At 42.3% G+C, this 70,913-nt stretch overlaps 3 protein-coding genes and 11 non-coding genes across 15 annotated transcripts; 2 read left to right on the top strand and 12 right to left on the bottom strand.

Annotated features, from left to right (window-relative positions):
- Positions 1-801: 801 nt before the first annotated feature.
- On the bottom strand, positions 802-875 carry trnat-ugu. The gene has a single exon. It is a non-coding gene; the product is annotated as a tRNA-Thr (tRNA).
- A 479-nt stretch (positions 876-1,354) lies between these two features.
- On the bottom strand, positions 1,355-1,428 carry trnat-ugu. The gene has a single exon. It is a non-coding gene; the product is annotated as a tRNA-Thr (tRNA).
- A 479-nt stretch (positions 1,429-1,907) lies between these two features.
- On the bottom strand, positions 1,908-1,981 carry trnat-ugu. The gene has a single exon. It is a non-coding gene; the product is annotated as a tRNA-Thr (tRNA).
- A 95-nt stretch (positions 1,982-2,076) lies between these two features.
- trnak-cuu lies at positions 2,077-2,149 on the bottom strand. The gene has a single exon. It is a non-coding gene; the product is annotated as a tRNA-Lys (tRNA).
- An 847-nt stretch (positions 2,150-2,996) lies between these two features.
- trnat-ugu lies at positions 2,997-3,070 on the bottom strand. The gene has a single exon. It is a non-coding gene; the product is annotated as a tRNA-Thr (tRNA).
- Positions 3,071-3,165: 95 nt separating this feature from the next.
- trnak-cuu lies at positions 3,166-3,238 on the bottom strand. Its single transcript has one exon. It is a non-coding gene; the product is annotated as a tRNA-Lys (tRNA).
- A 310-nt stretch (positions 3,239-3,548) lies between these two features.
- trnat-ugu lies at positions 3,549-3,622 on the bottom strand. The gene has a single exon. It is a non-coding gene; the product is annotated as a tRNA-Thr (tRNA).
- A 95-nt stretch (positions 3,623-3,717) lies between these two features.
- Positions 3,718-3,790, bottom strand: trnak-cuu. Its single transcript has one exon. It is a non-coding gene; the product is annotated as a tRNA-Lys (tRNA).
- A 473-nt stretch (positions 3,791-4,263) lies between these two features.
- On the bottom strand, positions 4,264-4,336 carry trnak-cuu. Its single transcript has one exon. It is a non-coding gene; the product is annotated as a tRNA-Lys (tRNA).
- A 997-nt stretch (positions 4,337-5,333) lies between these two features.
- On the bottom strand, positions 5,334-5,406 carry trnak-cuu. Its single transcript has one exon. It is a non-coding gene; the product is annotated as a tRNA-Lys (tRNA).
- A 479-nt stretch (positions 5,407-5,885) lies between these two features.
- Positions 5,886-5,958, bottom strand: trnaq-cug. The gene has a single exon. It is a non-coding gene; the product is annotated as a tRNA-Gln (tRNA).
- Positions 5,959-38,760: 32,802 nt separating this feature from the next.
- Positions 38,761-40,394, top strand: LOC121575744 (putative nuclease HARBI1). The gene is made up of 2 exons (XM_041889045.2): positions 38,761-39,713; positions 39,824-40,394. Exons 1-2 carry the CDS (start codon positions 39,001-39,003, stop codon positions 40,272-40,274), a joined length of 1,164 nt encoding a protein of 387 aa, XP_041744979.2. The 5' UTR covers positions 38,761-39,000; the 3' UTR covers positions 40,275-40,394.
- A 3,562-nt stretch (positions 40,395-43,956) lies between these two features.
- Positions 43,957-55,837, bottom strand: LOC121574746 (V-type proton ATPase subunit S1-like protein). Of its 2 annotated transcripts, none has more exons than XM_041887299.2 (7): positions 55,677-55,837; positions 51,499-51,539; positions 50,861-50,949; positions 50,047-50,273; positions 49,872-49,922; positions 49,378-49,621; positions 43,957-45,003 (listed from the first exon to the last, which is right to left on the bottom strand). In XM_041887299.2, exons 1-7 carry the CDS (start codon positions 55,775-55,777, stop codon positions 44,731-44,733), a joined length of 1,026 nt encoding a protein of 341 aa, XP_041743233.2. In that variant the 5' UTR covers positions 55,778-55,837; the 3' UTR covers positions 43,957-44,730. The 2 variants fall into 2 exon arrangements, with proteins under 2 accessions (XP_041743233.2, XP_045079167.1); XM_045223232.1 differs by having other exon boundaries at positions 50,830-50,949; positions 55,677-55,726.
- A 12,543-nt stretch (positions 55,838-68,380) lies between these two features.
- LOC121557251 (40S ribosomal protein S23) lies at positions 68,381-70,386 on the top strand. Its single transcript, XM_041871086.1, has 4 exons — positions 68,381-68,485; positions 69,024-69,183; positions 69,469-69,589; positions 70,195-70,386. The coding sequence occupies exons 1-4, from the start codon at positions 68,482-68,484 to the stop codon at positions 70,339-70,341; spliced, it is 432 nt and encodes a 143-aa protein (XP_041727020.1). The 5' UTR covers positions 68,381-68,481; the 3' UTR covers positions 70,342-70,386.
- The last annotated feature ends 527 nt before the right edge of the window (positions 70,387-70,913 follow it).

The raw sequence follows: 70,913 nt of genomic DNA, 5'->3' as shown, positions 1-70,913 counted from the left end.
TGAATCAGAGTGTCTGTTTTCGCCTCGAACCTACAACCCTGAGATTAGGAGAGTAATGCTTTGTGCAAAGTCTGGTGATCAGCAAGAGAGTGCTTTGAGTGGTAAAAACTTTTAGCTCTAGTTAGTTATACAGAAGAGTGATTTCGAAGTTGTAAGTTTGAGGCTTAGCTGGAGGACAGCTATTAATGACCTGCTACTGTCATATTATTAGTCCAGAAAAATAGCAAAGTTCAATCCATTACAATCACAGGCGCTGCAGGGAGTCGAACACAGGATCTCCTGTTTACAAGACAGGCGCTTTCACCTGCTAAGCCACAGCCCCCGTCTAGTTTGCAATGCACGTTGGCAAGCCCATTCTACAGAGCATGCGGAGCGCAGATTGTAACGTGAGTTGGTTACGCGCAAGAGAAAAGTTCACGCCCAACGTGGGGCTCCAACCCACAACCCTGAGATTAAGAGTCTCATGCTCTACCGACTGAGCTAGTCAGGCTATACATTCAAACTCCTGCTTTGGATTTACCTGACATTTGTACCTGGATTGCAGTTTTCAAGGTGAGTCAGAGTGTCTGTTTGGGCCTCGAACCTACAACCCTGAGATTAGGAGAGTAATGCTTTGTGCAAAGTCTGGTGATCAGCAAGAGAGTGCTTTGAGTGGTAAAAACTTTTAGCTCTAGTTAGTTATACAGAAGAGTGATTTCGAAGTTGTAAGTTTGAGGCTTAGCTGGTGGACAGCTATTATTGACCTGCTACTGTCATATTATTAGTCCAGAAAAAAAGCAAAGTTCAATCCATTACAATCACAGGCGCTGCTGGGAGTCGAACCCAGAATCTCCTGTTTACAAGACAGGCGCTTTCACCTGCTAAGCCACAGCGCCCAACTAGTTTGCAATGCACGTTGGCAATCCCGCTCTACAGAGCATGTGGAGGGCAGATTGTAATGTGAGTTAGTTAAGCGCAAGAGAAAAGTTCACAGCCAACGTGGGGCTCGAACCCATGACCCTGAGATTAAAAGGTTCATGCTCTACCGACTGAGCTAGTCTGGCTATACATTCAAACTCCTGCTTTGGATTTACCTGACATTCGTACCTGGATTGCAGTTTGCAAGGTGAGTCAGAGTGTCTCTTTGGGCCTCGAACCTACAACCCTGAGATTAGGAGAGTAATGCTTTGTGCAAAGTCTGGTGATCAGCAAGAGAGTGCTTTGAGTGGTAAAAACTTTTAGCTCTAGTTAGTTATACAGAAGAGTGATTTCGAAGTTGTAAGTTTGAGGCTTAGCTGGAGGACAGCTATTATTGACTTGCTACTGTCATATTATTAGTCCAGAAAAATAGCAAAGTTCAATCCATTACATTCACAGGCGCTGCTGGGAGTCGAACCCAGGATCTCTTGTTTACAAGACAGGCGCTTTCACCTGCTAAGCCACAGCGCCCGACAAGTTAGCAATGCACGTTGGCAAGCCCGCTCTACAGAGCATGAGGAGCGCAGATTGTAATGTGAGTTGGTTACGCTCCAGAGAAAAGTTAACACCCAACGTGGGGCTCAAACCCACGACCCTGAGATTAAAAGGTTCATGCACTACCGACTGAGCTAGTCTGGCTATACATTCAAACTCCTGCTTTGGATTTACCTGACATTCGTACCTGGATTGCAGTTTGCAAGGTGAGTCAGAGTGTCTCTTTGGGCCTCGAACCTACAACCCTGAGATTAGGAGAGTAATGCTTTGTGCAAAGTCTGGTGATCAGCAAGAGAGTGCTTTGAGGGCTAAAAACTTTTAGCTCTAGTTAGTTATACAGAAGAGTGATTTCGAAGTTGTAAGTTTGAGGCTTAGCTGGAGGACAGCTATTATTGACCTGCTACTGTCATATTATTAGTCCAGAAAAATAGCAAAGTTCAATCCATTACATTCACAGGCGCTGCTGGGAGTCGAACCCAGGATCTCTTGTTTACAAGACAGGCGCTTTCACCTGCTAAGCCACAGCGCCCGACAAGTTTGCAATGCACGTTGGCAAGCCCGCTCTACAGAGCATGTGGAGCGCAGATTGTAATGTGAATTGGTTATGCTCCAGAGAAAAGATCGCGCCCAACGTGGGGCTCGAACCCACGACCCTGAGATTAAGAGTCTCATGCTCTACCGACTGAGCTAGTCAGGCTATACATTCAAACTCCTGCTTTGGATTTACCTAACATTCGTACCTGGATTGCAGTTTGCAAGGTGAGTCAGAGTGTCTGTTTGGGCCTCGAACCTACAACCCTGAGATTAGGAGAGTAATGCTTTGTGCAAAGTCTGGTGATCAGCAAGAGAGTGCTTTAAACTTTTAGCTCTAGTTAGTTATACAGAAGAGTGATTTCGAAGTTGTAAGTTTGAGGCTTAGCTGGAGGACAGCTATTATAGACCTGCTACTGTCTTTTTCTAGTCCAGAAAAATAGCAAAGTTCAATCCATTACAATCACTGCTGGGAGTCGAACCCAGGATCTCCTGTATACAAGACAGGCGGTTTCACCTGCAAAGCCACAGCGCCCTACAAGTTTGCAATGCACGTTGGCAAGCCCGCTCTACAGAGCATGTGGAGCGCAGATTGTAATGTGAGTTGGTTACGCTCCAGAGAAAAGTTCACACCCAACGTGGGGCTCGAAACCACGACCCTGAGATTAAGAGACTCATGCTCTACCGACTGAGCTAGTCAGGCTATACATTCAAACTCCTGCTTTGGATTTACCTGACATTCGTACCTGGATTGCAGTTTGCAAGGTGAGTCAGAGTGTCTGTTTGGGCCTCGAACCTACAACCCTGAGATTAGGAGAGTAATGCTTTGTGCAAAGTCTGGTGATCAGCAAGAGAGTGCTTTGAGTGGTTAAAACTTTTAGCTCTAGTTAGTTATACAGAAGAGTGCTTTCAAAGTTGTAAGTTTGAGGCTTAGCTGGAGGACAGCTATTATTGACCTGCTACTGTCTATTTCTAGTTCTGAAAATCAGCACATTTTAATCCATTATGATCACAGGCGCTGCTGGGAGTCGAACCCAGGATCTCCTGTTTACAAGACAGGCGCTTTCACCTGCTAAGCCACAGCCCCCGACAAGTTTGCAATGCACGTTGGCAAGCCCGCTCTACAGAGCATGCGGAGCGCAGATTGTAATGTGAGTTGGTTACGCGCAAGAGATAAGTTCACACCCAACGTGGGGCTCGAACCCACGACCCTGAGATTAAGAGTCTCATGCTCTACCGTCTGAGCTAGTCAGGCTATACATTCAAACTCCTGCTTTGGATTTACCTGACATTCGTACCTGGATTGCAGTTTGCAAGGTGAGTCAGAGTGTCTGTTTGGGCCTCGAACCTACAACCCTGAGATTAGGAGAGTAATGCTTTGTGCAAAGTCTGGTGATCAGCAAGAGAGTGCTTTGAGTGGTTAAAACTTTTAGCTCTAGTTAGTTATACAGAAGAGTGCTTTCAAAGTTCTAAGTTTGAGGCTTAGCTGGAGGACAGCTATTATTGACCTGCTACTGTCTATTTCTAGTCCTGAAAATTAGCACATTTTAATCCATTATGATCACAGGCGCTGCTGGGAGTCGAACCCAGGATCTCCTGTTTACAAGACAGACGCTTTCACCTGCTAAGCCACAGCCCCCGACAAGTTCGCAATGCACGTTGGCAAGCCCGCTCTATAGAGCATGCAGAGCGCAGATTGTAATGTGAGTTGGTTAAGCGCAAGAGATAAATTCACACCCAACGTGGGGCTCGAACCCACGACCCTGAGATTAAGAGTCTCATGCTCTACCGACTGAGCTAGTCAGGCTATAAATTCAAACTCCTGCTTTGGATTTACCTGACATTTGTACCTGGATTGCAGTTTGCAAGGTGAGTCAGAGTGTCTGTTTGGGCCTCGAACCTACAACCCTGAGATTAGGAGAGTAATGCTTTGTGCATAGTCTGGTGATCAGCAAGAGAGTGCTTTGAGTGGTAAAAATGTTTAGCTCTAGTTAGTTATACAGAAGAGTGATTTCGAAGTTGTACGTTTGAGTCTTAGCTGGAGGACAGCTATTATAGACCTGCTACTGTCTATTTCTAGTCCAGAAAAATAGCAAAGTTCAATCCATTACAATCACTGCTGGGAGTCTAACCCAGGATCTCCTGTTTACAAGACAGGCGCTTTCACCTGCTAAGCCACAGCGCCCGACAAGTTTGCAATGCACGTTGGCAAGCCCGCTCTACAGAGCATGTGGAGCGCAGATTGTAATGTGAGTTGGTTACGCTCCAGAGAAAAGTTCACGCCCAACGTGGGGCTCGAACCCACTACCCTGAGATTAAGAGTCTCATGCTCTACCGACTGAGCTAGTCAGGCTACACGTTTAAACTCCTGCTTTGGATTTACCTGACATTCGTACCTGGATTTCAGTTTGCAAGGTGAGTCAGAATGTCTCTTTGGGCCTCGAACCTACAACCCTGAGATTAGGAGAGTAATGCTTTGTGCGAAGTCTGGTGATCAGCAAGAGAGTGCTTTGAGAGCTAAAAACTTTTAGCTCTAGTTAGTTATACAGAAGAGTGATTTCGAAGTTGTACGTTTGAGGCTTAGCTGGAGGACAGCTATTATTGACCTGCTACTGTCATATTATTAGTCCAGAAAAATAGCAAAGTTCGATCCATTACATTCACTGCTGGTAGTCAAACCCAGGATTTCCTGTTTACAAGACAGGCGCTTTCACCTGCTAAGCCACAGCGCCCGACTAGTTTGCAATGCACGTTGGCAATCCCGCTCTACAGAGCATGTGGAGGGCAGATTGTAATGTGAGTTGGTTAAACGCAAGAGAAAAGTTCACACCCAACTTGGGGCTCGAACCCATGACCCTGAGATTAAGAGTCTCATGCTCTACCGAATGAGCTAGTCAGGCTGTTCATTCAAGCTCCTGCTTTGGATTTACCTGAAATTCGTACCTGGATATCAGTTTACAAGGTGAATCAGAGTGTCTGTTTGGGCCTCGAACCTACAACCCTGAGATTAGGAGAGTAATGCTTTGTGCAAAGTCTGGTGATCAGCAAGAGAGTGCTTTGAGTGGTAAAAACTTTTAGCTCTAGTTAGTTATACAGAAGAGTGATTTCGAAGTTGTAAGTTTGAGGCTTAGTTGGAGGACAGCTATTATAGACCTGCTACTGTCTATTTCTAGTACAGAAAAATAGCAAAGTTCAATCACTGCTGGGAGTCGAACCCAGGATCTCCTGTTTACAAGACAGGCGCTTTCACCTGCTAAGCCACAGCGCCCGACAAGTTTGCAAGCCCGCTCTATAGAGCATGTGGAGCGCAGATTGTAATGTGAGTTGGTTACGCTCCAGAGATAAGATCACGCCCAACGTGGGGCTCGAACCCACGACCCTGAGATTAAGAGTCTCACGCTCTACCGACTGAGCTAGTCAGGCTATACATTCAAACTCCTGCTTTGGATTTACCTGACATTCGTACCTGGATTGCAGTTTGCAAGGTGAGTCAGAGTGTCTGTTTGGGCCTCGAACCTACAACCCTGAGATTAGGAGAGTAATGCTTTGTGCAAAGTCTGGTGATCAGCAAGAGAGTGCTTTGAGTGGTTAAAACTTTTAGCCCTAGTTAGTTATACAGAAGAGTGCTTTCGAAGTTGTAAGTTTGAGGCTTAGCTGGAGGACAGCTATTATTGACCTGCTACTGTCTATTTCTAGTCCAGAAAAATAGCAAAGTTCAATCCATTACAATCACAGGCGCTGCTGGGAGTCGAACCCAGAATCTCCTGTTTACAAGACAGGCACTTTCACCTGCAAAGCCACAGCACCCGACAAGTGTTCAATGCACGTTGGCAATCCCGCTCTACAGAGCATGTGGAGGGCAGATTGTAATGTGAGTTGGTTAAGCGCAAGAGAAAAGTTCACACCCAACGTGGGGCTCAAACCCATGACCCTGAGATTCAGAGTCTCATGCTCTACCGAATGAGCTAGTCAGGCTGTTCATTCAAGCTCCTGCTTTGGATTTACCTGACATTCGTACCTGGATTTCAGTTTGGAGGGTGAATCAGAGTGTCTGTTTTCGCCTCGAACCTACAACCCTGAAATTAGGAGAGTCATGCTTTGTGAAAAGTCTGGTGATCAGCAAGAGAGTGCTTTAAACTTTTAGCTCTAGTTAGTTATACAGAAGAGTGATTTCGAAGTTGTAAGTTTGAGGCTTAGCTGGAGGACAGCTATTATTGACCTGCTACTGTCTATTTCTAGTCCTGAAAATCAGCACATTTTAATCCATTATGATCACAGGCGCTGCTGGGAGTCAAACCCAGGATCTCCGGTTTACAAGACAGGCGCTTTCATCTGCTAAGCCACAGCGCACGACAAATTTGCAATGCATGTTGGCAATCCAGTTCTACAGAGCATGTGGAGGGCAGATTGTAATGTGAGTTGGTTACGCGCAAGAGAAAAGTTCACGCCCAACGTGGGGCTCAAACCCATGACCCTGAGATTAAGAGTCTCATGCTCTACCGACTGAGCTAGTCTGGCTGTTCATTCAAGCTCCTGCTTTGGATTTACCTGACATTCGTACCTGGATTTCAGTTTGCAAGGTGAATCAGAGTGTCTGTTTTCGCCTCGAACCTACAACCCTGAGATTAGGAGAGTCATGCTTTGTGAAAAGTCTGGTGATCAGCAAGAGAGTGCTTTGAGTGGTAAAAACTTTTAGCACTAGTTAGTTATACAGAAGAGTGATTTCGAAGTTGTAAGTTTGAGGCTTAGCTGGAGGACAGCTATTATTGACCTGCTACTGTCTATTTCTAGTCCAGAAAAATAGCAAAGTTCAATCCATTACAATCACAGGCGCTGCTGGGAGTCAAACCAAGGATCTCCTGTTTACAAGACAGGCGCTTTCACCTGCTAAGCCACAGCGCCCGACAAGTTTCCAATGCACGTTGGCAAGCCCGCTCTACAGAGCATGCGGAGGGCAGATTGTAATGTGAGTTGGTTACGCGCAACAGAAAAGTTCACGCCCAACGTGGGGCTCAAACCCATGACCCTGAGATTAAGAGTCTCATGCTCTACCGACTGAGCTAGTCAGGCTGTGTATTCAAGCTCCTGCTTTGGATTTACCTGACATTCGTACCTGGATTGCAGTTTGCAAGGTGAGTCAGAGTGTATGTTTGGGCCTCGAACCTACAACCCTGAGATTAGGAGAGTAATGCTTTGTGCAAAGTCTGGTGATCAGCAAGAGAGTGCTTTGAGTAGTTAAAACTTTTAGCTCTAGTTAGTTATATAGAAGAGTGCTTTCAAAGTTGTAAGTTTGAGGCTTAGCTGGAGGACAGCTATTATTGACCTGCTACTGTCTATTTCTAGTCCTGAAAAATAGCAAAGTTCAATCACAGGCGCTGCTGGGAGTTGAACACAGGATCTCCTGTTTACAAGACAGGTGCTTTAACCTGCTAAGCCACAGCGCCCGACAAGTTTGCAATGCACGTTGGCAATCCCGCTCTACAGAATATGTGGAGGGCAGATTGTAATGTGAGTTGGTTACTAGCAAGAGAAAAGTTCACACCCAACGTGGGGCTCGAACCCATTACCCTGAGATTAAGAGTCTCATGCTCTACCTACTGAGCTAGTCAGGCTGTTCATTCAAACTCCTGCTTTGGATTTACCTTACATTCGTACCTGGATTTCAGTTTGCAAGGTGAATCAGAGTGTCTGTTTTCGCCTCGAACCTACAACCCTGAAATTAGGAGAGTCATGCTTTGTGAAAAGACTGGTGATCAGCAAGAGAGTGCTTTGAGTGGTAAAAACTTTTAGCTCCGACAAGTCTTCCTAGGTTTTCGCCTTTCTAGGGAGTTTTTCCTAGCCACCGTGCTTCTACACCTGCATTACTAGCTGTTTGGGGTTTTAGGCTGGGTTTCTGTACAGCACTTCGAGATATTAGCTGATGTAAGAAGGGCTATATAAAATAAAATTGATTGAGTTAGTTATACAGAAGAGTGATTTCGAAGTTGTAAGTTTGAGGCTTAGCTGCAGCACAGCTATTATTGACCTGCTACTGTCTATTTCTAGTCCAGAAAAATAGCAAAGTTCAATCACAGGCGCTGCTCGGAGTTGAACCCAGGATCTCCTGTTTACAAGACAGGTGCTTTCACCTGCTAAGCCACAGCGCCCGACAAGTTTGCAATGCACGTTGGCAATCCCGCTCTACAGAGCATGTGGAGGGCAGATTGTAATGTGAGTTGGTTACTAGCAAGAGAAAAGTTCACACCCAACGTGGGGCTCGAACCCATTACCCTGAGATTAAGAGTCTCATGCTCTACCGACTGAGCTAGTCAGGCTGTTCATTCAAACGCCTGCTTTGGATTTACCTGACATTCGTACCTGGATTGCAGTTTGCAAGATGAGTCAGAGTGTCTGTTTGGGCCTCGAACCTACAACCCTGAGATTAGGAGAGTAATGCTTTGTGCAAAGTCTGGTGATCAGCAAGAGAGTGCTTTGAGTGGTAAAAACTTTTAGCTCTAGTTAGTTATACAGAAGAGATAAATTTCGAAGTTGTAAGTTTGAGGCTTAGCTGGAGGACAGCTATTATTGACCTGCTACTGTCATATTATCAGTCCAGAAAAATAGCAAAGTTCAATCCATTACAATCACAGGCGCTGCTGGGAATCAATCCCAGGATCTCCTGTTTACAAGACGGGCGCTTTCACCTGCTAAGCCACAGCGCCCGACAAGTTTGCAATGCACGTTGGCAATCCCGCTCTACAGAGCATGTGGAGGGCAGATTGTAATGTGAGTTGGTTACTAGCAAGAGAAAAGTTCACACCCAACGTGGGGCTCGAACCCATTACCCTGAGATTAAGATTCTCATGCTCTACCTACTGAGCTAGTCAGGCTGTTCATTCAAACGCCTGCTTTGGATTTACCTGACATTCGTACCTGGATTTCAGTTTGCAAGGTGAATCAGAGTGTCTGTTTTCGCTTCGAACCTACAACCCTGAGATTAGGAGAGTTTTGCTTTGTGAAAAGTCTGGTGATCAGCAAGAGAATGCTTTGAGTGGTAAAAACTTTTAGCTCTAGTTAGTTATACAGAAGAGTGATTTCGAAGTTGTAAGTTTGAGGCTTAGCTGGAGGACAGCTATTATTGACCTGCTACTGTCTATTTCTAGTCCAGAAAAATAGCAAAGTTCAATCCATTACAATCCCTGATGGGAGTCGAACGCAGGATCTCCTGTTTACAAGACAGGCGCTTTCACCTGCTAAGCCACAGCGCCCGACGAGTTTGCAATGCACGTTGGCAATCCCGCTCTACAGAGCATGTGGAGGGCAGATTGTAATGTGAGTTGGTTACTAGCAAGAGAAAAGTTCACACCCAACGTGGGGCTCGAACCCATTACCCTGAGATTAAGAGTCTCATGCTCTACCTACTGAGCTAGTCAGGCTGTTCATTCAAACGCCTGCTTTGGATTTACCTGACATTCGTACCTGGATTGCAGTTTGCAAGGTGAGTCAGAGTGTCTGTTTGGGCCTCGAACCTACAACCCTGAGATTAGGAGAGTAATGCTTTGTGCAAAGTCTGGTGATCAGCAAGAGAGTGCTTTGAGTGGTAAAAACTTTTAGCTCTAGTTAGTTATACAGAAGAGTGATTTCGAAGTTGTAAGTTTGAGGCTTAGCTGGAGGACAGCTATTATTGACCTGCTACTGTCTATTTCTAGTCCAGAAAATTAGCACATTTTAATCCATTGAATAAGGTTTTGCTAGTTTAAACGAGTGACAATGGTGGAATATGTCTACAAATAAAATCGTGATAAATGGATGATTTCAATATATGATGGTAAACTACAGCAAGTGTTTGGTGTTACTTGTAGCTTACTTAGAAAGGATAGTTGAATAGATCTCATTCATTCTGATAATGGCGGAGTGATGGTTTAATTGCGTGGCTATGATTTTAGTTGATTACAAGAGAAATAGGATATAGTTTATGACACATGGAGAAGTGAATGTCTTATATGGTAATAGATAAACTGAACCAAACATGACGTTACTACGGCAATTTAGGATGGTTAATGTTGTTAAGTTCGTTTTTAAACCCTATGATAGAGGTAAATGCAGAACGCTGTTTGAAAGTGTGTTTTATTAGGTCTGCTAGTAAAAATGGAAGAATTTCCATTTTTGTCTGCGGGTGTTAAACATTGGGGCTTGCTGAAACGTGAAAGCGCTATAAGGGACATTATGGGTTACGTTAGGTGTACAAGGATCGCGTATTTTGTAGGAAGTCGTAGGAGGTTGAATATTATCGGCAGGAAATTGCTAGCTAGTTAGCGGTGAGAGCTAGTGCGGTTTTCATTGGGTGACGTCACTTGCTCTATGAACTGGAAATAGCTGCCTTTCAAGGGCCGCAGCTTTTGTGGAGCGACGGGTGACGGTGCTTCAATGGTGAGTGTTGTCGATGTGTGCAGAGGGTCCCTGGTTCGAATCCAGTAAGGGACAGAAAGCAAATATTTTACATTGATGCTATTGACGTGAATTACTGGTTTCATTGATACTATTATAGGAAAGATGTTGTCCTACCAATCCATGTCGGATAGGATAACATAGTAATTAAAATTGCATATCGGTGAATTTGATGTTTTATTGGTTTTTACTATAAATGTAAAATAATTTGTCATCTGTTGAGGTACCGTTATGAGGAAAATTAGCGGTAGAGTATGATAGATATTGTAGAGGGTTTAAAAAATAAGTAAGTTAATTGGGTGATGGGACAGGTTGACTTGATGTTGAATGGGATTGTTTAATAGAAGTAATTATTTCTATTTAGGAGAATGATAATATGTTATTAGGTAGTATTGCTTTGTGGAGACAATTTACTAATGAAGAACATGTCTCGATAGTTGAATAAGGAACGATATTTGATAATTTATCATTTTATTATGACATTATATAGTTTGTTTAAACAGGGGTGAGTTATGACGATGGTTTATTACTTCAAATAACGATAATCTGTTTATAGTACGTTGAACGATGGGAGGTAGTTGTTGCTGTTGGCCTGATGGATTAAGTAGACATCTTTTTATGGGTTTTGGATTATGAAACAATAGGTTTATATTTAAAAAAACATCAATGCAACAGTTTGCGATGTTTAAATTACTAAAAAGGGGTTATAGGTTTAGAGTGGAAGGTGTAGTTAACTTAATAAAACGTTTTATTATCTAGTGTCTTCTAAGTGGGAGTCTTTTTTTCCAGGATTGATGGGAGTCTCCTATAATATTATGTTAGGGGTAAAGTAGGACACGACATGTCAAACAATTTTAAATCGATGCTGAGGTTAAGATATCTAGTCTTACTTAAGAGGTGTACGTGATTGTATTGGATAATGTATGGAATTTGACATTTGGAGGGAATTTAGGAACAATAAAAGGGGTAACTGATATTTCCTAGGTTGTTGATCATGTAAATGATAATGCTTTATTTGATATGGGATCACAAGGAGCAGATGTAGGGGTTCAATAATCATGGTGGGATTTAAAGAGGATATAATCATTGTAAACTCAGAGGAATTTTGAGTGGTTTTAATTTTTCAAAGGTTTGATATAATCTTTTTATGGAGTAGTTCTGAGGAGTGAGATTGATACGAATGATTGTTGATGAGATAGGACTGGGGATATATGTATGATGTTTTGTGTGTAATTACTATCTTTGGATTGTTGATTATATGTTAACGACATGTATACTTTCTCTTCCAGGAACATGGGGATTTCTTTATATCTCATTGGGATGTTAAAAAAGTCTGTAGGCTAGGGTGGAACTAGTTAGTAAAATTAAGTAGTTTTATTTTTAGGTTGTCATAGGGAGCTACCAAAATAAATAAGGCCTGGCCATTTTTTGTTTGTTTATTGTTTTACTATATGGTGTTCGAATAACCACAAACAAACTACTTAGTATGAAATGTTAGCTGTATAGGATTTTTATTTCTATTTTGGGTTTTTTGACGGGATGGAAGTGAAATATCTTAAAGGGGCATACACATGTAATTTGGGTTTTATTTACTGAGGGATAGGTAAATATGTGTGATTTATTTTGAAAAGAGCTGTACTAAGGCTTACTGTACACTTGGGATACAACATTTATGAAATGTCTTGAGGGTTATTAATGAGTAGTATACTATTGGATGAAACAATTCATTGAATGATTTCAATGACCTCTGAAATCTGTCTTGGCTTTATAGTGTGACCTGATCACCCGCACTATAAATTCTAGAGGCATGCTGAATTAGGGGGTTAGATATAATTGAATATAGGAAAAAATCCTATATTTATATTAGTCCAAACAGGACATGGATGAAGTGAGAGAGTTAGTCCTGAAGGAGAGGTATTCCTTGAATAGTGTTATGGGATACAGTTAAGTAAAGATATGCTCAAGGGTTGTCATTTTAAGTTGAGTTATTATTTTTGGTTTAATAGGCAATATTGTTGTTGTTTTATTGGTTGGGATTTATAGAGTCCCAACAGAGGGGAATATATGGTAGAATGAAACACCTATATACCTTACAGTGAGGGAAAAAAGTATTTGATCCCCTGCTGATTTTGTATGTTTGCCCACTGACAAAGAAATGATCAGTCTATAATTTTAATGGTAGGTTTATTTGAACAGTGAGAGACAGAATAACAACAACAAAATCAAGAAAAACACATGTCAGAAATGTTATAAATTGATTTGCATTTTAATGAGGGAAATAAGTATTTGACCCCTCTGCAAAACATGACTTAGTACTTGGTGGCAAAACCCTTGTTGGCAATCAGAGGTCAGACGTTTCTTGTAGTTGGCCACCAGGTTTGCACCCATCTCAGGAGGGATTTTGTCCCACTCCTCTTTGCAGATCTTCTCCAAGTCATTAAGGTTTTGAGGCTGACGTTTGGCAACTCGAACCTTCAGCTCACTCCACATATTTTCTATGGGATTAAGGTCTGGAGACTGGCTAGGCTACTCCAGGACCTTAATGTGCTTCTTCTTGAGCCACTCCTTTGTTGCCTTTGCCATGTGTTTTGGGTCATTGTCATGCTGGAATACCCATCCACGACCCATTTTCAATGCCCTGGCTGAGGGAAGGAGGTTCTCACCCAAGACTTGACGGTACATGGCCCTGTCCATCGTCCCTTTGATGCAGTGAAGTTGTCAGGTCCCCTTAGCAGAAAAACACCCCCAAAGCATAATGTTTCCACCTCCATGTTTGACGGTGGGGATGGTGTTCTTGGGGTCATAGTCAGCATTCCTCCTCCTCCAAACACGGCGAGTTGAGTTGATGCCAAAGAGCTCCATTTTGGTCTCATCTGACCACAACACTTTCACCCAGTTCTCCTCTGAATCATTCAGATGTTCATTGGCAAACTTCAGACGGGTATGTATATGTGCTTTCTTGAGCAGGGGGACCTTGCGGGCGCTGCAGGATTTCAGTCCTTCACGGCGTAGTGTGTTACCAATTGTTTTCTTGGTGACTATGGTCCCAGCTGCCTTGAGATCATTGACAAGATCATCCGATGTAGTTCTGGGCTGATTCCTCACCGTTCTCATGATCATTGCAACTCCACGAGGTGAGATCTTGCATGGAGCCCCAGGCCAAGGGAGATTGACAGGTCTTTTGTGTTTCTTCCATTTGCGAATAATCTCACCAACTGTTGTCACCTTCTCACCAAGCTGCTTGGCGATGGTCTTGTAGCCCATTCCAGCCTTGTGTAGGTCTACAATCTTGTCCCTGACATCCTTGGAGAGCTCTTTGGTCTTGGCCATGGTGGAAAGTTTGGAATCTGATTGATTGATTGCTTCTGTGGACAGGTGTCTTTTATACAGGTAACAAGCTGAGATTAGGAGCACTCCCTTTAAGAGTGTGCTCCTAATCTCAGCTCGTTACCTGTATAAAAGATACCTGGGAGCCAGAGATCTTTCTGATTGAGAGGGGGTCAAATACTTATTTCCCTCATTAAAATGCAAATCAATTTATAACATTTTTGACATGAGTTTTCCTGGATTTTTCTGTTGTTATTCTGTCTCTCAATGTTCAAATAAACCTACCATTAAAATTATAGACTGATCATTTCTTTGTCAGTGGGCAAACGTACAAAATCAGCAGGGGATCAAATACTTTTTTCCCTCACTGTAAATGTTTATGGATTGAGAACCAGTTGAAGGGTTAATACAGAGCAGAGACATTTATGTGTTTTTCATAACTCCCTGCAGCTGGTCTGGGTATGTCAATGACATGTGATGGATATACAACTCCTTGTGGTGGCTGTGTGGAGATTGGTGTAACAATGGAACTAGTGTTATCATTTGTTTGTGCTTATGACCTGACACATAGCCACATGCACATAATCTCAAGGGCCAGGGAGGATGGTAAATGATAAATGCTTAAATGTATGTGGTTGAGAATGGGTTATGGATGACATGTTTAAACCATGTTTAAGTATTAATTGATATGTTTTATAATGTGTTATGAAAAGGTAAAACAGAATGAACATGATTGATACTTTGTACTTCAGATATACAGTGGGGAAAGAAAGTATTTAGTCAGCCACCAATTGTGCAAGTTCTCCCACTTAAAAAGATGAGAGAGGCCTGTAATTTTCATCATAGGTACACGTCAACTATGACAGACAAATTGAGAAAAAAAATTCCAGAAAATCACATTGTAGGATTTTTAATGAATTTATTTGCAAATTATGGTGGAAAATAAGTATTTGGTCACCTACAAACAAGCAAGATTTCTGGCTCTCACAGACCTGTAACTTCTTGTTTAAGAGGCTCCTCTGTCCCCCACACGTTACCTGTATTAATGGCACCTGTTTGAACTTGTTATCAGTATAAAAGACACCTGTCCACAACCTCAAACAGTCACACTCCAAACTCCACTATGGCCAAGACCAAAGAACTGTCAAAGGACACCAGAAACAAAATTGTAGACCTGCACCAGGCTGGGAAGACTGAATCTGCAATAGGTAAGCAGCTTGGTTTGAAGAAATCAACTGTGGGAGCAATTATTAGGAAATGGAAGACATACAAGACCACTGATAATCTCCCTCGATCTGGGGCTCCACGCAAGATCTCACCCTGTGGGGTCAAAATGATCACAAGAACGGTGAGCAAAAAATCCCAGAACAACACGGGGGGACCTAGTGAATGTCCTGCAGAGAGCTGGGACCAAAGTAACAAAGCCTACCATCAGTAACACACTATGCCGCCAGGGACTCAAATCCTGCAGTGCAAGACGTGTCCCCCTGCTTAAGCCAGTACATGTCCAGGCCCTTCTGAAGTTTGCTAGAGTGCATTTGGATTATCCAGAAGAGGATTGGGAGAATGTCATATGGTCAGATGAAACCAAAATAGAACTTTTTGGTAAAAACTCAACTTGTCGTGTTTGGAGGACAAAGAATGCTGAGTTGCATCCAAAGAACACCATACCTACTGTTGAGCATGGGGGTGGAAACATCATGCTTTGGGGCTGTTTTTCTGCAAAGGGACCAGGACGACTGATCCGTGTAAAGGAAAGAATGAATGGGGCCATGTATCGTGAGATTTTGAGTGAAAACCTCCTTCCATCAGCAAGGGCATTGAAGATGAAACGTGGCTGGGTCTTTCAGCATGACAATGATCTCAAACACACCGCCCGGGAAACGAAGGAGTGGCTTCGTAAGAAGCATTTCAAGGTCCTGGAGTGGCCTAGCCAGTCTCCAGATCTCAACCCCATAGAAAATCTTTGGAGGGAGTTGAAAGTCTGTGTTGCCCTAGCGACAGCCCCAAAACATCACTGCTCTAGAGGAGATCTGCATGGAGGAATGGGCCAAAATACCAGCAACAGTGTGTGAAAACCTTGTGAAGACTTACAGAAAACGTTTGACCTGTGTCATTGCCAACAAAGGGTATATAACAAAGTATTGAGAAACTTTTGTTATTGACCAAATACTTATTTTCCACCATCATTTGCAAATAAATTCATTAAAAATCCTACAATGTGATTTTCTGGATTTTTTTTCCTCATTTTGTCTGTCATAGTTGACGTGTACCTATGATGAAAATTACAGGCCTCTCTCATCTTTTTAAGTGGGAGAACTTGCACAATTGGTGGCTGACTAAATACTTTTTTTCCCCACTGTATGTCTGGATAGTGAATATAGTCAATACAGGGTGTGATTGTTCTTTAACGTACGTATGTACATCATTTTTTGAGTCAGCCACTAATAAGATACAGAGGCCCCATTTAGAGAAGCGCAAGTAGCCCCTGTGAGTAAATATAATAAATAATAATATGCCATTTAGCAGACGCTTTTATCCAAAGCGACTTACTGTCATGCGTGCATACATTTTTGTGTATGGGGTGGACCCGGGGATCGAACCCACTACCTTGGCGTTACAAGCGCCGTGCTCTATCAGCTGAGCTACAGTAGCCAACATGTGATACTGAAATATGTTATTCATTCACATAGAGAGGAGTGACTATTTATGTTGTATCAGTATGACTATGCATTTGTGTCTGTATAAAAGGACAGCTCCGGTTCAGGGCAAGCAGTTGTTTCATGGAGCAAGCTCGGCTTTGTTATGTAAATAATAAAGTCTAATTTTTAGATTCACAAGCTCCAGTCTCTTGAGAAATATTTTTAAGTTGACTACTTTTGAGTCAAATATTTCTACGACACTCTTTGAGTCTCATTCTACGTCTTTGTGTGATGTATTTGAAGTATTTATATTGATGACTTACATTTTAAATTATGTACTAGGCCTACACAGTATGTCTCATGTGATATGATGACCTGTTCTTTGGGGAATTTATCATCAATACATTATTTCTCATGTGGGGATGTTGTTGTCTTTTTCCCAAGGGATAGCAATGCACTTTGCCTGATGTGGACCATAAGTGGGTGTCCAAGACATTGTTCAGGTGGTCGGGGAATGGGATTCCAGAGATGGACTTTGCCAGGGTTGACAAAATGTGGTGGGACCCCCCTCCACCACCCCTCATCTGCAGCTCAGTACCGGTGATGGAGAGGTACACTACCGGTCAAACGTTTTAGAACACCTACTCATTCAAGGGTTTTTCTTTATTTTTTACTATTTTCTACATTGTAGAATAATAGTGAAGACATCAAAACTATGAAATAACACATATGGAATCATGTAGTAATCCAAAAATTGTTAAACAAATCAAATATATTTTATATTTGAGATTCTTCAAATAGCCACCCTTTGCCTTAATGACAGCTTTGCACACTCTTGGCATTCTCTCAACCAGCTTCATGAGGTAGTCACCTGGAATGCATTTCAACAGGTGTGCCTTGTTAAAAGTTAAGTTGTGGAATTTCTTTCCTGCGTTTGAGCCAATCAGTTGTTTTGTGACAAGTTAGAGGGGGTATTCAGAAGATAGCCCTATTTAGTAAAAGACCAAGTCACTATTATGGCAAGAACAGCTCAATTAAGCAAAGAGAAACGACAGTCCATCATTACTTTAAGACATGAAGGTCAGGCAATATGGAACATTTCAAGAACTTTGAACATTTCTTAAAGTGCAATCGCAAAAACCATCAAGCACTATGATGAAACTGGCTCTCATGAGGACTACCAAAGGAATGGAAGAGTTACCTCTGCTGCAGAGGATAAGTTCATTAGAGTTACCAGCCTCAGAAATTGCAGCCCAAATAAATGCTTCACAGAGTTCAAGTAACAGACACATCTCAACATCAACTGTTCAGAGGAGACTGTGTGAATCAGGCCTTCGTGGTCGAATTACTGCAAAGAACCACTACTAAAGGACACCAATAATAAGAAGAGACTTGCTTGTGCCAAGAAACACGAGCAATGGACATTAGACCGGTGGAAATGTGTCCTTTGGTCTGGAGTCCAAATTGGAGATTTTTGGTGCCATGTCTTTGTGAGACGCGGTTTGAGTGAACGGATGATCTCCGCATGTGTATTTCCCACCGTAAACCATGGAGGAGGAGGTGTTATGGTGTGGGGGTGCTTTGCTGGTGACACTGTCTGTGATTTATTTAGAATTCAAGGCACACTTAACCAGCATGGTTACCACAGCATTCTGCAGCGATATGCCATCCCATCTGGTTTGTTTTTCAACAGGACAATGACCCAACACACCTCCAGGCTGTGTAAGGGCTATTTTAATAAGAAGGAGAGTGATGGAGTGCTGCATCAGATGACCTGGCCTCCACAATCCCCTGAACTCAAACAAATTGAGATGGTTTGGGATGAGTCGGCCTGCAGCATGAAGGAAAAGCAGCCAACAAGTGCTAAGCATATGTGGGAACTCCTTCAAGACTGTTGGAAAAGCATTCCAGGTGAAGCTGGTTGAGAGAATGCTCTGGCAGGTGAAGCTGTATTGCCCACATTCTGACTGTGAGAGGGGGGAGGATCCGGCAGGTTGTGGATGTGGACGGATCCTACTATGTGGCAGCAGAATACCTTCAATGTCCCAAGTGCAGTAGGAAGGTCATCAGTTGGAACCACAACATCCTTTTCCAGCTGGACGTAGGCCACAACATCCTGTTTCCGTGCATCTTGACAGCTAAAATTGCCTGTGACATCAAGGTAGTTCATCTGATGAGACAGAGAGGTCTGGATAACAGCAGCAGCCAGATTCCAAAGAAGCTGGAGGAACAACGCACAGAGTCCTGGCTGCAGGCAGGGTTGGACTGGTGACACCAGTGGCATTCAAGAGCCCCCCCCCGACATGACATCTGTGCCCAAGCACCACTGGCTAATGTAGGTATACACCCAGGATGTCCTGCACTGACTGGATGAGGTCAAGGCCAGCATTACCTTCCAGTTTTTCACGGTCCTCAAGATCAACTCAACCAAAAAGGTGGTAAAGAAGCTGCCAGGCCACAGTGCTAAAGCTGCTGTGTGGGCCACTAATGTGGGATTAGTGGCCCACACAATGTCCCAAATACAATGCTTTTAGTTTTTGAAATATTTAGGACTAACTTATTCCTTGCCACCCATTCTGAAACTAACCGCAGCTCTTTGTTAAGTGTTGCAGTCATTTCAGTCGCTGTGGTAGCTGACGTGTATAGTGTTGAGTCATCCGCATACATAGACACACTGGCTTTACTCAAAGCCTGTGGCATGTTGTTAGTAAAGACTGAAAAAAGTAAGGGGCCTAGACAGCTGCCCTGGGGAATTCCTGGTTCTACCTGGATTTTGTTGGAGAGGCTTCCATTAAAGAACATCCTCTGTTTTCTGTTAGACAGGTAACTCTTTATCCACAATATAGCAGGGGGTGTAAAGCCATAACACATACTTTTTTCCAGCAACAGACTATGATCGATAATGTCAAAAGTCTAACAAAACAGCCCCCACAATCTTTTATCATCAATTTCTCTCAGCCAATCATCAGTAATTTGTGTAAGTGCTGTGCTTGTTGAATGTCCTTCCCTATAAGCATGCTGAAAGTCTGTTGTCAATTTGTTTACGGGAAAAAATAGCATTGTATCTGGTCAAACACCATTTTTTCAAAAGTTTACAAAGGGTGGTAAGGTGATTGGTCGGCTATTTGAGCCAGTAAAGGGGGCTTTACTATCCTTAGGTAGGGGAACAACTTTTGCTTCGCTCCAGGCCTGAGGGCACACACTTTCTAGTAGGCTTAAATTAAAGATATGGCAAATAGGAGTGGCAATATCATCTGCTATTATCCTCAGTAATTTTCAATCCAAGTTGCCAGACCCAGGTGGCTTGTCATTGTTGATCGACAACAATACTTTTTTCACCTCTTCCACACTTACTTTACGGAATTTAAAATTACAACGCTTGTCTTTCATAATTTGGTCAGATATACTTGGATGTGTAGTGTCAGCGTTTGTAGCTGGCATGTTGGCATGTCATGCCTAAATTTGCTAATCTTGCCAGTGAAAAAATCATTAAAGTAGTTGGCAATATCAGTAGGTTTTGTGATGAATGAGCCATCTGATTCAATGAATGATGGAGCGGAGTTTGCCTTTTTGCCCAAAATTTCATTTAATGTGCATTTAAGGTGCTCCAAAGCTTTTTACTATCATTCTTTATGTAATTTATCTTTGTTTCATAGTGTAGTTTCTTCTTCTTTTTATTGAGTTTAGTCACATGCTTTCTCAATTTGCAGTATGTTTGCCAATCGGTTGTACAGCCAGACCTATTTGCCATTTTTTTTGCCTCATCCCTCTCAACCATACCATTTTAAAATTCTTTATCAATCCACAGGGATTTAACAGTTTTTACAGTAACTGGGATAAGCAATTTCATAAATGTGTCAAGTGCAGCGTCTGGTTGCTCCTCATTACACACCACGGACCAACAAATATTCAACAACATAGGAATCGCTACAAAACTTATTGTATGACCTCTTATACATTATATTAGGCCCATCCTTTGGAACTTTGGTTTTCCTTAGATATGGCTAATATATTGTGATCACTACATCCGATGGATTTGGATACTGCTTTAAAACAAATTTCTGCAGCATTAGCAAAGATGTGATCAATACATGTTGATGATTTTATTCCTGTGCTGTTTGTAACTACCCTGGTAGGTTGATTGATAACCCGAACCAGGTTGCAGGCGCTGGTTACAGTTTTAAGCTTTCTCTTGAGTGGGCAGCTTGTTGAAAGCCAGTCAATATTTAAATCACCCAGAAAATATACCCCTCTATTGATATCACATAAATTATCAAGCATTTCACACATGTTATCTAGATACTGACTGTTAGCACATGGTGGTCTATAGCAGCTTCCCACGAGAATGGGTTTTAGATGAGGCAGAGGAACCTGTAGCCATATTTCTTCAACAGTATTTAACATGAGATCCTCTCTAAGCTTTACAGGAATGTGGTTCTGAATATAAACAACCACACCTCCACCTTTGGCATTTCCATATTTTCTGTAGACCTTATAACCATCTATTGCTACCACTGTATCATCAAAGGTATTATCTAAGTGAGTTTCAGAGATTGTCAGAATATGAATGTCTTCTGTTACGAGCAAATTATTGATTTCATGAACCTTGTTTCTTAAGCTACATATGTTAACGTGGGCTATTTTTAACACTTTCTGGGATGCTTGAATGTTTTTCTTGCTTTACTGGGAATCTTAGCAGAGGTAGACATGCTCGAGTTATTTATGTTAGTGCAGGGTGAGCTGCACACAGTGGACTTCCTGCTTGGGCACACCACCTTAGTGCACACCACCTAACAGTATAACTCTGGTTCATAGGCATATGATTACTGCATAAAATAGCTGTAGGATCAGCAGAGGCATTCAGGGCAGTAAGAGGGACATAAATTAGGTTACTTACATTGTGTCTTCCAATGCCCATGGGATAATGTACATTTCCTGAAGCATTATGACAACTCAGCGACACAATGTTAGGGATTAAATGAGCTGGACTTGGGTCATTGCTAAGTCATTGTCTCAACGCAGCCTTATAATGCTGTGAAAGAATCCAGGAACCCAAATGATTTGAGTGGATCCCATCCTCCTTATAATACAAGCTTTGTTTCCAGAAGGTATCAAAATTATCAATAAATGTTACACCCACAGAGCTGCAATAGTCTCGTAGCCAGCTATGGAGGGCAAAAGATCTGCTGAACCATTCAATGACACGATTTAGGGGGGGCAGAGGGCCAGATATTATGGGGTGTTTGTCGGTGTCATGTAGTGACCCAATCAGTACTTTAAAATCCATCTTCAGCTGTTCTGAGCTGCCCTTCATAATGTCATTCGACCCCACATGAACCCTGACAGTATCAGCCTTACCATCGAACTCCCTATCACAATAGCCGGAATGATCCGGCCTCTGCTGTGTCTCGAAGCTGATTGCGAGGCCAGAGCCACAGAACTCACCTGAGAAGAGGGCTGCTGAGACGCCGGCTGTGTGCAGGCCACAACAGCCAAAGGGACAGAGCTCTGATCCAGAGAGCACGGTTCAGCAGAGGGGGGCCACGGTGGTCCAGGCTGTGCCCAGGCAGTTGATTGACTAGGACAGGGAGAGGTAGCTGAAGGGACATCCACAGACATGTAGGGAACACCCAAGTCCCCAGCAGAAGACAGCTGGTACAGGGGTTCTAAGTCATTTGAAAGTCTTAAGTCCGGACACGGGGGGAAGAAGGCAGGTGCGCCGAAAACGGTTCTTCTCCTTCTTTCTGGTTCCGGCACGCATCCATTTTTGCTCACCTGGAGTCCAACAGTGAGCAGCCATTTTCTGGTTCAAGCTAGTAGAGGGGTGCAGTGGCGTAAATCATAGTCCAGGAAGGTCCCATTATGATGCTCTTGGATGTTTTAATAGGAAGCATTTAAAGATGCCGATAATCTCATGGAATCCTTATTCAGTTCAAGGCACTTGGTCAAATGTGTAATTTCTTCATGAAGAGTAATAATCCTTTCTTTAGCTGCATCAAGTTCATTAAATTTTTCACAAATGACAACTGTTTGTCCCTGTGACAACTACGAACATGTTGCAGATTATACACTTAATAACACACGAGTTCCCAGCAGATTCAAAGGAGTTTTCACTGCTGAACACCGACAGTCCAAGGGAACAAACATTTCCCGGCGCCGCCGGGGACTTAGGTGCTCCCTCCATGGCCGCGGATGCCCCTACCAGCGCCCCGCACAACTTTGTTGTTGTCTGTCTCTTGTTGAATGTGGAGAGCGAGAGAGAAGCGCAGGGGGGGCGGGTGTTCGCTGGGTCGGTTGTCAGTGGCAGATCGTTCCTTGCTATGCACCGGCCCGGCTGCGTGTTAGAGTTTGGTGTAGCCTCTCAGAGCTGTGTCTGGCATGTCCCCAGTGTCTCTAGTCGTGGAGGATACAAAACATACAGTTACAGCATGTACTGGTCAACAATTGGAGTCACACTGACACACTGGAAATAAGGACTTTCCTTTAGTAGTTATATAGAGAGCGTTGTATGAGTTGAGCTCTTGGTAGCCTGGCTCGGTTGTTGGTATCCAGGTACTAAAGCATCCGGGGTGAAAAAGTTTAATGAAAAAAGTTGAGCGAGGAAAAAACTAAGACGGTGGTAAATGTGTTAAATGCAGAGTTTTGATTAAACGGTTATTAAAAGTAAAAAACAAAGAGTTTGACAGGTAGCCAAGTCGCAACAAACAGCGCAGCAGCATGTCAACGCGGAAGTGTGACGTTTTTCAGGAGAGCAGTCATGTGTGCTAGGAGTATGAAGTCCAGGCTAAAAACACAACAACTTTTAATGTACAATTACTGTTGCCTCTGTTTTAAATGGTGGTTGTATTCGAATGTACCAACCCTGTGAATTGATATTTTAGGTACGCTAGCCAGACGTACCTGGTTGATGGATTGGGGCGGTGGAATCAGGACTGTGCTGTTGCAGCTAGAAGTGACAGGAAGGAGCCACACTCCTACAGTGGCATCCTTCGCCACACTGCCAACACCCTGGGGGAGGATATGCTTGGAAAGAATATGGTTCCTTATACTGTTCCATGCAAATATACTGGTAATGGCAATATGATTTTTATGTAATTAATAATCTAATGCATCTTTTATATTTAATAGAATCAGCAACACATTTCTCTTTGTGAAATGTTATTATAGAATTATAACATCAGAGAGTGTATCGTCAACAACGCCAGGGTGATGCAGGAGACTGACCTAATGCTGCCAGTCCTCAGCCATGCCACATTAACACAATGGTATGCTTGAGTTGTGTTGATTTGATATATAAATGTAACTTATGTATAGAATGTATGCCAGATATTTCACACCATGGAGTTCTTTCCAGAGCACTAATATTGTCTTTTACTATTGAAGGTACATCAAGCGTCTTAAAGCACAGGAGAGGAGTGTGGTGGAACAGGACATCTCTGCACCAGATCCACCAATGGGGTTATGGCAGTTAGGCCAAAAACCAAGCTCCAGACACTGGCCCTTCCCTTTAATTCCCTTATCCCCTCCCTTTTTATTTATGTTATTTTTATTTAATGCACTTTGATTTTGTATTTACATTTGTTTCATTTATTTTCGTTATAGGTTTTCTCACAATAGTTTGAAGCACATAAAGACATTGCCATTACATACAGCACATAGTTTTCCCCAAAGCAGCACCATCTGAAGAATCCTTTAAGAAACATTTTTGGCACAAAAAAAACCTGAATCTAGGCTAAATACAGCAGCCAAGTGGGGATTCGATACAGGGTCGGCAGTATGTTCATTCTTGGTGGAAAATGCTCCCTGAATTTGCTACACTTGTTAATTCCTGGTGGCACAACCTCGACTAATGAGCAATATCCTTGGCGCAGTCGCTACAGCATTTGATCTCTATCTCAGGGTTGTGGGTTTGAGCCCCATGTTGGGGGAGCTCTTTTTTCCTGCAAAAAACCAACTCACATTACAAACTGCCATACACATTCTCTGAAGAGCGAGCTTGCCAAATTGCATTGTAGGCTTGTCGGGCGCTGTGGCTTAGCTGGTGAAACCGCTTGTCTTGTAAACAGGAGAATCTGGGTAAGCCTTTAATCACAATGACCTACCTAATGGAGTGAAATGTGCTCCTTTTCTGGACAAGAAATAGACAGTAACAGGTTAAAAATAGCTGTAAGCCAGGTGAGCCTCAAACTCACAACCTGGAAATCACTCTTCTTCATACTGCTGTATAATTAATGCAAGCTAACCCATTGTGCCACTCTCTTGCTGATCTCCAGACTATGCACAAAGCATGACACTGTTTTAAAAATTATTTAACCCCCTTTTTCGTGATATCCAATTACAATCTTGTCTCATCACTGCAACTCCCCATCAGGCTCAGGAGAGGTGAAGGTTGAGTCATGCATCCTCCAAAACATGACCTGCCAAGCTGTGATTCGTAACACCCACTCGCTTAAACCAGAAGAAACAACACTCAACTGAAGTCAGCTTGCAGGCACCCAGCCCACCACAAGGAGTCGCTAGAGTGCATTGAGCCAAGTAAAGCCCCCCGGGCCAAACCCTCCCCTAACGACGCTGGGCCAATTTCTCACCACCCTATGGGACTCCAGGTCACGGCCAATTGTGAGACAGCCTGGGATTGAACCCAAGGTTGTAGTGACGCCGCAACACTGCGATGCAATGCCTTAGACTGCTGAGCCACTCAGGAGGCCTAAAGAATGACATTCTTAATCTCAGGGTCGTTGGTTCGAACCCTACGTTGGGCGATGCTTTTCTCCGGCAAAGTACCAACTGACTTTGCAAACTGCCATCAACAGCGTGCTTGCCAACCTGCATTGCAGACATGAAGGGCTTAGCTGGTGAAACAAAAGACTCTGGGTTTGAATCCCAGCAGTGTCTGAATTCGTAAGTGTTATCACAATGACCTACTTATTGTTCAGGTAACGTCCTCCTGAATGGAAAGGTCTCAAGCCAGATCCTAATTGAACAGCAACGTTGGGCGATGCTTTTCTCCGGCGATGCACCAACACACCATGCAAACTGCAATCCACAATCCACTTCCTCTAACGACCGGGCTCGCCAAACAGCATTGCAGACGTGTCGAGCTTAGCTGGTGAAACAGGAGACCCATTTGTAAACAGGAGACCCAGGGTTTGAATCCTAGCAGTGCCTGCCTTCATAACTGTTATTATCACAATGACCTACCTATTATTCGGGCAAGATCCTCCTAAATGGAGTGAGCAGCGCTCATTTTCTGGACAGGAAATAGACAGGCAGAGGGTTCAAGGAAAATCGGTGCTCCTGGTGAGGCTCGAACACACAAAATCAGCATCGCTCTGATGCAAACTGCTGTATTAGTACGGAGCGCTAACCGATTCCGCCACAGCATCTAATTGTTGTATAAAACTAATGATTAAGTATAATAATACTTTTGTGAAGATAACAATGTGATTTTAGCATTCTAGATGAGATGATTATTTTCCATATTGATTTGTTCTCAGTCAGTGGCCACGCCCAGATGAGCACAAACATGATGGAACGCCCCTTTTACCCCGAGTGCATAGAAAGCCTTGTGACGAAATTCACCTCAGACCAGGAAGCCCACGGCTTAAAATGGTTGACACTCTGTTATCGATACATAACATATATATCTTCTAAGAGTTTAATTCGCGAGACGGTAACTCGTTAAAGAACTTATTCCGTGGTGCCCCAAATTCCTAATGAGTTAATTGTTACATGATTAATTTAATCGAGTGACAATTAAACATAGATACGTGATTCGATAAATAACAGTCATACATTAAAGTAAATCACCTAATGACACAGGAGTGTTTGTAGGTGACCAAATACTTATTTTCCACCATAATTTGCAAATAAATTCATTAAAAATCCTACAATGTGATTTTCTGGATTTTCTTTTCTCTATTTGTCTGTCATAGTTGACGTGTACCTATGATGAAAATTACAAGCCTCTCTCATCTTTTTAAGTGGGAGAACTAGCACAATTGGTGGCTGACTAAATACTTTTTTATATAATTATCATACACACCTCTATAACTCATCTTTCAAACTTCAGAGTGCGACTCATTTACACCATTTACACCACTCTCATTTCATATTTATACAATGTTGTTCTCAAACGCGCTTAATTACTATTTGTATAACCTACAGGAATATTTTATTCTATCCAAGGGCCCAAATTTGGAATGTTAACCTTATCCCAGTTATTATTTTACTGTAGTCAATTTATCATAATACTACATCACCTCTAAAGTTTCCAAATATAATGTCAGAAACATACCCTAAAAGATTGATCAAAATACAATGCATAGACGTCATATGGTCACACCGGTACACGTGACCTGTTCCTCCAACAGGATTTATTCTACCCCTCCTGGTAAAGTGAATTTTCTACACTCAGTTGGTCAATGAATATCCACGCACCATTTATTCTTCTCTTTCCTAATGTGAGATTGGGCACGCCCTTTCTCCATCAGACAGAAGCTTCAAACGACCTCAAATATATTTCCTTTCCTTACAGAAAGGCTATTTACTTGCAGGATTTCTCTCACTCACACAGATGAGCAGCCACTTGTGCCCAAATGAATCAGACAGTTTAATGACTCACAGTAGCCCAAGCAAACCACTCATCCACATGATCAGACCTACTCTATTTAACACTTTCTCTATATTTTGAAGCCTTAGTGACTGTTTAACCCGTTCACCTACTCAGGATGACCGGTGTTAACTCCAATTTATGTCACCTACTCAGGATGACCTATCTTTTTACCTGATCGACCCTTTCTGATTCATTTCCCCGACACAAGAAAGACGATTTTATACAGGATTTCTATTTATTTAGCCCCCTAGGTGATACACTTCCTCGACACACCTGGACTTCTACTACGCTTTCCTAAGCGACCTTGTAAATTCTGCCCTTTTTTTCTGATACACTTCCTCGACACAGAAAATAAGCGGTATTGCACAGGATTTCTGCCTACCTAAGCAGCCTATAAATGATACACTTCCTCGACACGTTTATAGCGGTATTCGCAGGACTTTCTAACATGTTATTGTCTGATCGCTCAACCAGATGGACAACCGCCCGTGCCGAAATGACCCAGACAAAGCGATCAGCAGGATGAATCAAATGAATCAAATCAATTGAACAGACGGTTCAGACGAACAACAGAGTGACATCGACATGTATTCTTAAATTCAAAAGCTCCCAGTCTCTAATTTTCTGGTTCTTAAATTTGGAGAGACCTACTTGGTTTTCTGCAGCTGAGGCCGTGCCCCGGATCAAACCACACAAACTTTATACTATATAAGTAAGAACTTGGCTTACCTATTAAAAGTGGCCGCTTTTGTTTGTATGGTCCGTCCAAGCAGTTTCACAACTGCAGATGTACACCGTCTCTGGGCCCTGTTGTCAACTCCTGGCAAATCTCGCCAAATATGTCGTAGAAATATTTGACTCAAAAGTAGTCAACTGCGTTGCTATCCCTTGGGAAAAAGACAACAACATCCCCACATGAGAAATAATGTATTGATGATAAATTCCCCAAAGAACAGGTCATCATATCACATGAGACATACTGTGTAGGCCTAGTACATAATGTAAAATGTAAGTCATCAATAGAAATACTTCAAATACATCACACAAAGACGTAGAATGAGACTCAAAGAGTGTCGTATAAATATTTGACTCAAAAGTAGTCAACTTAAAAATATTTCTCAAGAGACTGGAGCTTGTGAATCTAAAAATTAGACTTTATTATTTGCATAACAAAGCCGAGCTTGCTCCATGGAACGACTGCTTGCCCTGAACCGGAGCTGTCCTTTTATACAGACACAAATGCATAGTCATACTGATACAACATACATAGTCACTCCTCTCTATGTGAATGAATAACATATTTCAGTATCACATGTTGGCTACTCACGGGGGCTACTTGCTCTTCTCTAAATGGGGCCTCTGTATCTTATTAGTGGCGTGACTCAAAAAATTATGTACATACGTACGTTAAAGAACAATCACACCCTGTATTGACTATATTCACTATCCAGACATATATCTGAAGTACAAAGTATCAATCGTGTTCATTCTGTTTTAACTTTATCATTTCATAACACATTATAAAACACATACATTTAAGCATTTATCATCCTCCCTGGCCCTTGAGATTATGTGCATGTGGCTATGTGTCAGGTCATAAGCACAAACAAATGATAACACTAGTTCCATTGTTACTCCAATCTCCACACAGCCACAACGAGGAGTTGTATCTCCATCACATGTCATTGACATACCCAGACCAGCTGCAGGGAGTTATGAAAAACACATAAACGTCTCTGCTCTGTATTAACCCTTCAACTGGTTCTCAATCCATAAACATTTAAGGTATATAGGTGTTTCATTCTACCATAAGAGGCTCAGCAGTGAGTACTATATATAATAAACTCACTTGATACTCATAACACCATTGGTCGCGGCCTGTCTGAATTGTGACTCAAGCTGCTCTGCTGCCATAAGGAGCTCACCATCATCAGGCTCAGAGGCTGGAAGGGCTGAAAAGTAGAACTATTAAATACCATCAAAAGACAATCCTTTGTTTTACTTATCTATTATCTCCATAAACTAAACTAAAACATCATTATGATATAATTTGTATTAACATAATATGGAACCTTCCGAGGAGACATGAGCTTCCTTATTGTCCTGTCGAGATTCTGGGAGGGGCGTGGTTTTCCAACCAGCAATGACATGAGTGAGGATGTTGAGGACCTCTGGGAACCAGTGCTCATCTTGTCTTTGCATGTATTTGTATTTTGTATTTATTAAAGATCCCAATTAGAAGCTACTCTTCCTGGGGTCCTGCAACATTAAGGCTGTTATATACAATTTAAAATATGACATGACATTATATTTCATAACACTTTGCCCAATACATTTATTGTGTTCACTCAGGCCACTACTCCACTATCACATATTTACAATACAACATCCATGTGTACGTGTGTGTAGAGTGAGTATCTATATGTATTTGTGTATGTACCTGTGTGTGTCTCTCTTCACAGTCCCCGCTGTTCCACAAGGTGTATTTTTACCTGTTTTTTAAATCTGATTCTACTGCTTGCATCAGTTACCTGATGTGGATTAGAGTTCCATGTAGTCATGACTCTATGTAGTACTGTGCGCCTCCCATAGTCCGTTCTGGGCTTGGGGACTGTGAAGAGACCTCTGGTGGCATGTGTTGTGGGGTATGCACAAGCTTTCTCTTGAGTGGGCAGCCTGATGACAGCCAGTCAATATTTAAATCAACCAGAAAGTATAGCTCTCTATTGATATCACATACATTATCAAGCATTTCACACGTTATCCAGATACTGACTGTTAGCACTTGGTGGTCTATAGCAGCTTCCCACCAGAATTGGCTTTAGGTGAGGCAGATGAACCTGTAGCCATATTACTTCAACAGTATTTAACATGAGATCCTCTCTAATCTTCACAGGAATGTGGTTCTGTATATAAACAGCAACACCTCCACCATTGGCATTTCTATATTTTCTGTAAATGTTATAACCTTGTATTGCTACCACTGTATCATCAAATGTATTATCTAGGTGAGTTTCAGAGATAGTTAGAATATGAATGTCATCTGTTACTAGCAAATTGTTGATTTCATTAACCTTGTTTCTTAAGCTACATATGTTAACGTGGGCTATTTTGACCACTTTTCTTCTGGGATGCTTACTTGTTTTTATTGCTTTACTGGGAAGCTTAGCAGCAGTAGATGGGCTCATGTTCTTTCACGGTGAGCTGCACACAGTGGACTGCCTCCTCGGGTACACCGGCTCAGTGCTAACAGTATAAATCTGGTTCTCAGGCACATAGCTGTAGGATCATCGGTGGCATTCATGGCAGTTAGAGGGACATAAATTAGGTTACTTATATTGTGACTACCGACGCCCCTGATGTAATGTACATTTGCTGAAGCATTTTGACAACTCTGCGTCACAATGGTAGGGATTAGCTGAGCTGGGCTTGGGTCATTGCTAAGTCATTGTCTCAATGCAGCCTTATAATGCTGTGAAAGGATCCAGGAACCCAAATGATGGCTGGGTGGTGGAGGATGGCTGGCTGGTGGAGGATGGCTGGCTGGTGGAGGATGGCTGGCTGGTGGAGGATGGCTGGCTGGCTGATGGAGGGTGGCTGGCTGGTGGAGGATGGCTGGCTGGCTGGCTGGTGGAGGATGGCTGGAAGTTGGACTTAATTTTGCTAGCCTCCCAGCCCTCAGGTAAGAGCTCCATGTTTTCCTTGAAAGCCATCTTATTAGCAGCATGGTTTTTGAAATCACTCCTCGCTGGCTGAGTGGCAGATTCTTTCTCCATCGATGCGAACAAATACCCAACCTAGCCCAGCACATTTTCAACCACCCACTTGAAGGTCTGCTCCTTATAAAGGCCAAACTGCATCTCATGCTGACCCAGGAAATGTGCCCTGCTTGCTGGGTTGCCACCTCTGAGCAGTACAGCCCTCCTGGCTGAATCCACCACTTTGTCTGGAGACACAGCCCTACTCCATGCTCTTTTAGTAGTTTTTGTCCTGTAAATCCTGGAATCCTTACTGTCCATTAAGACACGGCTTCAATTTGGCCGTTTTCTGAAGCTGGGCTCAATGTCTGCTGTGAAAATATTTGTATTTAATAAGCATAAATGATATTCATTTTAATCACAGTGAGCAGACTGGATTAATATATGAAGTGTATAAACTCTAGCTACCTATGTTGTCCTCTCTAGCTACTTGCTAAAGCACATTTCTACCACAAACCCACACACAGACACACAAGCATAAGCAAGTGCATAGGCTATCGCTTGTGCCTTTAAATTCATGATTAACATGATGACCCTAGCCTATTTGATATCAAGACAGTGTTTGCCCTATAGCTATGTCTAGTCCAATTAGCTAAATGAATTAAAAGACAAAAGGAGAGGTTTACTGACGCTGAGTTGAGTGACAAAACACAACTACTAGCTACAACATCCCACTTTCTTTAGATAGCTAGCTACGGTAATAAGAAAATAATAACTCCAGCTTAGTATGGAAATAGTGGGGTTAACATTTTACTATTTTGATGGTCAGAGTCATCGGACGTTAAGCTAGCTACTACGATAACCTGTGTCAGTGTCAAAACACCAGTTTACTAACGTTAGATAGCGTTACTGTAGTGACATTGTGAATCTTGTTAACCATGCTAACATATTACTGTAGCCTAATACACTGATCTTACCGGCTAGATATTCCGATCGATGATGATGATCAATGAAAACAGCAAAAACATTTTGCTAATTCAGAAAAGAAAGATAACTCGTGAAAATTACTTGAGAGGAAATATATTTTTCAATGGTCCTCTTCTAGCATTTAAAGGTCCCGCCATAGCTCTATCCTCATTGGTCAATTCTTGGTTACTTCTTGATTGCACTGGCGTCTCGGATTGGTTGGCGAGTGCAATTCTTGGCTACTTCTTGGTTGCAGACGGCGATATGATTGGTTGTCGCAACCAGAAATGTCCTTGACTCACTGTTGTCAGGGGGCGCCAGCCGGGCTGTACATCCAAGAGCTCGCTTGGGATTTGCCTGACATTCGGACCTGGATTGCAGTTTGAGACAGAGAGTCGATTTGAGCCTTGAATTTACAACCCTGAGATTAAGTGTCTCTTTGTGCAAAGTCTGGTGATCTGCAAGAAAGTGCTTTCAGTGGTGCAATCAGTTAGCTATAGAGCAGCATGCAGAAGAGTGATTTTGAGGCTCACCTGGAGGACAGCTATTTTTAACCTGTGCCTGTCTATTTCTTGACCAGAAAATATGCCCATTTCACTCCATTAGAAATGTCATTGTGATTACAGGTGATGCTGGAAGTCGAACCCTGGGTCTTCTTTTCACAAGAAAGGGGTTTTTAACAGCTAAGCCACAGCAACCCGACAAGTCTACAATGCAAGTTGGCAAGCGGGCTATTCAGAGGATGTGGATGGCAGTTTCTAATGTGAGTTGGTTATTTGCAAGAGAATAGAGCTCACCCAACGACCATGAGATTAAGAGATTATTCGGCGGAGAGAAGAGCTCACCCAACATGCTCTACCGACTGAGCTAGCCGGGCTGTACATCCAAAAGCTTGCTTGGGATTTGCCTGACATTCGGACCTGGATTGAAGGTTGCAAGGTTTGTCAGAGAGTCGAGATTAAGAGTCTCATGCTCTACCGACTGCGCCAAGTATATCGCTTATCAGTCGAGGTTGTGCCACCAGGAATTAATAAGTGAGGCGAATTCGGGGGCCATTTTCTACCAAGAATGAACATACTCGCCGATGCCGACCCTGTAACGAATCCCGACACAGCTGCTGTATTTAGCCTTGAATCGTTGTTTTTTAATGATTTCTAACCGTGACAATCTGAGAGTAGGAAAGCGTCGAGCTTCATCTTCCAACCATCCTCATTCCTCTCACCCCGTAAATCTGTCATCATCATCCATAACTTTGTATGATGAAAACTTGTCTCTTTTTGTCAAACCGCTCACCCTCTTCAGGATTCGAACTTATAGAAGGGTAGACTAAATGTGTTAAGCCTAAACACCACAGGAGTTAAATCATGTTTATCTCAAATAAGAGAAATGGCTTAATCTATACATTTAATATCAAGTTCACATCAAAAACGTAATGTTAACTAATTGCTAACCTCCCCTGTTATTGAAATGGTGAGAGGTTAGCATGTCTTGGGGGTATGATATTTGTGCGTCTGTAACTTTCTCACTCATCATTATTCACAATTCATCAGGATTATCTGTAATCATGGAAGCATCCACATTAATGTAGAAGTGTTTAGAAACATATTCTATTCTTATTTACAATAAGTGACTCCAAAATGACACAATACATTATTTACCATTCATTTCTATTGGGCCCTAAATAATGTGAAACACAACCAAAACAAAGAGCAAATACATCCAACAAGTTTGTAGAGTCACAAGCTTGATGTAATCATTGCGTGCTAGGAATATGGAACCAAATACTTTAACTACTTTTGACTACTTTAATACATATAAGTGAATTTGTCCCCAATACTTTTGGTCCCCTAAAATGGGGGACTGAGTACAAAAAGTGCTGTAATTTCTAAACGGTTCACCCGATATGTATGAAAATACCCTCAAATTAAAGCTGACAGTCTGCATTCTAACCACTTAGTCATTGTATAATTTCAAATCCAAAGTACTAGAGTACAGAGCCAAAACAACAAAACATTTCACTATTCCAATCATTTTGGAGCTCACTGTATATTTAGTTTGTATTCCAACTCTTTGTTTCTCCTGAGATAGCCATTGATCATGACTCTCAGTTCCATTACATTACACATAAGAGTCATTGGACGAAGGCGTCTTCTGTACGGGGGAGTTTTGTTAGAGCCACACGGCCATATCTCCATGTTACAGCGCTTGTTTTCAGAGTCGACTACCTGTGCTAAAAAGCCGTCTGCGTCTCTTAACACCTATGTGTAAACGGAAGACAGACGCCACAAACATGTCACTAAAAAATACGGTTGGCTGCAACTGTGTTAAAAAGTGTACAGTAAGTGTGTATTTTGCATTTGAAATTATTTTGGTGTGATATGACAGTAGAGGGATTTATGTTTCTAGAACCGTACTGGAATTGAGAATCGATTCACATTTAGATGGAGTATTTGGCTCTTTTGGCTGCCAGAGCCAATTCACACTTTCAAAAGAACATTTAAGGTCCTTGGACTAAGGAGTAACGTTCGACTTCTTAAGTCCATTATTAGGCTCCCTCTCAACAGCGAAATATCAACATATCAACAATAAAAGTAACAACAAAAACAAATCAAGTGGTAAACAAATATTAAAAAGGTATGAAAGTAGGAGTAAAATTAGCAGTAACGATATGTACTATGAAATGTGATATGTCAACAAGTAGATAAAGTGAGCAGTACAAATAAATAGTAAAAAATTATAGCAGCAGTTATGGGAGCGAGTGAGCGTGCTTACACGCTTTTGTGGAGCGATAGGTAACAATGCTTTGGGTGACAAGTTGTCGATGTGTTCAGACGGTCCCCGACTCGAGCCCAGGTTGGGGCAAGGATAGGGATGGAAGCAATACTGTTACAGAGAGTCAGTGGAAATAGTATCTTAAGGTGCAGGTGAACAGCAGGTTGTGCAGGTTGTGCAGGTGGACAGCTTTTCAACAGTCTTCTGGCCTGGTGGTGGATGCTCCGTTACAGTCGGAAGCGGAGAGAACAGGCCGTGGCTGAAGTCCTTGGTGATCTTTCGGGGGACAATGCAGCTGCCATTACAGGCTGTGATGCAGCCAGACAGGATGCTCTCAATGGTGCATCTGTAGAAGCTGGTGTCTTTCAGGACAAGGCTCCCATCTGGCAACTTTTTGAAGATGGGCTGCTCCATGTCTGCTATGGAAATAAGGGGGGTTTGTAATGATGAGTATAAGATGTGTAATGTAAAACAGTGAGCAGATTGGATGTATAGATGGAACATTAAATTAATGGCGTCTAACCTTTACCTAACATCTTAGCTTGCTCAGCACATTAACACACACACACAAGCAAGTGCATGTTTATTCAATATCAACTGCTTGCTAACTAGCCACAGTAACATTTGTTAAGTAATTTCAAAGTATCTAACATTAGCTATCTGGGTGTGACAAAACATAGGCCTACTATGAAATCACACTATGATTTGAGCCAAGTATGGAAATATTGGGGCTGTCATTAGACTATTTTGATGATGATGATGGGACAAACTATTTTGACAACCTGTCAAAACACACAGCTAGCTACTGTTACTTTAAGTACTGTAGCTAGCTAAGTTGTGGTCCTCTGGAGCTCAATTGGTAGAGCACGGCGCTTGTAACGCCAGGGTAGTGGGTTTGATCCCCGGGACCACCCACATGTAAAAATGTATGCACACATGACTGTAAGTTGCTTTGGATAAAAGCGTCTGCTAAATGGCTTATTATTATTAGCCAACTATACTAACATGATGTAGCCTAATGCACTGATCTTACCTGCTAGTGCTAGATACTCCAATCAAAAACAGCAGACAACAAAACTTCTGATTTCAGAAAAAGATAACATAATCCGTGAATCTTCAACTTTACTGTTGAAGGAAATGTTCATGATAGAAACGGAGAGGAGAGACGCTCCTCTTCTAGTTCCTGACAATGCTATAGCTCTGTTCTCATTGGTCAATTCTTGGTTACTTCTTGGTTGAAATGGCGATATGATTGGTTGTCGCAACCAGAAATCTCCTAGACTCACCGTTGTCAGGGGGAGCTATCCGGGCTGTAGGTCTAGGATCTGGTTTGGGACCTAATATTGTACATGCAAAGTCTGGTGACCAGCAAGAGTGTGCTTTCAGTGGCTCCTGTGCCGCAATTGATTAGGGCACGGTAATTATACAGCATTATAAACTGGGTGGTTCGAGCCCTGAATGCTGATTGGCTGACAGCCGTGGTATTTCAGAACGTATACCATGGGTATGACAAAACATTTATTTTTACTTTACTTTAATTACATTGGTAACCAGTTTATAATAGCAATAAGGCACCTCAGGGGCTTTTGATATATGGCCAATATACCACAGCTAAGTGTAATGAATACTCAGGGAGAAAAAGGTGTAGATTCACACGCAGAGCGCAGCAGGTGTTTATTTCGCCTTCGCAGGAATCGTGGTCACAGGCAGGCAATGGTCATCCACAGGTAGGCAAACAGGCAGGTGAAACAAAACTAGGACTGAAGGCTATATAACTGGTTCTCACAAACGAGCTAGGAAAAGGCTTAGTAGAGTCAAAACGAATAATAGCTCACAAGGCACAAACAGAATGAACTGAACTAAATAAGGAGCTAATGAGACCAGGTGAGTAACAAACACAGGTGAAATCAATGAACAAAAATGAAAGACAGGGCTACGTTCAAAAACACAAAGAAACAGGGCTACGTTCAAGAACACAAGGTTGACTAAGAAAATAAATACAGAACCTTACACTAAGGGCTGTGTCCAGGCACTCCACATTGCATTGTGCATAAGAACAGCCTTTAGCAGTGGTATATTGGCCATATACCTCACCCCCTCGGGCCTTATTGCTTAAATATACAACCCAGGTATTACAGCAGTACATTGTACACTACACTATAATTCCAAATGGTAGCACATAGTGACTCTTTCCACTTTGTCCTATTAAAGCACACAGGCTGATGGAGAATGATGATGTAGTATTTACAGCCACATCCATATATTATTTGGTTTTACCTTCCAACATAAATTTATGTCAAATTGGTACATTTATGTGGTAAAAATATAGAATTGTACAGTGCGCAGCAGCTATCAAATTATATACGTTAACTAGACACTACATAATGTTGGTTCAGTAGTTATCAGTTTTCTAGCAGTTTGATTAACAGGTGGGTCTAATCTCGGATGCTGATTGGTTAAAACCATATTCCAGCCGGTGTCTAGTCCACAAGTTACCACCGGGTAAATCTATGATGTTGAAATGCCTATTTACTCTGTTCCATCTGACTGCGCAATCCACTGTCTCATCAGCTGAGCCAGGCAATTTAAATACTAGATCTACACTGTAAAAAGCATTTAGACATTATCTCCCATTTCTTTTAGACTAGCATTTGGTTTTCAACAGCAAAGATTTGTAATAACCTTGCTGTCTGTGTCTCTCCGACATTTGCAACATTGTTTCATTATTTCAATTTGATTGTGTTAGCTGTGAAGTTGGCTATCTCTTCTGAACAGTGGCGTGGCGAGAGAGCAAATGTTCTATGCCAGGCAAAATCGCACATCATTAGCTCATTGTTATGGATGTATCCTCACAAAAATATTCTAGCTGCACTGTTTGACGTGACTGTGTTGCCAAAGTTGAGTTGGCTATCGAGCAAGCAAGGGATAAGAACATTGCCAGCCATCATGGCAACGGAACATTTCGAACAAACGACTGGGACGCGTCCATAGATGTAGAACAAAAATACATAACGACTGGGTCGCGTCTCTGGCAACCGAACCGAACAACCAGCCGGCTTGGGTAGCAACCCTTGATTTGTGTCTGGACTATATCTCGTGGAAGGATGAAATAGTATGAATAAATGCATCAAAATCTAAGTTTTTTATGAAAGTATGTCAGTCATCATTTGAATATGTTGGTAACCCGTTGTATAAAAGTGATGTTGCCCTCGAAGCCGGTGTTTGGAGGATACATTGTCAGGATACATTGTCACGGCTAACAACACCGGTGTCAATATATTCTCCAAACACAGGGGTCTCAGGCATTATCACTTAAGTATGCAGCAGAGCGATGCCGAAGTTGTGAGTTCGAGCATCACCTGGATGACAGCGTTTTCTTGAACCCTCTGCCCTCTCTATTTCTTGTCCATAAAAGGAACCTTTTTTTACTCCATTCAGGAGGACCTTCCCTAAGCAATATATAGGTCATTGTGATAAGTTATAAACCCAGGTACTGCTAGAATTCAAACCCAGGGTCTCCTGTTTACAAGACAGGTGCTTACACCAGCTATCCCACGGTGCCCAACACGTCTCCAACGCAGTTTGGCAAGCCCGCTCTTTAGAGGAGGTGGATGGCAGTTGGCTCAAATGTCTCCATTGCAATCTATGAAACTTGAAGAGTAATGTGGAAGTAATCTGGAAGTTTAAGATGGTCCTTCGAATGCCACAATAAAAAAGAAATGTGTTTGCATATTTCCATCTGTCCTATCGGTGATTGGAATTCAAAATAGTTCAACCAAACTGAGCTACCAGTGTTATTAAGAGTTTTATTGAAACATGTTCTCAGAATGTTATTTAATTACCTTCAAATAACCTATAAGAATACACATTTGAAAATTTACAAAACCAGGGGCCATATGCACAAAGCGTATCAGAAAAGGTCCTAGGAATCCTGTTAAAACCTGTTTTAAGAAAAAAAAATCCCAACTCAGAGTAGGTTTTAGGTGGTTGTTAAGACACTGCTCAGACAAACTCTGAGCAAGGAGTAAAATCAACTCATAAAAGTTTATCTCAGCTGGTAATCACGACAGTTTGAGATAGTGAGGACGCTCACTGATGTAGTTGCATGATGGGGAATAACCAATTGCGATGAGGCATCGCCAGTTGTGAACTCTATAGCATGCTTCAGACAAGCACGGTGAATGTGACTGTACATCAAATGTTGCAATGGTAAAACGTTTGATATCATTTTCGCCTGACACGATCACTTTGCAGACTCTTAATTCTTGCCTAATATGATCTGCAAAGAGGAGTGGGACAAAATCCCTCCTGAGATGTGTGCAAACCTGGGCCCGTATCTCTAAAGAATTTTTGTGCAAAAAGTGGCTCCTAGCGGCCAAATTCTAAGAAAATTCTCAGAGGCATGACGTTTTCTTAGAATTTCCCCTAAAAGTGACACGAAAATCCCAGTTAATATAAAAGCTATTCCTCAAGAGTCCTAGCGCTTAAAAGGGCTCCTAAGGCGAGATCTGCTAAGAGCAGGGAAGAGGACTTTTAGTGGCTTAGGAGTTACCCTAAGCAGCTGCACAAAATGGCCAACAGAGGAGGCAGGAGAGATGTCCTGCAAACACTGGATGACAGGGAATTATTGAGACGCTACAGATTGGATCGTGCAGGAATCATGTTTGTGGTGGATCTCCTTAGAGATGCAATTACTTCACCAACTCGACGCCACAACGCTATTACACCGGAGAAGAAAGTAATCACAACCCTGAGGTATTTGGCAACAGGGAAAATGCAACAATGCAGCAGTGATGACTTGGGTCTGTCCCAATCCTCCGTCAGCAGAGTCATCACCCAAACACTGACAGCTTTGTCACAACCTAATATTGTGACACAATTTGTTTCATTCCCGCTGGATGCCCGCACTTTACACACACATAAAAGGGCATTTATGGACATTGCAGGATTCCCTGGCGTTGTGGGTGTAATTGATGGAACACATGTGAGAATAATTGCGCCATCAGAGGACGAGGCTGTCTTTGTTAACAGGAAGAATTTCCACAGCATCAATGTGCAAATAGTGTTCAATGCGGCCTGGAAGATTTTGGACATTGTGGCTAAATGGCCAGGCTCCACACATGATGCGAGAATGCTCTCCGAGAGTGGCATCAGACAGCTTTTTGAGAGACGCTATGTGCCAGCTAATTGCCACTTGTTAGGGGACAGTGGCTACCCATGCAAACCATGGCTCCTTACACCTTACCTCCAGCCACGCCAAGGGCCCCAACTAAACTATAACAGGTAAGCCAAACAATACAAAAATCATGGAAATGAAATGCAAGCAATATGTTAGAGCATCCAAGTAGTGCAATATTTCCATCAAATAATTAAAGGTCTGTATTCTATTGTAGGGCCCACAAGACAACAAGAGCGGTGGTGGAGCGTGGCATAGGCCAGCTTAAGAGGCGCTTTCATGTTCTCCACGGAGAGGTGCGGCTGAGGCCTGAAAAAGTCAAACTCATCATAGCCTGTGCAATATTACACAATATTTGCAAGGTTAGACAGATTGCAGAACCTCTGGAGGATGGCGATGAGGATGAGGATGGAGACAACGATGAGGATGGTGGTGAAGAAGATATTCACATTCCACAGGGAAACCTAGCCCAGAGTGGACTGCCTTACAGGGCAAACTTCACAAATTTACATTTCAGGCAAGCTGTAGCCCCATGTCATTTGAGAACTTGTGATGGTATTAAGAACTACCACAGTTTTACTGCACATCACCTGCAACTGTTAAATGCAAGACACAGAACACAATCTCTAAATGGTTTATTTTTTAGGTGTTCAATTTTAAGGCGGTAGTACTCCTCCTGAAGGGAAAGGACTTTTTTTTGTTGTTCAAACACATCAATTGTGAGTTGCAATCTTCTCTCCTGCAGGGATGCTGACGGAGCAGGTGCTGCGGATGGGAATGGTGTTTGATCCGCCCGGGCTATCCTGAGTAGCAGCTGCAGATGGTTCAGGCGGCAAACTTGATGGGCCCGGTTCTTGTGATGGCTCCATGCTACAGAAATACATAGGCCTAGTTTAATTATTGTTTTGATTAAATTAATTTAATACAATGAGCATGGATAACACATGAAATGGCTTCTGCAATGAATAAACACTGTTGATATGAATAACCCTGTGTCCTACCTTTGCTGCATTTCAAGGGCCTGCATCATTGACGTGTCAATGCCTGTTGGCAGCCCGGTGACACTGACCTCAGAGTGTCCCAGGACTTGAAAGACAGTGTCGGCCACCTGGGACAGCCGCTTTGCAGGTGGTCCACCCCCTAGAAAGAAACAGTCAATGAACACAGTACTTAGGCATGTAAATTAACTTTGCCAGCAGGAGCAAATTGCCAGATTATGTGGTAGGCCATAGTATTTTGCTCACCTGTGAGTGAGGATTCCCGCTTGTGTGCTGCAATCTCATCTTTTGCCTTGGACTGCAGCACATACCACCTTTCTCACAATCGTCGCCTGTCCGCACCACCAGTGGAAAAGAGGCATTGATTGTTTGGGATATTGTGTCCCAGGCGCCTCTTGCCTTGGCTAGTGACAGTTGGGCCAAATTTTCCTCGTAACATACCTTTATGTTCGTTCACCAACTGGGCCAGCAACAAACCTTGCTCCTCAGTCCAGTTCGGCTTGCGATTCCTTTTTTTCTCCATTTTCTGTGTTTGTAGGATATTTGTTAACAAGCCTTCATAAATAGACCAGCCAGCAATCACAGACATTGTTAAAAGCTGAGCTGTGTTACCCTCGTTAAGTTCACACTGAGTTATAACGTTGCAATTTCTACTTCATTAAGGACAGCCCCTTGAGATAGGCCATCTTGTTTTCAATGGGGTCCATATGGAAGTGAAAGTACAAAATATGCCAGCTAGGATATTAATATGAGCAAATGAGACACAAATCATTATTTGAACAGGGTGTAATGAGCTTAAGTTTTCACATATTTTAGATTCTAATGTTAGGCTATAACCCCTACAGCTTACTATTCATTTTCCAGATATTTTCTTGAATGTGAAATATTATTTACAATTATAGTCTGCATAAGATTAGAGTGTATAATTATGTTTATTGATTTGAGGGTACATCCTTTGCTCATTATCACCAAAAGTTCATTTTCATCAAACTTGTAGGATCAACCAATCACGGCTTTTGAAATGATGACTCATACCTAGCAACGGGGTCAACCACACCTCCTCACTAAGATAGGATTTTTCATCCATTCCTGGCTCAGAGTTCACTGAAAATGTTCTGGAATCACTTCTAAGCTAAAACTCCTGGCAAGGAATTTTTAGGTTAAGTTAGGAGCTCTCTGAGAGGATTCTCAGAATCTTTAAGGATACGGGCCCTGGTGGCCAACTACAAGAAACGTCTGACCTCTGATTGCCAACAAGGGTTTTGCCACCAAGTACTAAGTAATGTTTTGCAGAGGGGTCAAATACTTATTTCCCTCATTAAAATGCAAATCAATTTATAACATTTTTTACATGCGTTTTTCTGGATTTTTTTGTTGTTATTCTGTCTCTCACTGTTCAAATAAACCTACCATTAAAAATATAGACTGATCATTTCTTTGTCAGTGGGCAAACGTACAAAATCAGCAGGGGATCAAATACTTTTTCCCTCACTCTAACTGCCTGTAGCTCAGGACCTGAAGCAAGGATATGCATATTCTTGATACCACTTGAAAGGAAACACTTTGAAGTTTGTGGAAATGTGAAATTAGTGTAGGAGAATATAACACATTAGATCTGGTAAAAGATAATACAAACAAAAAAACATGCGTTTTCTATTAATTTTTTGGTTCCATCATCTTTGAAATGCAAGAGAAAGGCCACAATATAATGTTGCAGTTTAGGCGCAAAGTTTCAGATTGATCCAGTGAAGCATTGCAATACTGGACTATTTTGTATCAAGTCTGCCCAAATGTGCCGAATTGGTCAATTGATACATTTTCAAGTACATAACTATACAGAACATACAAAAATGATATGGTAATACAAAATGTAAGTTTACACACTCCCAGGAATGTCATACATGATGGATCATTAGCTTATACACTAACTTTCACACATCTAGATGGCCGGGCGGGGTGGGTGTGGAGACAGAGACAGCAGGGGTACAAACTGTAGAACCCAGTTCCTACATTTGAATATAAAAATGGATTTTATCAAACAAAGCTATGCTACATTTTATCTCTGGGACCCTTAGGATGACAAATCAGAGCAAAATTACTGAATGTAAGTACATTATTTACCTTCAGAGGTGAATGTATCAAACCAGTTGCTGTGATACGTTTTTTGTTGTTGTGCACACTCCTCCAACAATGGCATGGTCTTTTTTCACTGTAATAGCTACTGTAAATTGGACAGTGCAGTTAGATTAACAAGAATTTAAGCTTTCTGCCCATATAAGACATGTCTATGTCCTGGAAAGTTTGCTGTTACTTACAACAGTCATGCTAATCACATATATATATATATATATATATATATATATATATACGGGACACCGATCCCGTAGAGGTTAAAAGCGGAATTTTGACAAAATTATCATTATATCAACACTCTCTCCACTCCTGTTTAACAACTCTAAATCGCTTTGGCACAGTAGCCTACGCATCAAGTCACTTGCCGAACACAATCAAAGACATAAGCCCTAGCCATCCGTTTGTATGACAGATATGTGATAACCATGTTTCCATACTGTGCGTTACTGGAAAGCCATATACAAAACTCTGCCGTAGATTTTTCAACTAAGCTGTTCTTGGTTGATGACAGCACGTCACACAGTGCAACCTGTTTTTTGTTGAACCACCTGCAACTGGACACTGACATTTCTAAGACACCTTTTTTCACTGAATCGAAAACGAAGAAAGTATTGTCAAGAACATCTTGGTTGAAAAATCTATGGTGGCTTTTGTATAGGGCTTTCCTCTTACGCCCAGTATGGAAACATAGTTATCACATATCTGGCAGCTACATAAACCATAGACTTTTTAACAATGTGCTCCAAAGGTATAACTTGAAATAACATGATGTAGGTAATTAAATAATTGAAGACATTTAAATAAAATTGTCTAGTATTTAGGCATATCATGTGAAATAGGCCTTGTGAAATCATTGTCAAATAAGCAAGAGATACTGTTACATGTAGGTCTAGATTATTTATGTATTGATCACATATAAATATCAAAAAATTATTTTATGGAGTAAAATCAACTCATAAAAGTTTATCTCAGGTGGTAATCAAAACATTTTGAGATAGCGCAAAGGAAAGATAGGGATGACGCTCATTGACGTTGCTGCAAATGATGGGGAATAACCAATCGTGATTTTTTTTTTAAACAACTCCAAAGCAATTACAGGAACCACTGACTCACTGCCTTTTTCCATTACCAAGACACCTGCTGGTTACTCTTAACTGGTTAGGACAGCTCATGAGGTCTCCTACATATCTGTCAACTAGGTGGGACTCTTATGACTAAAGAGGCTTCATGCATTGCTTTTATTTGTACCCATAAGAGTAGGAGTCAAATGTTTATATTCTCAGCATTTACGACCAATTTTCTACTCTGAGACGCTTTGTGGATACGGGCCCAAAGTGTACATACAGTATTATTTTCACTAAAGATCATAATAACACAAGTTCTCGAAAACACAGGTCTGAAACATCAGAATGTGACACATTGAGTATCCAACAGAGATTCATTAATTAATTACATAAATGTATATACTGCATACCCTTTACAGTATGTACCCTTTAGGGTATGGTATGGTTATTAAAATGAAAGTTCTTTATCCAATATATATGCCAGCATTTATAGTACTGACAAGGAACTAAATAAATTGTTTTGTGTGCTTATATCAGTTTGAATTTAATTTAAGAGTACATAATATTTAGTTTGTTTTTGATTTGCAATGCCCGATAACTGGTTAATGTCTCAGGATCAGTGTCCTGCAAAGCTGTATCCAAATCCACCAGATGAGCCCCAAATTATTAGATCTACCTGGCTTCCACTGCCTGAGCCCAGCAATGCCAGATTGGACAACCATATCAGGTCCAGACTACATGACCATGTCTGTCTGTCCCTTCAGTATGGGAGGTTGCTTTATATATAGAGTTCAGTCAGTCAGTCGGTCTGCCAGCCATCAGAGGTCTCGGTCAGAGCCCCTGCACTGTCACTCTCTGACAACTACAGAAACGGTTTACAGTATACTCCTAGTGGTGGAGACTAAGGTGGATCCTGGGAAAACGGAGTCCTACAAGCTGTTTTTCTCAGTGGCAGCAGTGGCAGCGGAGCTGTTGGCGCCGGTGCATTCTGCAGTCTCTGTGCTGCGGGGGAAGTAGACGGTGGTCTTGTGTTCATCGTAGGTGTCGATGTGTTTGAGGTGCACCACCATGTGCAGAGCGTAGGCCAGGACCAGGAGGAGGATGAGGGAGGTGATCAGACCCATGAGGATAGCCGGGGTGAAGAACGTAGCGCAGTCGCTGGCCGAGGCAAACTTGTTGGACAGCACGTTGAACGATTGTATCTGTCGAGCAAAGACAAATATAAACGTGTAAAGTAAATGATGCAACAAAGTAGGTGCTGTAACGAAATCAGTATCGCAATATTTTTTCCATGGCAAAAATGAAAACACAAAGCAGACGAAACTCTTTGGTCCTTATAAAACATGCTGTATGTAAAATATTGTGTGCTATAGCTTGGAAAATAAATAAATGTGACACTGGATGACAACATTATGTCTGTTTACGAAACATTAGGGCTTTTTCCTAAAGAAGTGAAGCCGCTTTGTGTTTTGTTTCCTTGCCACGATACTAACGATTATTGAGATACTGGTATTGTCCTGGCCCTACAACAAAGATTACATTTATTTACCTTTATTTCAACAGGGAAGTCATATTGAGACTAAAGTCTCTTTTGCAAATGAGCCGTGCACAATACGAAAACATCAATAGGCAAGTATAGATAAACATAAATATACACAATATACACATTAAATACACATTAAATACACATTAAGATACAAAACACAGTCAATTAAAACAAACACCTTCTTCATTATAAAAATCCTCTGTAACCTGTCTGAATTGCCCTAGGGACACCAAAGCATCCAACCAAAACGTATTTTGGAGATTATTTCAAACATAGGGTGCAAGGAAGTTAAATGTAAATCTTAACAGTGAAGTTAAGTAAATTGGAAGCTTGTGGAGCAGGGCTTTGTAAACAAAAAGAGCGTAATGATGTGATCTACGTGACTTCAAAGAGGTCCAGACAACCTTTTGGTAAAGAATACAGTGATGAGTAATAAAACTGTCTCCTGTGATAAAACGAAGGGCGCTATGATAAACGGCCTCCAGTGGTTTAAGTGTAGTGGCAGCTGCACTTTGATAAATAGTATCACCATAATCAAGAACAGGTAGAAAGGTTGACTGCACAATCTGCTTCCTGCTGACTAGAGAGAGGCAAGATCTGTTTCTGTAAAAAATATATATATACATCTTAGCTTCTTAACAAGCTCATTCCTATGGTTTTTAAACGTTAAATCATTGTCAATCTAAATACCAAGGTATTTGTATGCAGGGACCTGTTCGATTATAGAACCATCCAATGAGACAACCTTACGAGAACTTGAAAACAACATGTATTTAAGCACGAGTTTTAAATCAGTAAGGGCTTCCTGTACAGCTGCGAAATCGGACTCTAGCCTTGTCACAGCCAGGTCAGCAGTCGGTGCAATTGCGTACATAATAGTATAATCCGCATATACCGTATTTTCTGCACTATAAGGCGCACCGGAGTATAAGCCGCAGCAGCTAAATTGAATGATGTGTACATATATAAGCCGCACTGGACTATAAGCCGCAGGTGTTTTAATGTTTAATTACCATATGTAAGGGTTCGTGCACAGAGGGGATTGTCAGGAAAGAGATGGCTGCTTGAAAACTTCCTTTGCACAAACTGTCTCGCTTTCGTAATGTCTGTCTGTCTTGCTCTCGTTCTGTCTCTCGTTCTGTCTCTCGTACCACTCTCGGTTCCACTTTTACTTTTGTGCGCTACCTGTCTCACTCTTTTCCGGCCTCCAGCTTTTCCTGCTGGAGCCCGCCGCTTAAAGGTGGGGGGCGCGGACCGGTCATAGAGCCCATAGAGTTAAAGTTGGTGGACTGTAACCTGTAAAATCCATAGATTTAGGAGATCTTCTAGTGGCCGTTAGCTGTAAAAATCCATAGATTAGCCGCACCGTTATATAAGCCGCAGGGTCGAAAAATGGGAAAAAAGGCGCGGCTTATAGTCCGAAAATTACGGTAGATGAAATGTAAACATTTTAACAGATTGATCAATAGCATTTATATAAATAGTGAAAAGAGCAGGTCCTAGTATCGACCCCTGTGGAACACCTTTATGTATTTCAAGAAATTTGGACTTAACCCCATCAATCACGATGACCTGAGTACTGTCACTAAGATAATCATGAAACCATGAGCAGGCGTCAGAGCCCAGGCCAATTGAGGGCAACTTCTTCAATAAAATAGCATGATTAACAGTATTAAACGCTTTTGACAGGTCCACAAGCAAAGCAGCACAATACATGTTAGCGTCTAAAGCACTGACAATATCATTAACAATTAATGTGGTTGCTGTGATAGTGCTGTGCCCTGGCCTAAACCCAGATTGATTTATATTCAAAATACCATGCTTACAGAAAAAAGAGTGAAGTTGCTTATTTACCAAAGATTCGAGAATCTTAGACAGGCCTGGAGATGGGACGATAATGATCAAGATCACTACTAACCCCGCCCTTATGGAGTGGCAGCACAAAAGCTGTTTTCCATACTTTTGGAATATTTCCTGATAACAAAGTTAGATTTAAGATATGGGTTACTGAGCCAGCAATGAGGGGGGCAGTGCACTTGAGCAGACCCGGCTCCAATTGGTCAGCCCCTGTGGATTTATTGGTATCTATAGAAAGTAAGGAATCTGTGAATTACCGAAATGCAAAAACTTGACTACCGTTTTCTGAGTCAATCTGCAAAATTCCAGAATCAGCGTTTAGCCCACTCTTAGAGATAGTAGGGTTAGACGCTAAAAGATAGCCCGCTTAAATAAAATTACGATTAAATGCATCAATGATGCCATTTTTGTCCGTAATGGGACCAGAGTCTGAATTAATTTGTTGGGGCAGAGACGAGGAAGTGCAACCCTTCAGAGATTTGACAGTTTTCCAGAATGTAGTCAGATTTAGCCTTTCTGATTAGTCTTACACATTGATTCCTCAGTTGACTAAACGATTGCCAATCCGGGCCTAAACCAGTGTTCCTGGCCTTGACCCAGGCAACATTTCTCTTGTGAATGACTTTGGATAATTCCGGAGTGAACCAGGCATTCGAAGGGGTTTTGAAGGGGGCATGATTATCTACAATAGTATTGAAGACATTTGTAAAAAAGCTTAAAGCTAAATCAGGTTAAGGGATAGCTGAGATACAATCAAGGTCACTAAAATAAAGATTATGTAAAAAAGCTTGTTCACTAAAGTTTTTTAAGTTCCTCTTAGTGATGACACGAGGCTCCGATTTATGCATTCTCACATCGCTGACACAGACAACTGGGCAATGGTCACTAAAATCCAGAGGGAAAACCCCAGTAGCAACATATTTATCTGGAGTATTCGTCAAAATAAGATCAATCAGGGTAGATTTAGATGGATCTTTAGGATTCGGCCGTGTAGGCTCAGTTATCAGCTGAGACAGGTCTAGCTCAGAGAAAATATCTTTCAGCATATCTGACAATAATAAAATTGCCCAAAATTAATAGTTAATATTTACCATACTTAGATAGCAATTCAGATAAATTGTTAAGAGAACATGGAGGAGCCGAGGGAGGGCGATACAATCCTACTAATGTCAGCTGGTTATTATGACTAAGGCCCACATTAAGAACAAGGCAATCAAACTGCTTAGGGACTGAGGTAGCAAGAGATACAGAAACATTTAAACTGGCAATATGGCAACACACCCACCTCTGCCAGTTCTGCCCGATCTGTAATCATTATAACCAGATAGAGACACATCAGAGTCTAGCACAGAATTATTTCAGAAATTACAAGAATGTCCACATTGGATTGAGAACCCAGAATTTCAATACAATCCATCTTTGAAATCAAACTTCTGCCATTTACATGAACTAATCCAAGACAGCAGCTGCGGGATTTCAGGTCAGATGGAGTCTCTAATACGAGCATGCTATGATCAGTAGGAAACTCCTTATTTGAAAATACCATGGGATTGGTTTGAATCGGTATAGGTACAAGATTGTCTAGAACTGAATCATTGGGCCTATGCCTCAAGCGAGGACATGGGTTAAAACAAGAGTCAATGAGGGTTACCTGTTGCGGGTCTGCAGTATGATGACAATGCTGATAATTTATGGTTGGGATTACCTGAGCGGGACTTGGAGTGTTAATAAATCAATGTCTCAGCGCAGCACATAAAGGTTATGACATCCTTTTTTAATCTTGTGGATTTTTCTATATCATGTAACTCTTTATGAAATAAACATGAATATTTCTGGGTTCATACACAAACACAATAAAAAAACGATACAATAAATAACAAAGTAATTGTATGGTATACCAATAGCGCCGCCTAGTGGTAGAACGAGGAACTGCCATGTATTACGAAGAGTTGAATAAAGCCACACTCAAGTTGCAGTCCTGTTTACCGATCATTTATTATTATTTTCCCAATAGGTTTTAACAAACAATACAAGTTATCCAGTTATCCATTACAATTCAACAGGAGTAGCTGCCGGGTTCCAGCAGAACCCTCAGAACATCCTCCCCTATTAAAAACGTGCCTACCTTCCTGCCATAAAACAATGCCTCCCCGTAAAAACAATGCATGCCAACCTGGAAGTCTGTGAAGGTGATGTGCCAGTTTGCAGAGTTGTCTGTGATGGAGCTGGGTACAAGCAGCGTGTCGTACTTCTGCAGACTGCTGACGTGCTGACAGTGGTAGGAGTGGGTACTAGGAGCGTAAACATCGGTGGCATTGAACGTAGCCTCGTGGGTCCAGTTGTAGTGGATGTGTACGCTGTCCAGAATGAACCAGTTCTGCCCTGCCGACTCGTAGAACGTGTTGGACATTTGTAGTCTGTTGGAACAGTGCATACATTGATTACACATTTACATTTTAGTAATTTAGCAGATGCTCTTACCAAGAGAGACTTACAATATATAAATATGAAGTATCACAACCAAAATGGACCCCACACAATATACTTCAGAACAAGTGTTTTATTTACCTACATGTGACCTGACCAGAAAAACCATGGCCAATCTATTATTTGTATAATGGTCCTTATAGCCTAGAATTGGCTGTAAAAATGAATGAAGAGGCAAACCTTATGGCAAGTCCTCTCAAGTCCTCCACATCTCCGAAACGTAGTACAAGTCTGGTGGAAAAACAAGATTAAATAGTACTGTCATTACTTAATCCTTCAAAAATGGAGGATAGCGAGGAAGAGTAATGTTTCTTGAAGTGCAGTAGGAATATCTACAGCCGCTAAGCAGACTTACGTTGCTTTGTCTTTGCTGCACATAGAGCCTTTGGTGTCCACTGGTGCATCGGGGCCGAAGGCCTTCTCTGTGAGATCCACTAAGGTGCTGTTCCTGAACCTGATAGCAAGCTTCCTGGCCCTAAACAGGATACATGTTTTGCTGTTGTAAACCACGCGCAGAGGAGAGTAAGGAACAGTGCTCGATGTTTGCAGTAGCCTCCGTTTGGTTCTGTGTGGGGGGTCCAGCTGCCACCCAGAAGGTTGAGAGTGGGAAAGAGAGGATGAAACAGGATGAGGTGAAAGAGGGACAGAGAGAGTAGAAGAAAAGGAGAAGGAGAGGTAGAAAGAGATAAGATGGTGGCTCATTGACTGACAAACAACAGTAATCTGAAGTACTATTACAGATTGCTTTTTCATCTCATTGTGGGGGCTACAGTGGGCGTTCATTGACCAATAAGACATTGTGTACAGGTGTTGTTGTTAGGAATCTGTTTATAAGTTTTTGTTGACAATAAATCTAATGGTTTATCTCACTGAGACTAAGCCTTCTGTCTGGGATTAGTTTCAGATGGCTGGGAATAAAAGCTTTTTTCATGAACAAGGCCATATTGGATTCCTAGAAACGTCAGTCTAGTGTCTAATCACACACACAGTAGTCTATATCTCCTTTCTCCTGAAGTGTGCACTCGTTCATTATTTTCTGCAAATCTGGTGGAGGCATTGGCTTGTGGGAGTTTCCACCATATGTCTGGTACCAGTCATTTGCTTTCAAGTCAGTGAAGTGAAGTGAACAAGTACACACTTCAAGAGGAAGGAAAGAGAATAATTGGGACCTGCAGGGCTCTTCTGAGAGTGTGCTCCGCTGCAAGCGAAGAACTCTCCCCATCGGAAGCAGCACTGTGGCTCTGGGCAGCCAACCCATCTGTATACAAGGAGAAAGAGAGAAATGTTATTAAATACAATATTTAGAACTTATAAAGCAATTGTCAAATTACTATATATTACAATGTGTCACAATGTGTCTCCTGAGTGGCGCAGTGGTCTAAGGCACTGCATCGCAGTGCTAACTGTGCCACTAGAGATCCTGGTTCGAATCCAGGCTCTGTCGCAGCCGGCCGCAACTGGGAGACTCATGGGCGGCGCACAATTGGTCCAGGGTAGGGGAGGGAATGGCCGGCAGGGATGTAGCTCATGCTATGCTCTATCAGAGCATAGCGTTTGCAACGCCAGGGTTGTGGGTTCGTTTCCCACGAGGGGCCAGTATAAAAAAAAAAATATGTATTCACTAACTGTAAATCGCTCTGGATAAGAGTGTCTGCTAAATGACTAAAATGTGTCACTACTACATTAACAACATAAGGTGAAGTGTTACTAGTGTATTTTTTATACACATACCATAAAGAATGTAAAAATAAATAAACATAATTCAAAACATTTACATAATCAATTGACAATATTAAAAATAACTCACTGTTTTGAACACTAATATCTTGGGATGTGGGCCCCGCTAAACTGTAAACACACGGAAATAAATTATTATTTCAGATGATATAGAGGTAGCATATAAGGTACTGGACAGTGAACATCAACATAAATATCCCTTATAGTATTACTAGGACTGGAGATGTAGGGATAATGGTAGACTGAACATGACATCATAAAAAATAAAATTTTATAATTTGTACAGTTCTTTATTTAAAATGTAGTTATTTGTTACATTTGACTGTGTAAAACCTAGCAGTACTACTTATTTATCTGAGAGTGAGGCGGATATACTGTATAGCATTTAATTAAAAAAACATTATTATTTGTCTCTCTGAAAAAAACATAAAGTGATAGATTTTAAACAAATACATGTCTGTCATTGAACAACCCCATGCCATGATCAGATAGTGGAAAAAACACACTAATCTCTTTCAGAATTTCTTTAAACAATAAAAGCTAATTTACTAACAAATCTTCCCAGACCATGGTGTCCTTATTAGGGCTAAGGGGGATTAGTATTAGCATAGACTGTCTGCCCACCAGATCTGAGGAGGCTACTTGGACTGGCAGGCAGCAGTGTTGGAGTCCTCAGAAAGTAAACTGAAATTCCAATCTTCTGCATTGGAATTGGAATTTCAGTTAACTTCCTGAATTGAAATGGAATTGACTCCAACCCTGATTGGCAGACATTGGCGGTGTAATTTTAGCACTAGCCTGTACTTGGTACTTTTAGATCAATGCAAATTTCAGTAATTTAATGTGCAAAGCAAATTTTTTACAGCTTTCGTCTTCGGGTGTCCAGTAGATTTCTCCATTGGACCACTACTAGTCTATCAGAGCAGTGGGTGGTTAGCATCTATAGTCTACCCAGTCGTAATCCAATGCAGAGCATGGCGCTTGCAAATGCAGGATAGTGGGTTCGATTCCCAGGACCACCCGTACGTAAAATGTATGCGAGTGTGACTGTAAGTCGCTTTGGATAAAAGTGTCTGCTAAATAGTGTTTATATTCCGCATGAATCAGAATTCCTTATCTGATTCGTTCATCACTTCATATAGCATGAGGGCAACATCTGGCTTGACCCTGCAGTAAGGCACTGCATTGTGTGTGGCGATTTGTTTAATACTATTATAGAGAGTCATATACTACTGTTTAATACTATGTTATCTATAACAGGAATAGATCATATTCAGTGTACCTCAGTGTAAAAGTGTAATTATCTGACATTTGTTATTGAAAGCCCATCTGTGGCTGTATCTCTGTTGGCCTGGTTCAGTGATGTAACAAGACATTTGGGAGTGCTCTGTGTTCTTGTTTGCCAGCAGATGCAATTGTTACGCAATAAAAAAGTGACAAAACACTGAGTGTCAGCCTCATCAAAACCACTAACCCAAGCAGAAATGTAGCTTTCATTCAAACGACTGAACCGATTGTGATGGTCTAGAGGGGATAGAGGAAGCCTTCTCCTACCTTTGTCCCCACCCCACCCTATACATCAGCTAACAAATCCCCTTGGTACTCCACCCTGCTGCCGTCATTGACTGGCTGCACCATCACATGTTGTGGACCACCCATTACGTAATCAATATGATCCGTTGATCATCTCTCTCACTCACCTCACTATGCCAGGCATGTGGTCCTCTGTAGCTCAATTGGTAGAGCATGGTGCTTGTAACGCCAGGGTAGTGGGTTCATTCCCCGGGGCCACCCATACGTAAAAATTTATGCACACATGACTGTAAGTCGCTTTGGATAAAAGCGTCTGCTAAATGGCATATTATTATTATGTCATGCATCCTGTGAGGTTAAGAGGGTGAGACGGAAGATAAGAGAGGCTGCTTTTAGACTTCCTCCTGTGCTCAGACTAAAGCCTGCACTGCCCTACATGTTGCCACCAAGCTCCGTCTGTGCAGGCGCGAATGCAGACGGGCTAAATAGCCTAATGCCCTTGAGGCAATATGTTGCCAATTACACATGAGGGTTTTTTATGAAGTTAAATGTTCCCTAACAGACGAGCCCAAATCATGTTTTACAGGTGTTGGGACACATGGCGGAGAATAATTACTTTGGTAAACAGGGGAGGGGGGGGCTGTATTTTTCAGTTAATGCTCAAACATGTTAAGCAGTATTGTCCATGTTAAGTTTGTTCCTAAATCCACAAAAGACACCTTAACAAGTGAAATGAGCATCAAATTGTTTTATTGATTATGTTTCGGGATTATTGCATTTGGAATTATCCTTACCTCTCGGATCATCAGGTGATTTTGTTTACTGTATTCTATGTATTCATCACCTGATTAAATCACATTATAAACTGGGTGGTTCAAGCCCTGAATGTTGATTGGCTGACAGCCCTGGTATATCAGACTACATACCACGGGTATGACAAAACATTTATTTTTACTGCTCTAATTACATTGGTAACCAGTTTATAATAGCAATAAGGCACCGCAGGCTTTGTGGTATATGGCCAATATACCACGGCTAAGGGCTGTATCCAGCCATATACCACATCCCCTCAGCCTTTATTGCTTAAATATCACATAGCTACCCTACAGAGAGCATTATAAGTCCCTGCTGTGTATTCAGGGCATGTTTACAGGAGGCTGTAGCCCTAGGCATCCGAATTGAAATATCAATAAACATGAGATGTGGAGAAATGTGTAAACAGTACATGCACAATACTGCCTAACATTTACAACATCTGATCTTATATTTAGTTATAAAGCCCATGTGCTGTCTATTCAGGACAGGTTGACGGGGGGCTGCTAGAGCCTAGGCAGTTTCAGGGTCATGATAACATGCCACATGCCAAAACAGGATGATTAAGAAGTCAGCAGGGGTCAGAAGGCACCAGGGGTCAGAAGGCACCAGGGGTCAGAAGTCAGCAGGGGTCAGAAGTCAGCAGGGGTCAGAAGGCACCAGGGGTCAGAAGGCACCAGGGGTCAGAAGTCAGCAGGGGTCAGAAGGCACCAGGGGTCAGAAGTCAGCAGGGGTCAGAAGGCACCAGGGGTCAGAAGGCACCAGGGGTCAGAAGTCACCAGGGGTCAGAAGGCACCAGGGGTCAGAAGGCACCAGGGGTCAGAAGTCACCAGGGGTCAGAAGGCACCAGGGGTCAGAAGTCACCAGGGGTCAGAAGGCACCAGGGGTCAGAAGGCACCAGGGGTCAGAAGGCACCAGGGGTCAGAAGGCACCAGGGGTCATCTACAGGGCAATCTGCTATCTCATATTTCAGTCCAAATATGGTGGATCCAGCTCCGCTAGACTACTGCATTCGTTAAAGTTATATAAAATACAATTAATGGGATATTATATCCATGTTCTTAAAATGAACTGCAATAATGCCATTGTCAATCACTAGAACCAAAATCAATTAATTGCTGTCCAATGGAACACTACAAACAATTGAATGAATTTACTATAAAGATCTGTACCCTTTTCATCATAGTTAACATATTCTATTTAATATATTCAACTGTAAAACTAATGAAAAGAGTGTTTCTGTGTTACAGAAATAACAAAATGTTTTTATATGATTACTGTTTTTATATTTTGGTTACTTGAGTGGCAGCAGTGCCAGACATATTGAGGTGAATAGCACAAAACTAAATAGAAGAGAATTTCTCCATCCAGCATTTTATGGATCTGTACTCAAATAGTGTAATTATCAGAGGAAGGCTGTCTCTGCAATATACAGCATACAGAATTTGACTCCATCTCATCTCTGATGTAGCAGCATTCATCCCTGCCTATTTTTGTAGTGCATATATGGATTTGCCCTGTAAACTGATGCCTTCCGAGCAACACCCATGGATTTTCTCTTGTATTTCACCTGACAGAGCCCGAGTAGCTACATTTGCATTGCAGATGTGCACACTACAGTTTAGTACACTACAGTTTAGTACCCTACAGTTTAGTACCCTACAGTAACAGTACAGCACATCTCAAATGTACAAGAGGGAAATCACTATCACAATGGTTACAGATAATACGAGATCATGCTTTCTACAGATTCACAAATGCATTCTAAAACTATATCTTTCTCCTCATTCCCACGGTCTCCATCACACTATAAAATACCCTCATATCCAAGCCATCATCTGCACAGCATCGATCCATCGCCCTGCCTGACTCCAGAGTTGAAATAGCTCCTTTCACACCTACCTTTTTTCCACAACAGCAGACACTCGATCAAAGGACGAAGAGAGCTGCAGAAAAACGACACCAAACAAATACAAAAACATAAAGAAGTCTTGTTTTGCCATGGAGCCGGCCAGATGAGACTGCTACAGATGATGATTGCTTCATAATGTTCTTCGATAAGAGCAGAAGCCTGAACCTAATGATGGACACGGGCAGCAGCCAATAGGCATCTAGAGGGAGGGGTAATCATGTGTCACGGTCACCCCCACTCAGAACACACGCACACAAAGCCCATCAGCTCTCCTCAAGAAAACGGATTCATAAATACACAGATAATCATATGTTCAAGGTCAGTATGCTTGCCGGGTTTTTTTTTCGATAGGCAAAGCACCCCCATGATTAAATGACCTAGATACGATGCTATCGCTATTGGGATTAATTTAAAGGACAAACCAGTTATCTGGCCCTCATACCATCATGGCAAACTAATCATCCCCAGCTTCCAATTGGCTCATTCATCCCCCCTTCCTCTCCCCTGTAACTCCCCAGGTCGTTGCTCTAAATGAGAATGCGTTCTCAGTCAATTTACCTGGTAAAAAAGGGTAAAATAAAAATAATTTTAACAAATATTCTGAAGAAAAAAAGGTCTGCATCCGATAAGATCATGGGTTATTGAAGCAATATGAAATATGACGAAAGACGTGTTAAACCGCTGGAGTGACATCCTCATTCTCATCACTGGGATACAGCTGTCTGACATTCTCATCAATGGGATACAGCTGTCTGACATCCTTATCAATGGGATATAGCTGTCTGACATCCTCATCACTGGGATATAGCTGTCTGACAATAGATGAATCCCGTTCTCTCCCCTAGACTAGCCTAACTGTACATCAGTAACCTATGAATGATGAGATTGTACAATATGCTTATAAAGAACAGGAAGTCCCGCACACTGTTAAAGCTCCCAATTCACTGCTTTATTGACTACATTAAGATCCGAAACGGATCTTCATCAGGTCAAACAGACTGTGCTCACATCCCAAAATATACACATTTCACCTCACATGACCATTACCCACATGATGCATGGTGGTTGTGGAAACAATTCAATTCACTTTTGGGTGTAGTCAATCGTAATTAATCACAGAGGTACATGTGGTCATTAAGGATTATATACATAAAAATGGGTCCAAGTTCAAACCTAAGCAAGCCTAGGTACAATATGCTACAATAAAAAAGTAGGGTAAAAAAAATAGGCTATCAATGGACTGATTCATATTGTAATCATCTAAATAGTAATAAATGATAAAATAGCCAAAACATCAAATCAAATCAAACTGTATTTGTCACATGCGCCTTACCATGAAATGCTTACTTACAAGCCCTTAACCAACAATGCAGTTCAAGAAAGAGTTAAGAAAATATTTATCAAATAAACTAAAGTAGAAAATAATAAAAAGTAACACAATAAAATAACAATAATGAGGCTATATACAGGGGGTACCGGTACCAAGTCAATGTGTGGGGGTACAGGTTAGTCGAGGTAATTTGTACATGTAGGTAGGGGTAAAGTGACTATACATAGAAAATAGACAGCGGGTAGCAGCAGTGTAAAAACAAATGGGGGGGGTCAATGTAAATAGTCCGGGTGGCCATTTGATTAATTGTTCAGCAGTCTTATGGCTGTGGGGTAGAAGCTGTTAAGGAGCCTTTTGGTCCTAGACTTGGCGCTCCGGTACCACTTGCCGTGCGGTAGCAGGGAGAACAGTCTATGACTTGGGTGACTGGAGTCTTTGACAATTTTTGGGGCTTTCCTCTGACACCGCCTAGTATATACAGTTGAAGTCGGAAGTTTACATACACTTAGGTTGGAGTCATTAAAACTTGTTTTTCAACCACTCCACAAATGTCTTGTTAACAAACTATAGTGTTGGCAAGTCGGTAAGGACATCTACTTCTACAAGTCATTTTTTCAACAATTGTTTACAGACAGATTATTTCACTTATAATTCACTGTATCACAATTCCAGTGGGTCAGAAGTTTACATACACGAAAACAGCTTGGAAAATTCCAGAAAATGATGTCATGGCTTTAGAAGCTTCTGATAGGCTAATTGACATAATTTGAGTCAATTGGAGGTGTACCTGTGGATGTATTTCAAGGCCTACCTTCAAACTCAGTGCCTCTTTGCTTGACATCATGGGAAAATCAAAAGGAATCAACCAAGACCTCAGAAAAAATTTTTGTAGACCTCCACAAGTCTGGTTCATCCTTGGGAGCAATTTCCAAACGCCTGAGGGTACCACGTTCATCTGTACAAACAATAGTATGCAAGTATAAACACCATGGGACCACGCAGCCGTCATACCGCTCAGGAAGGAGACGCGTTCTGTCTTCTAGAGATTAACGTACTTTGGTGCGAAAAGTGCAAATCAATCCCAGAACAACAGCAAAGGACCTTGTGAAGATGCTGGAGGAAACAGGTACAAAAGTATCTATAACCACAGTAAAACGAGTCCTATATCGACATAACCTGAAAGGCCGCTCAGCAAGGAAGAAGCAACTGCTCCAAAACCACCATAAAAAAAAGCCAGACTACGGTTTGCAACTGCACATGGGGCCAAAGATCATACTTTTTGGAGAAATGTCCTCTGGTCTGATGAAACAAAAATAGAACTGTTTGGCCATAATGACCATCGTTATGTTTGGAGGAAAAAGGGGGGACTTGCAAGCCGAAGAACACCATCCCAACCGTGAAGCACGGGGGTGGCAGCATCATGCTGTGGGGGTGCTTTGCTGCAGGAGGGCCTGGTGCACTTCACAAAATAGATGGCATCATGAGGAAGGAAAATTATGTGGATACAGTGAGGGAAAAAAGTATTTGATCCCCTGCTGATTTTGTACGTTTTCCCACTGACAAAGACATGATCAGTCTATCATTTTAATGGTAGGTTTATTTGAACAGTGAGAGACAAAATAACAACAACAAAATCCAGAAAGATGCATGTAAAAAATGTTATAAATTGATTTGCAATTTAATGAGGGAAATAAGTATTTGACCCCTCTGCAAAACATGACTTAGTACTTGGTGGGAAAACCCTTGTTGGCAATCACAGAGGTCAGACGTTTCTTGTAGTTGGCCACCAGGTTTGCACACATCTCAGGAGGGATTTGTCCCACTCTTTGCAGATCTTCTCCAAGTCATTAAGGTTTCGAGGCTGACGTTTGGCAACTCGAACCTTCAGCTCCCTCCACAGATTTTCTATGGGTTAAGGTCTGGAGACTGGCTAGGCCACTCCAGGACCTTAATGTGCTTCTTCTTGAGCCATTCCTTTGTTGCCTTGGCCGTGTGTTTTGGGTCATTGTCATGCTGGAATACCCATCCACGACCCATTTTCAATGCCCTGGCTGAGGGAAGGAGGTTCTCACCCAAGGTTTGATGGTACATGGCCCCGTCCATCGTCCCTTTGATGCGGTGAAGTTGTCCTGTCCCCTTGGCAGAAAAACACCCCCAAAGCATAATGTTTCCACCTCCATGTTTGACGGTGGGGATGGTGTTCTTGGGGTCATAGGCAGCATTCCTCCTCCTCCAAACACGGCGAGTTGAGTTGATGCCAAAGAGCTCGATTTTTGTCTCATCTGACCACAACACTTTCACCCAGTTCTCCTCTGAATCATTCAGATGGTCATTGGCAAACTTCAGACGGCCCTGTATATGTGCTTTCTTGAGCAGGGGGACCTTGCGGGCGCTGCAGGATTTCAGTCCTTTACGGCGTAGTGTGTTACCAATTGTTTTCTTGGTGACTATGGTCCCAGCTGCCTTGAGATCATTGACAAGATCCTCCCGTGTAGTTCTGGGCTGATTCCTCACCGTTCTCATGATCATTGCAACTCCACGAGGGAGATTGACAGGTCTTTTGTGTTTCTTCCATTTGCGAATAATCGCACCAACTGTTGTCACCTTCTCACCAAGCTGCTTGGCAATGGTCTTGAAGCCCATTCCAGCCTTGTGTAGGTCTACAATCTTGTCCCTGACATCCTTGGAGAGCTCTTTGGTCTTGGCCATGGAGGAGAGTTTGGAATCTGATTGATTGATTGCTTCTGTGGACAGGTGTCTTTTAGACAGGTAACAAACTGAGATTAGGAGCACTCCCTTTAAGAGTGTGCTCCTAATCTCAGCTCGTTACCTGTATAAAAGACACCTGGGAGCCAGAAATATTTTTGATTAAGAGGGGGTCAAATACTTATTTCCCTCATTAAAATGCTAATCAATTTATAACATTTTTGACATGCGTTTTTCTGGATTTTTTTGTTGATTCTGTCTCTCACTGTTCAAATAAACCTACCATTAAAATTATAGACTGATCATTTCTTTGTCAGTGGGCAAACGTACAAAATCAGCAACATCTCAAGACATCAGTCAGGAAGTTAAAGCTTGGTCGCAAATAGGTCTTCCAAATGGACAATGACCCCAAGCATACTTCCAAAGTTGTGGCAAAATGGCTTTAGGACAACAAAGTCAAGGTATTGGAGTGGCCATCACAAAGCCCTGACGTCAATCCTATAGAAAATGTGTGGGCAGAACTGAAAAAGCATGTGCGAGCAAGGAGGCCTACAAACCTGACTCAGTTACAACAGCTCTGTCAGGAGGAATGGGCCAAAATTCACCCAACTTATTTAGGGAAGCTTGTGGAAGGCTACCCGAAACGTTTATCCCAAGTTAAACAATTTATAGGCAATGCTACCAAATACTAATTGAGTGTATGTAAACTTCTGACCCACTGGGAATGTGATCAAAGAAATAAAAGCTTAAATAAATCATGCTCTCTACTATTATTCTGACATTTCACATTCTTAAAATAAAGTGGTGATCCTAACTGACCTAAAACAGGGAATTCTTACTAGGATAAAATGTCAGGAATTGTGAAAAACTGAGTTGAAATGTATTTGGCTAAGGTGTATGTAAACTTCAGACTTCAACTGTAGGTCCTGGATGGCAGGAAGCTTGGCTCCAAGTCTAGGTCCAAAAGGCTTCTTAACAGCTTCTAATCCCAAGCCATAAGACTTCTGAACAGCTAATCATGGCTACCCGGACTATTTGCATTGCCCCCCCACCCCCTCTTTTACGCTGCTGCTACTCTGTTTATTATCTTATGCATAGTCACTTTAACTCTACCCACATGTACATACTACCTCAATTACCTCGACTAACCGGTGCCCCCGCACATTGACTCTGTACCGTTACCCCCTGTATATAGCCTCCCTAGTGTTATTTTATTTTACTACTGCTCTTTAATTATTTGCTATTTTTATTTTTTACTTATCTATTTTTTCTTATTTTCTTAAAAACTGCATTGTTGGTTAAGGGCTTGTCAGTAAGCATTTCACTGTAAGGTCTACACCTGTTGTATTCGGCGCATGTGGCAAATAAAATTGGATTTGATTTGGGATTTGATGTACTGGGCCGTACGCACTACCCTCTGTAGCGGATTACGGTCAGATGCCGAGCAGTTGCCATACCAGGCGGTGATGCAACCGGTCAGGATGCTCTCGATGGTGCAGCTGTAGAACTTTTTCAGGATCTGAGGACCCATGCCAAATCTTTTCAGTCTCCTGAGGGGGAAAAGGTGTTGTCGTGCCCTCTTCACGACTGTCTTGGTGTGTTTGGACAATGATAGTTTGTTGGTGATGTGGACACCAAGGAACTTGAAACTCTCGACCCACTCAACTACAGCCCTGTCGATGTTAATGGGGGCCTGTTTGGCCCGCCTTTTCCTGTAGTCCACAATCACCTCCTTTGTCTTGCTCACATTGAGGGATAGGTTGTTGTCCTGGCACCACACTGCCAGGTCTCTGACCTCCTCCCTATAGGCTGTCTCATCATTGTCGGTGATCAGGCCTACCACTGTTGTGTCATCAGCAAACTTTAATGATGGTGTTGGAGTCGTGTTTAGTCACGCAGTCGTGGGTGAACAGGGAGTACAGGAGGGGACTAAGCACGCACCCCTGAGGGGCCCCAGTGTTGAGGATCAGCGTGGCAGATGTGTTGTTGCCTACCCTTACCACCTGGGGGCGGCCCGTCAGGAAGTCCAGGATCCAGTTGCAGAGGGAGGTGTTTAGTCCCAGGGTCCTTAGCTTAGTGATCTCTTGAGTGGCGCAGTGGTCTAAGGCAGTGCCACTAGAGATCTTGGTTCGAATCCAGGCTCTGTCGTAGCCGGCCGCGACCGGGAGACCCATGGGGCAGCGCACAATTGGCCCAGGGTAGGGGAGGGAATGGCCGGCAGGGATGTAGCTCAGTTGGTAGAGCATGGTGTTTGCAACGCCAGGGTTGTGGGTTTGATTCCCACGGGGGGCCAGTATAAAAATAAAAATAACTTTTAAAATAATGTATGCACTCACTAACTGTAAGTTGCTCTGGATAAGAGCATCTGCTAAATCAAAAAAAATGTATATTTGTGGGCACTATGGTGTTGAACGCTGCTTCAGTGTTGCTTGCCTCGAAGCGAGCATAAAAGGCATTTAGCTCATCTGGTAGGCTCGCGTCACTGGGCAGCTCGCGGCTGGGTTTCCCTTTGTAGTCCGTAATAGTTTTCAAGCCCTGCCACATCCGACGAGCATCAGAGCCGGTGTACTAGGAGTCAATCTTTATCCTGTATTGACGCTTTGCCTGTTTGATGGTTCATCTGAGGGCGTAGCGGGATTTCTTATAAACGTCCGGATTAGTGTCCCGCTCCTTTAAAACATCATAATATATTAGCAAATGCTCATAATATGATAATATTTATTTTTTTGTTTAATTAAGGGGTGGTAGCACCTGTCAGTTGTCACAATAAAATTTGAAATACAGTGCCTGCTGCTGTAACTGGTGTGAAATGGTTGGCTAGTTAGCGGTAAGCGCTAGTGGCATGCCAATCGGTGATGTCACCCTCTCTGAGACCTCGAAGTAGTTGCTTCATTTGCTCTGGTTGCTGCTCTGCAAGGGCCGCGGCTTTTGTGGGGCTTTGGGTAACGATGCGAGGGTGACTGTTGTCGATGTGTGTAGGGGGTCCCTGATTCAATCCCAGGTTGGGGTGAGGAAAGGGACGAAAGCAATACTGTTACACCGCTGCCTACCTCACTCACATCATCACATTGGTTTCCTGACATTTTATTTTATTTTTATTTCACCTTTTTTTAACCAGGTAGGCCAGTTGAGAACAAGTTCTCATTTACAACTGCGACCTGGCCAAGATAAAGCAAAGCAGTGCGATAAAAACAACAACACAGAGTTACATATGGGGTAAACAAAACATAAAGTAAAAAATACAACAGAAAATATATATACAGTGTGTGCGAATGTAGTAAGTTATGGAGGTAAGGCAATAAATAGGCCATAGTGCAAAAGATGATGTGCAAATAGAGATACTGGAGTGCAAATTAGCAAAATAAATAACAATATGGGGATGAGGTAGTTGGGTGGACTAATTTCAGAATGGCTGTGTACAGGTGCAGTGATCGGTAAGCTGCTCTGACAACTGATGCTTAATGTTAGTGAGGGAGATAAGAGTCTCCAGGTTCAGAGATTTTTGCAGTTCGTTCCAGTCATTGGCAGCAGAGAACTGGAAGGAATGGCGGCCAAAGGAGGTCTTGGCTTTGGGGACGACCAGTGAGATATACCTGCTGGAGCACAGACTACGGGTGGGTGTTGCTATGGTGACCAGTGAGCTAAGATAAGACAGGGATTTGCCTAGCAGTGATTTATAGATGACCTGGAGCCAGTGGGTTTGGCGACGAATATGTAGTGTGAGGGCCAGCCAACAAGAGCGTACAGGTCACAGTGGTGGGTAGTATATGGGGCTTTGGTGACAAAACGGATGGCACTGTGATAGACTACATCCAATTTGCTGAGTAGAGTGTTGGAGGCTATTTTGTAAATGACATCGCCGAAGTCAAGGATCGGTAGGATAGTCAGTTTTACGAGGGCATGTTTGGTAGCATGAGTGAAGGAGGCTTTGTTGCGAAATAGGAAGCCGATTCTAGATCTAACTTTTGATTGGAGATGCTTAATGTGAGTCTGGAAGGAGAGTTTACAGTCTAACCAGACACCTAGGTATTTGTAGTTGTCCACATACTCTAGGTCAGACCCACCGAGAGTAGTGATTCTAGTCGGGTGGGCGGGTGCAAGCAGCGTTCGGTTGAAGAGCATGCATTTAGTTTTACTAGTGTTTAAGAACAGTTGGAGGCTACGGAAGGAGTGTTGTATGGCGTTGAAGCTCGTTTGGAGGTTTGTTAACACAGTGTCCAATGAAGGGCCAGATGTATACAAAATGTTGTCGTCTGCATAGAGGTGGATCCGAGCGTCACCAGCAGCAAGAGCGACATTATTGATGTACACAGAGAATAGAGTCGGCCCGAGAATTGAACCCTGTGGCACCCCCATAGAGACTGCCAGAGGTCCAGACAACAGGCCCTCCGATTTTACCCATTGAACTCTATCTGAGAAGTAGTTGGTGAACCAGGCGAGGCAGTCATTTGAGAAACTAAGGCTATTTAGTCTGCCAATAAGAATGCGGTGGTTGACAGAGTCGAAAGCCTTGGCCAGGTCGATGAAGATGGCTGCGCAGTACTGTCTTTTATCGATCGCGGTTATATTATCGTTTAGGAGCGTGGCTGAGGTGCACCCATGACCAGCTCGGAAACCGGATTGCATAGCGGTGGGATTCTAAATGGTCGGTGATCTGTTTGTTAACTTGGCTTTCAAAGACTTTCAAAAGGCAGGGCAGGATGGATATAGGTCTGTAACCGTTTGTATTTAGAGTGTCACCCCCTTTGAAGAGGGGGATGACCGCGGCAGTTTTCCAATCTCTGGGGATCTCAGACGTTATGAAAGAGAGGTTGAACAGGCTAGTAACAGGGGTTGTGACAATTTCGGCGGCTAATTTTAGAAAGAAAGGGTCCAGATTGTCTAGCCCAGCTGATTTGTAGGGGTCCAGATTTTGCAGCTCTTTCAGAACATCAGCTGTCTAAATTTGTGTGAAGGAGAAGCGGGGGGGGCATGGGCAAGTTGCAGCGGAGGGTGCAGAGCTGGTGGCTGGGGTAGTGGTAGCCAGGTGGAAAGCATGGCCAGCCGTAGCAAAATGCTTGTTGAAATTCTCGATTATTGTAGATTTATCGGTGGTGATAGTGTTTCCTAGCCTCAGTGCAGTGGGCAGTTGGGAGGAGGTGCTCTTATTCTCCATGGACTTTACAGTGTCCCAAAACTTTTTGGAGTTAGTGCTACAGGATGCAAATTTCTGTTTGAAAAAGCTAGCCTTTCATTTCATAACTGATTGTGTATATTGGTTCCTGACTTCCCTGAAAAGATGCATATCACGGGGGGCTGTTCGATGTTAATGCAGTACGCCACAGGATGTTTTTGTGCTGGTCAAGGGCAGTCAAGTCTGAGGAGAACCAGGGGCTATATCTGTTCTTAGTTCTGAATTTTTTGAATGGGGCATGCTTATTTAAGATTGAGAGGAAAGCACTTTTAAAGAACAACCAGGCATCCTCTACTGATGGAATGAGGTCAATATCCATCCAGGATACCCGGGCCAGGTCAATTAGAAAGGACTGCTCGTTAAAGTGTTTTAGGGAGCGTTTGACAGTGATGAAGGGTGGTCGTTTGACCGTGGACCCATTACGGACGCAGGCAATAAGGCAGTGATCGCTGAGATCCTGGTTGAAGACAGCGGAGGTGTATTTAGAGGGTAAATTTGTCAGGATGATATCTATGAGGGTGCCCATGTTTACAGATTTAGGGTTGTACCTGGTATGTTCGTTGATAATTTGTGTGAGATTGAGGGCATCTAGTTTAGATTGTAGGTTGGCCTGGGCACAGACCTGGATAGTATGATAGCCTGCAGAGCTCTATCTCTACAGTAGATTGCAACCCCACCCCCTTTGGCAGTTCTATCGAGATGGAAAATGGTGTAGTTGGGGATGGACATTTCTGAATTTTTGGTGACCTTCCTAAGCCAGGATTCAGACACTGCTAGAACATCAGGGTTGGCGGAGTGTGCTAACTCAAACTTAGGGAGGAGGCTTCTGATGTTAATGTGCAAGAAACCAAGGCTTTTACGGTTACAGAAGTCAACAAATGATAACGCCTGGGGAGTAGGAGTGATACTGGGGGCTACAGGGCCTGGGTTAACCTCTACATCACCAGAGGAACAGAGGACGAGTAGAATAAGGATACGGCTAAAGGCTTTAAGAACTGGTCTTCTAGTCCGTTGGGTACAGAGAAAAAAAGGGGCAACATTCCGGGCGTTGTAGAATAGATTCAGGGCATTATGTACAGACAAGGATATGAGTACAGTGGAGGTAAACCTAAGCGTTGGGTAACGATGAAAGAGATAGCATCACTAGAGGCGCCGATTGAGTCAGTCTCCACGTGTATGGGGGGTGGGACAAAGGAGCTATCTAAGGCAGGTTGAGCTGGACTGGGGGCTCTACAGTGAAATAGTACAATAAGAAATAACCAAAACAGCAATAAGCAAGGCATATTGACATGGGAGAGAGGCATAAAGCAATCACAGGTGTTATTCGAGAGAGCTAAGACAACAGCTGGTAATGGCGACAAAGTTTGGGCTGAGGCTAAACATAAACAGGATGCGGTACCGTATAAAGGAACAATCCAGCAGGCATCAGCTGTATAGCTGAGTTATCATAAGGTCCGGTGAACAGCAATAGGAGAGTTCGGAGGTAGTTCGGGGGCTGCTACAGCACTGGCGAGCAAGAGGCATGGCTTGCGTGTGCTAGCGGGCCGGGGCTAGCAGATGGATCTTCGTGGTCGACGTCGTAAAGGGAAGCCTGTTGAAACAACATCAGACAATTTCGTCGGCAGACCAGTCTTGTTGGATCGGCGGGGCTTCGTGTCAACACTAGGAGGTCCCGTCCAGTTGACAGAGAGGTAGATAGCCGGGAGATGGACCTGGCTCGAGGCTAGCTCAAGGGTAACGGGTGCTTGCTAAGGGGCAATGGTAATTAGCCAACGACAACAGCCATTCGGTTGCAGCTAGCTAGTTGCGATGATCCGGTGCTAGGGTCCAGTGATTTCGGCAGAAAATCCGATATGCTCTGGGTCGATAGCACGCTGTGCAGACTGGCCGACAAATTGTCCAGGCTAGAGCTAGAGCTGGCTGGTGGGTAGTGCAGGCCACGGACAATGGTGAAGACACTAACGGTGGCTAATAGCAAGTAGCTAGCTGGCTACCACAGCCATTCGGTTGCAGCTAGACTAGTTTCAGCTTAAGTTTCTTGATAAAAGTTATAAAGAAATAATAGAATCCTTTCCACGTTGGGTGGGGCGGGTTGCAGGAAAGTATATTTAGTTAAAGAATGAAAAGTAAAATTGAGAAATATATACAAAATAGACAAAAAACTTAAAAAACCTGGCTATTTACACAAGGACACTACAGAAAACACGACCACACTGCTACGCCATCTTGGATTCACATACAGTGCAGTCCAAAAGTGCAGTCCAAAAGTATTTGGACAGTGACACATTTTTGTTGTTGTTTTAGTCTGTACTCCAGCACTGAAATTATACAATGACTATAAATTTAAAGTGCAGACTGACAGCTTTAATTTGAGGGTATTTTCATTCATATCAGGGGTACGGTTTAGAAATTACAGCACTTTTTAGGGAACCAAATGTATTTGGATAAATTATTTGTGCCTCTGTAACTTTCTCACTTATAATTTTTCACAATTCATTAATGATGAACCATAATCATGGTAGAATCCACATTAATGTAGAATTGTTTAGAAACATATAATATTTTTATTTACAATAAAAGTGTCTCCAGAATGACATAATACATTATTTACCATTAATTTCCATTTGGCACAAAATAATCTGAAACACAACCAAAACAAACTGCAAATGCATCCAGCAAGTCATTGCGTGCTAGGAATATAGTACCAAATAGGCTAGCGGTACTACTTTTGATTACTTTAATACACATATAAGTGAATTTGTCCAAATGCTTTTGGTTCCCTAAAATGGAGGGTATATGTACATAAAGTGATGCAATTTCTAAATGGTTCACTGACCCAATATGGATGAAGATACCCTCAAATTAAAGCTGACAGTCTGCACTTTAACCTCATAGTCTTTGTATCAAATCCAGTGCTGGAGTACAGAGCCAAAACAACAACAAAAATGTGTCACTGTCCAAATACTTTTGGACCTCACTGTATATTACTAGAGGACATCTTGAATGATGTCTCTGTAGTTGCTTTGTCACATGAAATTAGACGTGATAAAGCAAGACTAGTCAAATGAGTCTACTAGTGATGGGCAGCCTAGTAGACTGGGACCGTTTTCAGTTGTATGCCACTGCCATCTACTGCTAAAGACCCTCTCCTTTATAAAACAATCTCAAATTCCACCAATGGTGGAGGTTGTAGTTATAGTAGCTAGCTAGGCAAGTAAAGGCAGGGATTTCACCTCACGCATAATTTACCGGCTACTATATCATCTTGAATCAGATACAATATCTCTTCAGGCTCGTTTTGACTGATGATCTGTCGCATTTTGATTCAGGCATGTAAACATCTCATTATTAAATAGACTTGATATAAAATAGGTATCCTAATAGTACACTTGTGCTATTGCCCTAAATTGTTTATTTTCAATAATGTTTATTTAAATGTAGCTACATTTACAATACGTCAAATTTACGGCGAGAAAACAACCCCAAACCGGCATTTTAGTATCCACCTCTGGGGTCCTGCAAGGAGACGTTGCCGCGGAGGTTTCTGGGCTTCTTTCTTTCTAGCCTGGGATCGTAATCTGCAAAGATGGGTACGTAAATGTTCTATTTTTAACGGAACGTTTACAAAATATATCAATGTATTGTCTACCTTCACATGGAATTTGAATGACCTTTTTACCAATTTCGTTATAATCGTGGCAGAACAGGATGTATTTGTAGACATTCTCTAACTTTTACCGCCGCCAACTAGTGCGAACTCCGCAACGTGGAGACGGCCATAACATGCAGTTAGTCCTGGCCAGCTCTTCCCTGCTCATTCGTTTCAGGCACCAAACATTTATGTAGCCAGTTACCCGAGTTTTGGTTACAAAGTTATTGAAATGGATGTATTTGGCCGCGAACTGTGCTTAAACAATTTGGTTAAAGTTCATTAAATTATTTTAAAATTAACTTAATTGTTAGCTAGCTGCTACAGTGCTAACCGCACTTGATGCGGTGTTCATGTCCGGATATCTTCGCTAGCTACCGGTATTTGCCTGAGTGACCAAACAATGTTTTGTTTTACAATATTATTCCATAAAAAGCTAGATGGCTACCATTTTAACGATTTACTTTGTATCCCTTAAGGAAAGTGTCGCGGTCTGCGTACAGCCAGGAAGCTGCGTAACCACCGTCGTGAGCAGAGATGGCACGATAAACAGTACAAAAAGGCCCATCTCGGCACTGCCCTGAAGGCTAACCCCTTCGGAGGCGCTTCCCACGCCAAGGGAATCGTACTTGAGAAAGTGTAAGTACATCACAACACCCCTGATGTCCTCACTAATGATCAGCTTCCGTATTCAGAAAGTGTCTTGTCTGGAGTGCAGATCAGTTTTCAGGTCCTCACCTGTCCCATTTAATCTTATTCAGCATAATCTAAAACCCAAAACAGATTATAGTTCAGCAGCCCTGCTACTCTGGGACACGTTAATACAGACCCTAATGTCTTCTTTGAGTATCAGTAATGTATAATGCACTGAATGCCATGTCATCCTGTATGCCAGTTCCAAATGTTTCTCTCCCTGTCTTACAGTGGTGTTGAAGCTAAGCAGCCCAACTCCGCCATTAGGAAGTGTGTCAGGGTCCAGCTCATCAAGAATGGCAAGAAGATCACCGCCTTTGTCCCCAATGATGGTTGCTTGAACTTCATCGAGGTAAGAGTCAACTAGTCAGCCTGGGGCCCAAGCATTTTTCCAAAGTAGTGTTTTTTAGTTATATGTTCTGGATTGCCTAGAACTCAGTACAAGAAGTGATGGAGTCAATTCAACTACTGTAACATTTTTTATTTACATCCACTATGTAAAGGGTCTGGCTGATGCAGTTTAGTGTCAATAAACTGTGCCTGATATCCACTAACAAATGCAAGACTCCCCATAAATAACAGGGCTGCCTAAATATTTGATGTGTGACCTGTATATATTGAATTTAGGAGCACCAATGCGCCTAGAAAAATTTAAAGATTTTAGCTGTAATCCTAATATTGCGTTATTTCTTAATTCCATTCTACTTTTTAGATCGGTGCATTGTCTATTGTTAGATATTTTTCATTGTGTGCCTGAAATACTTTGTGCCTGCATTTTTTTCAATTTAGGCGCACACGTGCTCCTTGTAAAAATAAAAATTCAGCATAGAGCCCTGAATAATCTAAGCATAAATATATGGTGTGATGTAGTCTGGGAAAATATTTATGGTATTCAAAGATGCATCTTGCATGCTATACATGTTGTGTGTATTCAGTTTGTTTCCCTTGGTCTTTCAGGAAAACGACGAAGTTCTGGTGGCAGGATTCGGACGTAAGGGACACGCCGTCGGTGATATCCCCGGTGTACGTTTCAAGGTGGTCAAAGTGGCTAACGTCTCCCTGCTGGCCCTCTACAAAGGCAAGAAGGAGAGACCCAGATCTTAGACCGTTCTGATTGCGAAATCAATAAAATATGTTTTCACAATTCCAGTCGGTTTGTTGTGCATTTTGTTGTGATTTTGATATTTTAGTTGCACCTTGTTGCAGAGATGGGAAACTCTGGTGGTCCTCAGAAGTGTATGGTGTTTTTTGTTCCTTTTCCAAATCACCATGTGATTTAGACCTGGGATACCAGGTGTATTGTGTGCCCTTGAAAGAATCAGCTGACATTTTGGCCCCAGAGGACTGAAGTTGCCCGTCCTGGTTCCTGATCTGTTTGAGGGGCTTCTCTGATTCATTTGTACATGTCCAGGTTGATTATTAGTGACAACTCAAGCAATTATTTTGTGATATTAGTTAATGTCCTCAAGATGTGAGCATGTGTGATTGTGCCAGCAGAGCCTCAGTGGTGCAGATGTGTTCAGCTCTACCCAAGCTGCCTGTTCTTGCAATTACATCTCCACTCCTGCTCCATTTAGAGGGTTGTATTGGTTTGACATTGGGTGTCTTGATTGTTCATAGAGCAGATGCATTTAATGTGGATGTCAAGTTTTGCCTCACAGACGCGATGTCACATG

Source organism: Coregonus clupeaformis, chromosome 10 (assembly GCF_020615455.1).
Source record: "Coregonus clupeaformis isolate EN_2021a chromosome 10, ASM2061545v1, whole genome shotgun sequence".
Taxonomy (NCBI): domain Eukaryota; kingdom Metazoa; phylum Chordata; class Actinopteri; order Salmoniformes; family Salmonidae; genus Coregonus; species Coregonus clupeaformis.
The sequence above is the reverse complement of the archived record's forward strand: the minus strand, read 5'-3'. Positions and strand labels throughout refer to the sequence as shown.

What these genes read in the sequence shown, in the direction of transcription:
- LOC121557251 (XM_041871086.1), top strand. An exon ending in GGAATCGTACTTGAGAAAGT is followed by an intron (nt 69,184 to 69,468) that starts GTAAGTACATCA and finishes CCTGTCTTACAG; the next exon opens with TGGTGTTGAAGCTAAGCAGC. An exon ending in GTTGCTTGAACTTCATCGAG is followed by an intron (nt 69,590 to 70,194) that starts GTAAGAGTCAAC and finishes TTGGTCTTTCAG; the next exon opens with GAAAACGACGAAGTTCTGGT.
- LOC121575744 (XM_041889045.2), top strand. Translation starts at nt 39,001, where the DNA reads ATGGCCAACAGAGGAGGCAGGAGAGATGTCCTGCAAACACTGGATGAC. An exon ending in CCCCAACTAAACTATAACAG is followed by an intron (nt 39,714 to 39,823) that starts GTAAGCCAAACA and finishes ATTCTATTGTAG; the next exon opens with GGCCCACAAGACAACAAGAG.
- LOC121574746 (XM_041887299.2), bottom strand. Translation starts at nt 55,777, where the DNA reads ATGGCAAAACAAGACTTCTTTATGTTTTTGTATTTGTTTGGTGTCGTT. An exon ending in TCTGCTGTTGTGGAAAAAAG is followed by an intron (nt 51,540 to 55,676) that starts GTAGGTGTGAAA and finishes GTGTGTTTACAG; the next exon opens with TTTAGCGGGGCCCACATCCC. An exon ending in AGATATTAGTGTTCAAAACA is followed by an intron (nt 50,950 to 51,498) that starts GTGAGTTATTTT and finishes CCTTGTATACAG; the next exon opens with ATGGGTTGGCTGCCCAGAGC.